At 43.5% G+C, this 72089-nt stretch overlaps 4 protein-coding genes, 2 long non-coding RNA genes and 1 pseudogene across 6 annotated transcripts; 5 read left to right on the forward strand and 2 right to left on the reverse strand.

Moving 5' to 3' along the window:
- Nucleotides 1–16694: 16694 nt before the first annotated feature.
- Nucleotides 16695–20315, forward strand: LOC133903158 (glycerol-3-phosphate acyltransferase RAM2-like). Its single transcript, XM_062344498.1, has 3 exons — nt 16695–17339; nt 19766–19776; nt 20186–20315. Exons 1-3 carry the CDS (start codon nt 16695–16697, stop codon nt 20313–20315), a joined length of 786 nt encoding a protein of 261 aa, XP_062200482.1.
- Nucleotides 20316–20864: 549 nt separating this feature from the next.
- LOC133903615 (uncharacterized) lies at nt 20865–24424 on the forward strand. Its single transcript, XR_009907313.1, has 3 exons — nt 20865–21832; nt 21968–22365; nt 22469–24424. It is a non-coding gene; the product is annotated as an uncharacterized LOC133903615 (long non-coding RNA).
- A 4490-nt stretch (nt 24425–28914) lies between these two features.
- On the forward strand, nt 28915–33464 carry LOC133902898 (glycerol-3-phosphate acyltransferase RAM2-like). The gene is made up of 2 exons (XM_062344220.1): nt 28915–29616; nt 32189–33464. The coding sequence occupies exons 1-2, from the start codon at nt 28972–28974 to the stop codon at nt 33089–33091; spliced, it is 1548 nt and encodes a 515-aa protein (XP_062200204.1). The 5' UTR covers nt 28915–28971; the 3' UTR covers nt 33092–33464.
- Nucleotides 33465–33776: 312 nt separating this feature from the next.
- On the reverse strand, nt 33777–35166 carry LOC133903160 (probable prolyl 4-hydroxylase 7). The gene is made up of 2 exons (XM_062344499.1): nt 35154–35166; nt 33777–34087 (listed from the first exon to the last, which is right to left on the reverse strand). The coding sequence occupies exons 1-2, from the start codon at nt 35164–35166 to the stop codon at nt 33777–33779; spliced, it is 324 nt and encodes a 107-aa protein (XP_062200483.1).
- A 173-nt stretch (nt 35167–35339) lies between these two features.
- On the forward strand, nt 35340–36906 carry LOC133903655 (uncharacterized). Its single transcript, XR_009907318.1, has 2 exons — nt 35340–36307; nt 36443–36906. It is a non-coding gene; the product is annotated as an uncharacterized LOC133903655 (long non-coding RNA).
- Nucleotides 36907–52082: 15176 nt separating this feature from the next.
- Nucleotides 52083–52928, forward strand: LOC133903161 (adenylate isopentenyltransferase-like; annotated as a pseudogene).
- A 3708-nt stretch (nt 52929–56636) lies between these two features.
- On the reverse strand, nt 56637–59083 carry LOC133903162 (replication protein A 70 kDa DNA-binding subunit C-like). The gene is made up of 10 exons (XM_062344500.1): nt 58940–59083; nt 58597–58873; nt 58403–58499; nt 58204–58337; nt 58033–58114; nt 57815–57947; nt 57578–57735; nt 56998–57495; nt 56724–56792; nt 56637–56646 (listed from the first exon to the last, which is right to left on the reverse strand). The coding sequence occupies exons 1-10, from the start codon at nt 59081–59083 to the stop codon at nt 56637–56639; spliced, it is 1602 nt and encodes a 533-aa protein (XP_062200484.1).
- Nucleotides 59084–72089: the final 13006 nt, after the last annotated feature.

Genomic DNA, 72089 nt, shown 5'->3' on the forward strand with positions numbered 1-72089 from the left:
ATACAACGTCAAATTAAAATTGTACAAACATCAGGATCCAGCACGCATCAAACCTCATGAGCTCCTCCAGCACACGGGGACATAGTACCGGGAGCTCCACAGCCTACACCACGATGTGATACGAATGGCGCCTAAGGTCGAGTTAAGGGTCAAGCAGCTCGAACTGCGCCATACCTTCTTGCTGCAAGTTATTTACAGTATTATAAGGAACCAAATATAGAGTAAGAAGTAAGCGTCCAAAATATAACATAACATAATTGAAAGTTCAAAGCATACACAAATATGTTAATGAAAACCAACATAATACGTTACAACCTTAAATATACTGAAATCTCAGTACTAAAACAGTTTACTACAATGTTGTGCACCTGAATATCCACCACAACATGAATTACAACATATAACTCGATGAATCAAACGATCGACGACCACAGGGGTGTCTTTCATCTGCACCTAAGCCAAAATGACCTGCTTCCTCGGGATTAACACTCAGGTCACCAACGGTGCATTTCTTGTAAGTGTGACCGGTTTGGTTGCACTCGTTGCACCATTTCATGCGACTCCTAGCTTCTACTTCATCCATGTCATTATGGAGCCTCATAGTCCAGTGCTATCTTGTCTTGTGCTTCATCTTGTAGGGATCAGGAATGAAAACATAATTGAGCCCAGGTTCCTTCATGAAAGATCCATAAATCTCGAAACCATAGATTTCATTGTTCTAGGTGTTGAACAGAGCTTCCTCCTTGAAGTAGTCAGAGACGTATCTCCGAGTCCTCATCCCCGTCACAGCACGCAGCAATCACATGAGAGCATGGCTCATGTAATAGCATCGGCTTGTAGCAGGTACAAACGCACTTGTCATCAAAGATGCTGCACTCTTGGATAACTCTCTCACGCTTGCTCCCCCTCCTTCCTTTGTCTCTGCATAGAACTTCATATATGTGTTGTGCAGTTTCCATGATCTTCATCCGATGCATCTTTACCTTCTATATCTTGTTTTCTAAGTACTTAGTCATCTTCATCCCATAGATTAGACAAGTGTCATTCAGCACCGAGTGCGCTATGACATAGCGATCCCTAAAATACTTGCACGTCCCTTGAAGTATGAACTCTACAATACCATTATCCATTGACTAAAATATAGACAGTACTACCCCTTTTGGACCATATAGTGTTTCATTGTCCTCATAAAAAATCATAAACTGCCACAAGGTCTGACATACCTAACAACCATCGACAAAAACCCTAACATTATTGTGACAGAATAGAAATAATTATGTAAAACTATGTCTACAATGGAAAATTCATTACAAGCATAGCCCAACATGTATTCTATATTGAACAAAATATTTCTGGATCGCTACATCAAACACCTCCAAATCGTACATCTACTACCTAACTTATGACTATAATATGTCTAAATCCTACATCTAATACCTAACATATATCTAAATACTATATTTAATTGCTAAAATATGAGTACAAACATAATATAGTTGTTATACTATGTCTAATCTTAATTCTAAACCTAGATCTACATCCTAACCAACATCTAGTGGTTATTCTACTAAGTTTATAAAAAAAACTAGATCTAACCTCTAACATATGCCAATATCTACCAATAATGACTATCCTATCTAACCCTAATTCTAAACCTAGATCTACATCCTAACCTTCATCTAGTGGTTATTCTACTAGGTTTGTAATAAAAACCTAGGTCTAACCTCTAACATATATCAATATCTACCAATAATGACTATCCTACCAGGTTTATAAAAAAACTAATATACCTCTTTATTTTAGCAAGGCTTTATCACAAATTTCTTCCTCCCCTCGCCTCTCCTCTCTCCCTCTCCCTCTCTTCCTCTCCTCCCTCTCTCAGCTGGGTGTGGTGTAAATGGTGGGCTGACATCAGCAGGGTCACATCGACGCTTCTTTATACCCAGAAGATCTCGCCCACTGAACAGGCGAGACCTTCTAGTGGGCCCGTCCGGCGTCGCATCCACGAAGATCTCGCACGATGAACAGGCGATGATAGACTATTTCTGCCAATTTTTCAAATGAACGTATAATTTTGAATATATATATATAGCAATGTTATTCTACACCTACACCCAATCCAACCCCCGTCCCTAGTCCAACCTCCGTCCCTAGCCCAACTCAACTAGCCCAACCCCCAACCCCCCAACCCAACTGACCCCTTACTTCCCTGACCGCACGCCACACCCGCCCAACACAACCCGCCCCCTCCCCCCACAGAATCGGATCCTCTAACTTCACCGGGTGACTTCAAACCTCCGTAGACCATTGGATCATGGATGGAATGACCAGATGCACGGCTACAGTATAATAGGAAACTATAAAATTGATACAGTAAATTTAAGGAACCGTTACTACAGTATTTTGCTACAGTAATTAACGTCAGTAAACTGTTCATCTACTCATAATTTACTGTTTTCTTGTGACTTCTACCCTGAAGGCAGAGGATCCGGATTCCCCACTAACCCAATTCACCCCCAAGCTGGGCCACGCAGGCTGAGCAAGCCCCGCCTGGGCGGCGTCAACCTGCGTCGCGCGTTGGGCTGACACGCCACAGGCACATAGCGACAACCATTTAAAAGTTGTTTTAATTAGTTGCTACCAACTTGGAGTATTTGCATGGCGTCATGCACCATGCAAGCAAGCAAAGCATGCATGTCCTTCGTCGTTGTACACCTGGTAACACCTATATATGTATGTAAGTAGATTTTAGATTTCAAAGTATCATTCCAGATCCATCGAGCACACCGTATTAATGATAGCAAATTCAATTACTGATGAATACTAGAGAAATACTCAAGGAATAATGGAGTAATACTGAAAAAATACTAAAGCATACTGAAGGAATACTAAAGCAAAATTACTGAAGAAAGGTATTGACGAAAAAAAGAGCTATTAAACACAACTGAACACAAACTACTATATTATTGGACAACTACTGAACACCTATTAAACTACTAAATAACTATTTACACTCACTGGATAACTATTGCACACTACTAAATAATGTTTCGATAATTTGAAACTACTGAACAACTACTAACAAAACTACTGAATGAAGACTACTGACACAAAACTATTAATACTTCTGAACAAACTACTAGTAACTACTGACAACTACTAACACTACTAACACTACTGACACAAACTACTGAACAATTTTACTATAACTTGAAACAACTAAAATACCGAACTACTAACACTATTAAACAATTTTTCTATAACTTAAAACTACTGAATAACTACTGAACATCTCCGGATTAATTATGTTAGGTGTTGAGCTTTGCCATGCAGAGAAATGTTTATTTTTACCGGGTGTCCGTAGCATTGCCTATACTAAAAGTAAGTGTACTGAACTTCAGTAATGGTCACACCAACAAATTTTGTTCAAAAGAAAATAACATGCACATCTTGTTTAGTAGAAAAGATATCGCACGCGCACGAGTGCGACAGGGCGTGCGGGTGAGTGCAGCTGGACGCGTTGGCAGATAGGTGAGGCTAGGCAGGCGCGTGCGCACGCGGGATGGACGGTAGGTGTGGCTCGGTGGGCCCATGTGGCATGGGGGCATGCGGCAGGTTGGCACGATGGGCGAGCACGTGCGTATGGTCGCGCGCGGGCTGGGCGGCAGGTTTTGTGGCTAGTTGGGTTGGGCTGAGCTGAGCTGGTGTAGAATAAGCTATACTGCATCATAGGTTTAGTATAGCACTGTATATATACACATATATACGGTAAGTCTATTCTGCGCCTAGGTGTAGAACAAACCTGCACTGTACCACTGTGGCTGCGCGGGCAAAGTTGACGGCCGGGAAGCCTCCAGTAGCGGCCTTGACGCAATTGCAGGCAGTGATGCAATCTTCCCCTGCGAAGGCATCGCGGGTGGCCGCCAGCGCCATGATGAGCAGAAGGGCAAGGGAGATACTGCTGGCCGATCTATCACTGTTCATCTTGGAGTTGGAGCAAAGACATACGCTCGGGAGTGAGCGGTATGTGGTTGTGTGCGCGCTCTATGTAGCGTTATTTGGATTGATGTCTTGATGTGGGAGCCTTTTTTCCCCTTTTTTATCCAGTTACAACATGGTGTACATCCCAGTTAATTTATGTTATACTGCAGTTACAACTTACGCCTAGACGCAATTGTATTACCTTTGCGTCACCCTCAAATTATGACTAAGAAAAAATAGTCAATTACAACTACAACTTACAATCACATGACAAAACATACATAATTACGACTAGAGAAGATATTAAGTTACGATCATATATATTTGTAGTAATTGATCTATCTTGTTGATCGTAACTATATTATTTTTGAGATCGTAACTAGGGGTGTGCGCAAAAGTGAACAAGTTACGATCACATAAAAAAAATACATAATTACGCTTAGACAAGATATCGAGTTACAACCATATATATTTGTAATAATTAGGAGTGACGCAACAATAATCTATATTACACCTTGGTGTGTATATATATATAATTCAGAAGAGAACTACCATTGCATCCCGGGCCAGGTCGGACCACATTGAGGTAGGTAAATAAGTGAGCCCAGCCCACAGCTCGTGACTTCTTTTTCGGGAAAAAAAAGAGGAAAAGAAAATCCATAGTGCTGTCAAACAACACAAAAAAAAAGATAGAAACGCGTAAAATCCCATGCTCTCATCCATCCAGCAGAGCTCCGCAGCTGCAATAATAAAGCTCCGCAGCTCGATCCACCCCCTCTGCTCAGCGCCTTCTTCTCGGTTCATTCCGTTTCGCTGTTGCACCAGCAGGTGTTGCAATGCTTCGCCATTGATCCTCGGAAAGCGTGCTCGGAACGAGCCTGCATACACAAACCACCATAAACAAGCAATCGATGCAACGCCCATGCATCCATCAGATCCAAGAAGCAGAAAACAGCTGCAAGATGCAACGCCCATGCTCAGATACACAAGAAGCAGGAAACAGCTACAAGAAACCCCCAATTTCCAAACACCATTTATATTGCACCCAGCCCAGCCAGCTAAAAAGCAATTGTTTTCTTTTTCTTTATTTTCCTGATGTCTGAATGTAATAAGATACTAGTACTACAATACAACTCGGTGTTCTTGCACTGCAACTCGGTGTTAGAGAATGATGCATGCATGTCATAAAAAAAGAAAAAGAAAAAGAAAATGAGAGAATGGCAGGGCGCCTGCAGCTTCAGGCCTTCACTGCTCTTCCAAGCAGAATAATGTGCAGCTCGCAGAAACGCAGTGGTAGTAGTGCTGCAGGTGGGGCCCAGTGGAGGTCGAATTGAATTTGGATGGCTGACGCCTGACCGGAACCAGCCGGCCGGCCGGCCACCAACCCCGGCCTGGCGGTGGTAATGGCTGGCGGCGGATCAGAATCAGATGGATGGATGGACGGGCAGAAGAGCAGAGCAGAATGGAATGGAATGGAATGGAATCTGTCCGAATCGCGGGCGTCACCTTGTTTGGTGTGCCCTGATCCAGACCAGGAGTTGAACCACCGGCATGGCGGTTGCCTCTCGACGAAAGATCTCAATGCTTCTTCGTCTTCTTATTTTACCATTGATTTGATTTGTGACATTTATTCTCACTTTTTTACGGCAGATTGTGCTGTGCTGCTATTGATTCGTTACACTCCTCTTCTACTGGACGTGGTCTTTCCTCCGCGCCTTTATTTGACTTGGGTATATTTGGTTCACGATTAATTAAACGTCATTTGTTATAAAAAAAATATAGTTAATAAATTTTTAGTTATAAATATGATAAAGTTAATTAAAAAATTGAATGTATAACGTGTGAGTTAGGAGCTAACGAAGTATGACTCATTGTAATTATGACAGTGAACTAAACAATTACCTAAAAATTTATAACATGACTAATTTTAAATATGATAAACTTAGATACGAACCAAACATACCTTTGTATCTTGCTTTTATAACAAACCATAGGTATCACCGGTTCATAACCTCGGTATATTTGAACCCCGGTGATTTATTAGATGATAGTATCAAGAGCTCTCACTTGCAGATACCACACATGCCAGAAGATCCACATTTGTGTACGGAGGGAGTGTGGCTGGCTCAACTCAAGGAGCCATTTCAAAATATAGGGCGACGCTTTGACCCGGTGTGATCTCGAAAGCCTAATTTTGATCATGAACTTCTATTTTACTATATTATTTGTAGCAACAAAAAAATAGTCATAGGAACTTACTTTCCAATACGAATCTAATGATATCATTTTTTATCACAAAACTTACATATTGTTAGACTAATTGTTAGTAAAAAATTACAATGTTTGAATCTTGAAATACGTATGGACCTTATAAAAAGAAATGGACTCGTTTTTAGTAGAGTAGTTTCACTAATCGATCAGCTCCATCTTACGTACACATTGCTGTCTGCATCAGTTGGAGCTTACCGCGTCTTATCGACATGCTCGGCACTGTTCCTACGAACAGGAGACATCACGGCACGGTGCCGAGTGCCCATTCCGGCTACTAAATGAGAAGTCAAAGCCTTTCGTGATCAGGGCCATTAAGCTGGACACGGTATCACCTTCCACTAATTACACCACAGTAGAAGAATCACAGCTAGATCTCTCATGATGGCAAACAATTTCTTTCCGACAATTATCCAGAGGAGTCGATCCATGTTCGAAACGCGGGAATTTCACATGTGACGATCAATTTATCCCCCCCCCCCCCCCCCCGACCATGAGAGCACGGAAGAATTTCTGTATTCCAAACAGGCCTAGACCGTGTTAATTACCTAGAAATTCCTTTCTGGTGAAACGAAATCGCATTTTTCCGTCACACAAAACATGTACTTGGAGCTATCACATGAACCAAAACATACTCACAATGTATGCAAGAATCATCACCTATGCATGCAAGAATCAAGGCCAAGCTAGCACCAAAGGTTAACACCTCCTAACGAGCCCCAATACAATACACACACGCGCGCATATATAACTAACGCACACCACTAGTATAACTAACGATGCCGCATAGCAGTATATATACGAGTAATTAACATGGTACAACCACTATAATTGATTAGCAACACATGATAAAAAAAAAGGAAATTTCGTCTTTAACACACTAGAAGAGTGTGACTTTGTCTTAGGACATCATTATATTTGATTTTGGTTGTAGAACACTACGAATTTGTTGTTTTGTCTCCAGTACGCTAGAGGAGGTGGAAAAAAAAATTATATTCTCAGCTTCACATCTTCTGAATTTTTTTCTCCACGCATAGATTATGAATCTATAATGAAATTTTGTAGAAAGATGCAATGCTCTATTCTCCATGCATGGGATTTGTTTTTAGATTTTTCATGGAATGATTCTCCGTGGCTGGAGACAAAACTATAAATTCGCAGTGTCTCAAAATCGAACATAACGGTATTCTAAGACAAAACCACACTTTTTAATCTTTTAATGTGCTAAAGACAAATTTTAAAAATAATCCATCAAGGAAGGCTAGCCAGCCGAGGTCCATGCCTCCGTAATTGTTTGACAAGGACAAGTGAAAGGACAATAATACTATGCAGCTAACCAAGACGTTGAGCATCTAAGACCATCCAAGAGATTTCTTTCGGGGATAGAATTTTTCCAACCACTATAATTGATTAGCAACACATGAGACAAAAAAAGGAAATTTTGTCTCTAACACACTAGAAGAGTGTGACTTTGTCTTGGGACATTATTATATTTGATTTTGGTTGTAGGACACTACGAATTTGTTGTTTTGTCTCCAGTACGCTAGAGGAGGTGAAAAAAACAATTATATTCTCAGCTTCACATCTTCTGAATTTTTTTCTCCACGCATAGATTATGAATCTATAATGAATTTTTGTAGAAAGATGCAATGCTCTATTCTCCATGCATGGGATTTGTTTTTAGATTTTTCACGGAATGATTCTCCATGGCTGGAGACAAAACTATAAATTCGCAGTGTCTCAAAATCGAACATAACGGTATTCTAAGACAAAACCACACTTTTTAATCTTTTAATGTGCTAAAGACAAATTTTAAAAATAATCCATCAAGGAAGGCTAGCCAGCCGAGGTTCATGCCTCCGTAATTGTTTGACAAGGACAAGTGAAAGGACAATAATACTATGCAGCTAACCAAGACGATGAGCATCTAAGACCATCCAAGAGATTTCTTTCGGGGATAGAATTTTTCCAACCACTATAATTGATTAGCAACACATGAGACAAAAAAAGGAAATTTTGTCTCTAACACACTAGAAGAGTGTGACTTTGTCTTAGGACATCATTATATTTGATTTTGGTTGTAGGACACTACGAATTTGTTGTTTTGTCTCCAGTACGCTAGAGGAGGTGAAAAAAAAACAATTATATTCTCAGCTTCACATCTTCTGAATTTTTTTCTCCACGCATAGATTATGAATCTATAATGAAATTTTGTAGAAAGATGCAATGCTCTATTCTCCATGCATGGGATTTGTTTTTAGATTTTTCACGGAATGATTCTCCCTGGCTGGAGACAAAACTATAAATTTGCAGTGTCTCAAAATCGAACATAACGGTATTCTAAGACAAAACCACACTTTTTAATCTTTTAATGTGCTAAAGACAAATTTTAAAAATAATCCATCAAGGAAGGCTAGCCAGCCGAGGTCCATGCCTCCGTAATTGTTTGACAAGGACAAGTGAAAGGACAATAATACTATGCAGCTAACCAAGACGTTGAGCATCTAAGACCATCTAAGAGATTTCTTTCAGCGATAAGAATTTTTTCACCAAAGTATTTTTATTCTCTTCAGAGCTCGAACGACTCCTCTTTACGATTTTTATTATGAATGGATTCTCAATACCGTTCCTTTTAGGATAAAATTCTCTTATTTCTCTTCACGAATTCCTTCGAATAGAAGCTGTTGAGATGATAGAAAATAAAAGAAATAAGAATATAGAGAGAAATCAGAAAGTGAACGAAATGAAGGGATTATGGTTTGGAATCCTCTAACAACCTTAATGTTGAAGCGAGGTCGGGGAAGTTGAGATTAGCGGTGGCACTAGCTGCTTAGAGTGTGGTTAAAGGACAAGACTAAATGGGATATGATAATTTATATTTTGTCGGATGAGATTATCTAATTTCTTATTTGGTAGTGTGGATATAACGATTGTTTTTTGGTTGGATGGATACAACTAAGATGGGTTAGTCAAAAATTTATAGGACTGCTTGTCATATATTTAGTTTTTTATTAAAATATAATCATGCAAGATCTTGTTTTATTGATTTAATTATAATGAATACAATGATATAATTGGATTGCAAATCAGATAAGTGGTTTAAAAGATAATACCATTTAAAATATGCTAAAGATGTATTTACTCTAACAAACCAGAATATATCACATCAGTAAAGATAAAATTTATCCAGAACATAGATGGTCCATTCAGCGGTTTTTAACGGATTGACTCATCCATCATCTAAGAATAATATTCCTTCTAAATACCCATACCATCCAACCTGCCCTCCAACAAGGGTTCACCAATTCGTTTGATATTCAAAAACCGGACCCCAACAAATTTCCAAAATTCACGAATACCATGAAAACCGCTTAAAATTCGATAAGAATTCACTTAAAATTCACTCGGTCAATTTTGTAAATCGGAGAAAAATTGACTGAATCGATATTTGGTAACCGCTTGATTTGTATAGAAAACTGACCATATTACACCGAAAACCGACCGCATTCTCCGCATTAAACGCATTTCGAATGAATTTATCAAAAACCGTTTGGTTTTACCGATTTACCGAGCGAATTTCTCAAATTGCAGTGAAGTTCAATAAAAAAACCTAAAAAATAGCTCAACATTGTAAAATCAATAATTAATTCATCTGAGCTTCAAATCAAGTGAAACAAAATTTGTTGGTTTCCTTGTAACATGATCTACATGATAAAAGTATTATACTCGTAAAAAATAGAATATTTTCTATAAGAAAATGTATTTCATAAATCTAGTTAATTCTCTGCTAATCAAAAAATTGTTAAACTAATTTTGTTAGTTTTCTTATATGATCCTATGTCTTTTAAAAATACATGAACTCATAAAATAGTTATTGTAATATGCATTATTGTGTAAATATGTTGTAACTAAATTAATTTATAACTAACTCATCACACCTCTAAAATTACTAAAACCATTTTTATTAGTTTACTTATAAATGCTTTATGTAGGAAAAATAATTACTGTACCCTACGTAGGACAGGGAGAGGTGCCCATATCGGTGATAGTGATGGCTTCTATTTTTTTTAGATACGGTGCCATGTTATTAGAGAGGGCACACGCAATTCAATTTTCTTACAAATGCACGACAAACGATGATGTTGCAAATTCTGATCTACCTAAAGTCTTGATTGAACAAATCCGACATATTACAGCTACGTTTATGATGGTTTTCCTCCCTTTTTTTTTTTGGACGAGCTCGTCGCGAAATCGGGGACATAGCTTTGCTGCAAATTTTGCGAGTCCATTTTGAAGCTTGCAATCACAACAGGATTTTATGTTATACAAATCACTGATGTCGAGTTCATGTCATATTCAGGGGATCTAGGGCCTGTGATGGGGTTGCAGCATAGGTCCAGTCTAGGAGGAAACAAGGGAAATCTACAAAAGAATATATCATTTTAGTCAACAAAACACGAACTTAGTCCACCTCTAGTGATACTAACATGATCATATATGATGAGCCAAGGTGGACAATGTATGGTACGCGCTGCTATGAACAGCTCGATCTACCGATGGTCCTGTTTCTCATATTCGAAACTCTCGCATTCGAATTGTGTATCTAAAATTATGTATAGAATATTTGCGGGTGTACCAGTATACAAGAGATAGGAGACAATGTAATGAAATTATAAACTCTATTCATTTATATTGAATTCATAAAGTACATATTTCAGTTACAAAGTTTTACTCCACAACGCGCACGCTATCTGACTATATTCATGATCTGGCGTTTATTTTGTCTTGGTTCCCAGAGCTTCGTAAAGCTCTCCGGTTAATTACGCCCATCTTCGGGCTACCTCCGATTAAGCTGCGCTGGTGGTCATTGTGTAGAGGTCGTCTCCGAGTCTGCAAGGCTGTAATCACATGCAACAAAGACCAAGCAAAATAAGCGTTAGCAATAAAATATGGTAACATATGTGACAACAGTCTAGCATAAGCTTTTTGGACTATTTATATATCCCGGGTCATCATCGGCCACGTAGGCCTCAAAATTGTATTTGTGTGAAGAGGTGAGCTAGGAGCGCGGCACGACACGTAGCTTTTACCGGAAGCGGCAGCATGCCCACCACCTGGAGCTCCGACGCCGTGCCTGACTCACTAACTCCCTCTTCGGGGCCTCGGACCTGTCCTCATCGGCCACGAAGGCAACATGCCACAAAGGCAAGGGTGATCACGAGCCACAATGAGCGGCCTGGCCTCAGTTTTAGCATCACCGGTCAAGCACCAAGTCACAAAGGCGAGAAGGAAATCACTAGAACATCCACAAAGGCCTTCGGCAATAGCAGCTGGTGGATTTTATTAAACATCATCCGTTTCATCATAACTCATGGCAACCACCAACTGAGCACCAATATCAAAATGATCAAGAAGGGAAGCAGCGGGCAGGTAACAACGAGCCACAACATAACTTCCAGCATCCCACAGAAGAGGCAAAAAGGGAATACTTTCTGCAAAGGGTGCATTCAGTGAAGTAGCCAACATCAAGAACAGTAATATGATTACCATAGCCCCCCCCCCCCCTCTCTCTATTAGCATCATCTTAGCTCAATATCATCATGCTGGTGATAGATCATAAAACCAACAACAGGCAACTGATAGCAATAGCAGCGTCCGGCTATCCACACAAGCATGCCAACCAACAGAGACTACCAACCAGGATTACCAAGACCAAACCAAACTATCAACAGAAGGAAGCATCGTAGCAGCTCACTAGACAGAGAGGACACACCAGCACGGCCGGGCTAACAGTAGCAAGGCGGCACACGCACGGGCACATGGAGAAAACTTCGGTGCCACAACGACACTATCAGAGGCTCACCGACTTGGCGATGGCCAGGGGTCAACTGAGCATGGTGCAGCGTCGATCATCCTCCATAACACAACAGCCGACAGATAGAGCACAAGCACGCCAACGCGAAGGCCGAGGACAAGCAAGAGCAGCATAACAGCATGGCACTCAGGCACACGCACAGCTCGATGGCTGGACATCACAGAGCAAAAGGGAGGAAGCACAACGGTGCGGCCAAAGCACCGGCTACAATGGCACAGCCGGGTCTTAGTTTTTCATCATCGACCATGGCGAGCATAACAGCATGAAGGTCGGGCAGGGTAGAGCATAAGGGAGATTCACAACTGGGCCTCATTTTTTTCATTATCGGCCACGGCGAGCACGACGACACGAAGGCTGGGCTGTCACAGAGCAACAGAGAGAGGAAGGGAATCACAGCCGGGGCTCACCTCGGGTCAACAGCATGGCGGCGACAGGGATGGGGTCCACGGCAACAGAGACAGGGCGGCCGGCGGCAAGAACGCTTGTGTAGCAGCGGTCCGGTGATGTGGCGTCGAAGGTCAGCCGTGCGGCCAGAGAACAGCGACGGCAACTTGAAGGCGGCGAAGCAATGTGGCAAATCTCACCCGTTTCTTCAAAAAAGATAGAAATAATTCAGAAGCACTATGGCCTGAAGCGAAGGGCAGGAACGAACGGTTGCAAATGGGTAGATATGTGTGTATGTTTTAATGTTTTGTCTTCACCCACCTAGATCCCCCTCCTCACGGGCACCCCCTCCCTGCCTTTATAGGGGCGGCCTAGGGTTCCCACAAGAGATAAGGATCCTCTAATCGAAGAGATCAAGCCCAATCCGTTAGGGTTCGGTTGGGATTTGGAGAAGGTTGCGGCTGCTGAACTCCAATTCAAACAAATCCAAACCAAATCGAGTTAGGGATAGAGGGGGTAAGTGGTTCTCGGCTCAGCAAGAGAAAACGGCTCGATGAGCTTGGCCAGAGAGGGAGCGGCGCAGCGAGCAGAGGGAGAGAGAGGTGCGGCGAGGGAGGGGGAGGGGTGCGGCACGGCTTGAGCGCGCGCGGCGCGACTCAAGAGTGGTAGCACGAGGGAGAGAGAGGCGCGGCGCGAGAGAGGCGGCGCGAGGGAGGGAGGAAGAGGAACAGCGCCTCGAGCGCCTTAAGGCGACGCGGCCAGAGGATAAGGAGGTCAGGGTTAACTGGGCCGGGCCGGCTCGATGGGGAAAAGGGAAAGGGCAGCTGGGCCGGCCCGGCAGTCAAAAGGCCGGCCTAGTCCTCTCTTTTTTTCCTTTCTTTTTTTCTTTTTTTTCTTTTTTTTATATTTGAATATGTATCTGGGGATTGCGAATATACGTGGCAAAATAACGTCGTACAAATGCCCCCTACCAAGTTCAGCCTGCGCAAGGAGAAGAGCGGGGCTTGACTTGGTGTACATGAATTTGAAGAAAAGCACAGCAACCGAGTATCACCCCGGAGCTTTTCGCCGTGTTCACTCTACGGAGCTAGCCAGCGATGAATATTTTTGACTTGTGGCGGATAAACACACCACTCCTCAAAGAAAATATATCAACTCTACTGCGGCCTTGGGAGACGCCTGCACAGTATCATTGAAAAGGGTTTGACTCCGCTACGACCTTGGGAGGTGCCGGCCTGTAGGGACCCCCTGAGAAATTTTATCAACTCTAATTAGACCATGTAACAACCACAGTGCTAGCCAATAGTGTTGAAGGGTGTCACAGTTCTATGTGAACCGCACTGGCACGCTTCACTGCTCTTGATAATCCTCAGTTGCAAGGAAACCCAGTGCCACTTCAGAGGGGATCCTTGATTCCACTACGACCTTGGGAGGTGCCAGCCAGTGAAGGCAAGGAATGATAAACTCCACTGCGACCTTGGTAGGTGCCAGCCAGTGAAGTCGAAGACTTCGTAGATTCGTAAATGCAAAGCTGGTGAATTTCTCTGCTTCATCAAAGATAGATAGAATGAGCTGCAATAGCTACGAGAACATGGTTAATCGATAATGAAAAAAGGAAATGCATTCTAACAGCCCTGTTAGATGCATTCGATGCTTGAAATATAGGCTTTTCTTTCATCACCAAGCTATGAGGTGACCACAAGATACGGCCACAAGAGACTCTTTTCTGCGAAGACGACGAAGAGTCGTAGCATTTGTATTTAATTGTACGGCATTTTAGTGTTCATGTGCAAAGAACACATGTTTAAAAGTACTTCTGAAAACGATGGGGGTTCCCCAAAACTGCCTCCTCGGTTAGAGCACGCTGACAATCATGTACTCCTTGGGGGTTGTATTTGTGAGTGGCAGGGATCGAAGATGCGTAGGAAGCAAGCTGTGGCATTTTTGCCTCCATTTTTTGCGAGGGTGGTGGACGATGGTGACTCTCTGGCATCCGCAATCTTCGTGCCGCTTATTGGTTGTGGCTCTACTTGCACATTTATTGATTCTTCTCCCTTAATGTTGGGAGGACTTTGACTCGATGACACTTTCGATTGGGTGTTTTGAACATTGGTTGACCTTCGTCGGTTCTTTGAATTTGCTTGGACTTGAGCTTGATCTTGGGATTGCGAATGCCTTTGAGATCCCACTATTTACGCTCTGTGGTACTAAATTTTATGGGCAACTTTTGGTGTAACAAGGTCCTTGTTTTGATCATGCAAGGGTGACAAGAAGCTGCACACATACCCACGACCTGTGTCGGGAAGGTAACCCTCTCTTGCTCTTTTCCTATAGTCATCCCCAGGTGAACTTATGCTGGGGTGGAAGAGTACATGATTAACAACGATTGGTCGCTTCAGAGGCAGAATGAGTCAACTTTGACGTCCAAGCGTAAACAGAGGAACATGTGTCTTTTGTGCAGTGTGTGTTTATTATCACAGCTTAAAGCTGCCATGACACTTCGTGATGCGCGAGGGAGGGAGGAAGAGGAACAGCGCCTCGGGCGCCTTAGGGCGACGCGGCCAGGGGATATGGAGGCCGGGGTTAACCGGGCTGGGTCGGCTCGGTGGGGAAAAGGGAAAGGGCAGCCGGGCTAGCCCAGCAGTCAAAAGGCCGATCTGGTCCTCTCTTTTTTTTTCTTTCTTTTTTTCTCTTTTTCTCTCTTTTTCTTTTTTTTATATGTGAATATGTATATGGGGATTGCGAATATACGTGGTAAAATACCGTCGTACAGGTCCATGTGGTTTCTCATGTTTTAATTAAAACGGATTAGTTCGTTGGTCCATGAAATGTGCTGTCTGGGAGGATATATTACACTCATCGTGTGCCGACATGGAAAAATGAAAATCCAATTCGCTATTTGGAAGAAGAACGAGAAAGGGAAAGCATTTAACGTCAAACAACTCGAAGTCCAATCACGGATGACCAAGAGCGGCGAAAGCACGCCCGCAATTACGCTTATCTGTAAACTAGTGGATTTGGTCGGCATAAGATTGAAGTTGAAGTTGTAATCAAAGATTAAAATTCCTAAGATAAAATTGTGGGCCGCATCGACTAAAACATAGAAACTTGGAATGTGCAACACGATTAGCAGCATGTAAAGTCACATTGTTGTCAGTCAATTGAAAAGTTTCGACGTGTCACCTCTCCCTGGTAGCATCTAGGAAAAGTCGGACCGGTCATCGAACCGCTCAAACTCCTAGTTTGCTGGTTTGGTGGTCGGACCAATGAGCCAGCCGGTTGAACTGTGGTTCAGTAAGTACTTATAACTAGACTTGATAGCCGACAAACCTGGTCTGATCCGACCTGAAGAAACACAACCTCGTCGGCTCGGGCTTCACAGTCAGGCGGGCATGGGATTGATTTTTGAGCCTGGATCGGTAGTCATCCCTTCACTATCCAAGCTCGCGTGGAATTAAGCCTATGAACAGGATTATCAACCACGAGAAAAGTTAAACGTTGAAGCAGTACGAAAAAAGTTGAAATTTGACACAGCAAATATCATCATTCTCACTTTCACCTGTGAAGCTTTATGTCACCCGACTCTCAAAACTATAATCTAATTAACAACTTTAGCAAGACGTATATAATGATTTTATCGATATTCAAATTCTACTTATTACTTCAGTAGATACTGTTAAATATATGTATGTATCTATAAGTACTAGTTTTCTAAAAAAGAAATTCTCTGTGTACAATCGGGTACATCCAGGCATTGCTACAGCACCCACGGGTACTGTACGCACGATGTGCTTGTCGGACGGCTGGTCGTAAGACCCAGTCGTACGTAGCAGCACTCTTTAAAAAAAAACAACTTTATGTTTTGCCACATCACCGTTCAGCCATGATGGACCACATGCCCCATCTCCAAAAATTAGGTCACTCGTTGTTGCAGCCATCAGTAGCTTAAGGTTGGTTAATCACGATTAGCAATGCGATTATCAGCAGAGCGCGAATTCGTGCTAGTGTAATAACTGTTAATGCCCAGCTCTCCCGCTCACCAACCAACCGCACGTCCCAGCTCGCCACCCACCTCGCTCCCACTATATATACGCCTGCGAGCGCGCGCCCACTCGCAAGCTCACGCGCAGCCACAGAACTCGAGCTCGCACACCAGAGCACACAGAGTGCGCTCAGAGCGAGCGCGATGGACGTGGCGGCGGCGGCGGCCGGCGTGGAACCGTTCCCGATGGTGGACAAGTGCGACGCGTCAGGGCGGGGCGCGCACGCCGTGGTCGCGGACCTGGACGGCACGCTGCTCCGTTCCCGCAGCGCTTTCCCGTACTACGCGCTGGTAGCGTTCGAGGCCGGCGGCGTGCCCCGTCTGCTGCTGCTGCTGCTCCTGTCCCCCTTGGCGGCGGCGCTGCAGGTCCTGGTGTCGGAGTCAGCGTGCACGCGCGTGCTGGTGTTCGCGGCCACGGCGGGCGCTCGGGTGTCGGACATCGAGTCGGCGGCGCGCGCCGTGCTACCGCGGTTCTACGCCGCCGACGTGCACCCGGCCGCGTGGAGGGTGTTCTCTGCGTGCGCCCAGAGGCGCGTGGTGCTCACGGCCACGCCGAGGGTCATGGCCGAGCCGTTCCTCAGGGAGTGCCTTAGTGTCGACGCTGTCGCGGGCACTGAGCTTGCCACGTGGCGCAGGCGCGCCACGGGGTTCGTGGACGCGCGCAGGGGCGTGCTCGTGGGACGTCGCAAGGCCCAGGCGCTGCGGGAGATCTTTGCCGCCGATGGCGACGCGCCCGACGTCGGCCTCGGGAACAGCCAGTCCGATTACCCCTTCATGACCATGTGCAAGGTTAGTACGGTAGTTGCCACAATTAATCTCTAAATTATCCGTACTGCCGTATTGCACGTTGGCGCAATATGCAAACATCCTCCCTCTAAAAGAGTCATATGGTCACCCATACACTGATTTGATCGGCAATTATTAGTATAACATATATGCAAAATATAGCAAGTTACTTTTCAAGAGAAATCTAGATATATTATTTTTAGAAGTTCAATCAAAATATTTAAAAAAGTATCAATGATCAAAGTTTAAACATGTTGAACACACCCAAACCAAAACGATGCTCTTTTATGAGGAATAAGGATATGTCTTTACTTTGTTTCCACGAAAATATTTAGAACGTGGGAATTTGAAAATATGCAAACTATGCATTTTTGGACCTTGGTGCTCCATGGTTAGAACCTCTAAGTGGTCGCTAAGCACCTTTCTTTCTATTTTTCTAAGAAAGGGGTAGACATTTGTTTTTCTTTCTAAAAGAGTTTCGGTCTAACAGTTTTTTCTTTTATGGGAATAAGAGAGAAAAAAAAAGGCACTACTGTTTGAGGCGTAGGAAAATTTCCTGATTTTTATAAGAATTAAATCATTTTGCGAAAGAAACCCATGTGTGACTATTGATCATTGTGAATTCATGTAAGATACTCACGTTCCAAACATAGCCATATTTTTTTGCGATAATTGGATGCATGGGTTTCCAAATCAAGTTGGGAAGATTATTGGCAACGAAGTGAATGTTGTACTCTAGCCTTGCAGGCGCAGTGCATGAAAGGGCACCGCATCAAAACAAGACACTGAATCTATGTGGTGCCGATCGAGCATGTGTTCGCAGCCAGGGGTGGTTTTGCATGTGCCATAAAATTCAAGATAACACTGTAGGTGATGGCACACTGGCTGGCACAAAGAAAGAAAGAAAATAAAGCATAAAATCCTTCGAATTTCTCACTACATGCTAGACAATATTAATCTTAGCGTAAACTAACAATTCTCTACGAATTTACCATGCTCAGAGGAGTTTTAACGATCTGTATGTTCGAAAGCAAACTGCTCCACGAATTTTGAAGAATTTAGTTCAAATTCACTCTAAGCTCTGAGAATTCGGATCCCATTCGCCCTACCGACCTAAACGGACTACCATAGTTGCTTAATCAAAGGCAATCTATGTTTCTTTTTCTAGCTGCACTGCTAATTTCGGTCTTCATTTTGTCCGTGTAGAGCACCCAAGGTTGGTTGGTTGGTTGCTCACATCTTACGTATGACCCCAGGCAAGAAAAAGATACAAGCCACAACTACCAGTACTAATAAAGAGAGAGATATAATGTCTGGTTGGCTCACATCTTTGCCCGGTAATTAAACTGTGTTTTTGGTTAAGGAAAATAAAAGGAGTGTTTTTTTGGTTTAGGACCAACTTATGTTCGCGTTAGGGAACCTTGCCGCTCACCCCTACTTCACGTGCGCGTATGACAAACATAACTCGACTGAAAAGAGTTACGCGTGCTTAAGGTGTGGCTAGCAATCAAACACTTGTCAGTGATACGCCTAAGCAAATTGTGGCGAAGTTTAGCTTCCAACCAATTTGGTCCTTAAACACGGTTAATCTTTTTGGTATATACATCAGGCGAGCATTATGGCATGTCTTGCTGGCTTAGCTTTTTTTTTAAGGATGGCAAGAGTATTACCGATATTTTTTATAAAAGAAGAGAATTGATCAGTTTATAAGTGAATCGGATCCAAAAACAACCTCATAACAGCATGGTTTAAAAGAAAGCTAGCATACAATCTCGGAATGACAATATAATCTTAACTTGAAACAGATGCGTACGCCAAAAGATACAACCAAACGAGTAATTAAACTCAATCGAACTCAACGGGTGCGCTAATGAGCTAAACAACTAAACTAATTTAGCTTATTGTGAGCAGCTTTATTACTTTGGGTTACTAGGTAGTACTAAAGCAGTTATTAGTATTATTATCTGCACTACTGCTACTGCTTTTTTTAGGTGCGTCTAACTAACCATATTAATTTACTAGCTGGAGTGAGCTAGCTGGGTCGAAAGAACAGAAGAGTGATGAACTGGTACTGCTGCTTCCTGGCCTCACATGGATCCATTTAGAGGAACCCACCTGCTTGACAGGGAGGTCAAACGACCTCACATGGATCCATTTAGTTGCGGACCACTTCTGGCCTTCGATGACAGGGCAGCTCCCATGCAAGCTGTCAGACTCTGTTGTTGCATCAGGGTGGAGACTGAAGAACAGCAGGGCGTCGCCCTTTACCGGTTTAACTGCATTAGGTAATACTGCATTAATTTAATTTAAGCTTGTAGGGTACCCAGTGGAAGAAATGTCTAGGCAAATATCCTCTCCTCTATTCTCGTAACTACTTCATCCTGCCAAACTGAATAGCTTAGTTAATATACTGATGTTACATTTTGTAGTCTGTACAGAGGTAACTGTCGCCAGTCAGCAGATAAGGTTTGTATACTGTTTTACTAATTCCACATGTGTCATGGCACCTCAAATGTGAATACATGCTAACAATAAGCATGTCTTATTGGTCAAACTGATCTGAAAGCAAGTGTAGACAACTAAAATTATTATGAAGTCCCTGTTCAAGAAAGGAAGATTATGTGTGTGTGTGTGTCCAATATTCTGAACCTGGGGGAATATCTCAGGTTCAACTGGCAAGTCCTAACTCCTGAACGATCAAGGTAAGAAGCTTGAGAATGAACAGAGGGAACATGATTCAGCGTAGCTCAAAAAAACATCTATTCAATAAGATAACAATACATAGAGATGAAATGATCAACAAAAGCTGCAAAACATGATAAATCACGTTTTTGTCATACTTTTCACAGATCCAACAAAAAAAAGCCAATGCTCAAATTAATGAAGAATATTGGGAAGTGGAAGAAAAAAGAGAAGGAATTTGCTTCGGGCCAGAAAGGGTACAACATCTCATTTGTGAAAACTGTGAGAGGTGCATGATGCGTTGTTCCAAAATCTAAAATAACATCATAGATGTAGTACAATATCACGTTGTGAAGATATGGTCAAACTCATAGATTAGATTTAGCACACTGGTATTATGCACTGATGTAATATCAGATGTATTCCTTGTCCTTTTTTGGTTCTCTATGGTACGCATGAACTGAACGTTGCAAATTTGCAAGTGTACACAACATTATATGTATTTCATTCATGTTTTTTTGGATCCTTTTTTTGGAAACAGTGAGACATCCTGATCGGCAATGTGGTACCTCAGGGCACCAAATATTGCACTCGGGAAAAATGCAACATATCCCATATGACCAGAAATTTGAGAGAAGACAAAACTCAGTAGCAACAAACGATCAGTTGTCATTCCGTGTATAGATGCATTGTGATTTTATAGTACTCTGCAATTCACAACGCTCATATGTGCACACCAATGAAGTACTGGTATATAGCAATATAGTTAAGCCACCAGGAAAACGAATTAAACCTTGCCTAAATGGAAATGAACTAACTTTATGTAACTTAAATTCTTAATTTAGCAAACATGTTATACAAAGAGGCCTTGGAAACTAATAAGATATGGACAAGGTGTAGTGTTTCAGGCAGTATATAGTGCAGGTAGCGTTCAGTGTTTTAAACACATGACCACGATGGCATATATGTCTCTAGACATGTAATAAGGGGTGCATTCGCATGTGGTGTGCATGTGTGTAGTGGTGTGCCTGCTTATGCATCTTCCTTTTAATCATAAAAAAAAGAGAGAAGTGGCATATATAAATTGGAAACAGTTGAAATATAAGCAATTGAACCATGGTATGGAAGAACAAATTTTCAAAACTTAGCAACCCAGGCAAACAGATTCAATAAAAAATGTAAATCCTTGATGTTTATCTCTGGATAACTACATTTATAGATGATCAAAGCAGTCCAGCCTTCAACAAATCTAAATACTTACAAAAAACAATGCGATTTCGTGGAAAAAAACCAAAAATTACTCTATCTCTGCTACTTAAAAAATGTTCCAGCAACCAAAGCAGGGCGTCCTGCCATTCCACGTTGTTCAACCCCACTCCCCCCTCCATTGCTCGCTGCTAGTTGTCCCTCTGCTCCAGTCTCCGCGCGTCTCGCCCTACCCCAATCCCGCTCCTCGGCACAATCCGCGCGCCACCGCAGCCTGCATCCGCCCCTCCCCCTCTCCCCTCTCTCTCCATTGCAATCCCTCTCGCAACATCCCCAAGCCCGCAACCCCCGCCGTCACTCCCTCGAACTCGACTGCAGCGATGCCGTCCTCCCCGATCTGTGCTTGTCCATCTCGTCTCCCACCTCAGCCACGTGCTTCTCTATCATCATAGATGGCGGCAACGGTGGGCACCAGGGCCCACGTCTTCGCTGCAGGGCCCAACGTCCGTCGGGATCTGGTGTGCTCCTCTATGACGCTCGTCTCCCCGAGCATCGACGTGGACTTCAAGTGGAGTGACCACATCGCCGCCGGATAAATCAAGAACCAGGTTCGCCCGCCCGACCCTATTGATTCTCTGGAGCCAATTCGCTTATTCCTTGAGACCTTGATCGTTTTTGCTAAGATTCATTTGCGCAGTTGCTTCTGAGCGATTCTTTTTCGTTTTTTATTTGTAATTGTGCAGGATTGCTGCCGGTTGTTCAGTGCATTAGGGGCGCACTACCTGGCTACGCGGCAAGGTGGATCCGGCGAGGCGTACAGCTATGCGTTGCGGCGCCGCCGCTCGCCTTTTTTGATCGGTTTTTTTAATACAATTCCCATATACTATCTCATTACCAGCCCATAAACGCCTAAATAATGGAACTTGGGATAAGATAAAGTATTACAAACAATGGTGGCCTTGTAGTCGACCAGATACTCATGTTGACAAGCTTATGAAGTACGGTTGCAGGCTAAACTTTGTGCAAATGTGGTGTCTCATCTGCTCAACTGTTTTTGGGAGAAGAAAGAGTGTCACATAGAAAATCCATCCGAATTGGGAATTTCAGTGCTAAAACTTTCTTCTCGTAGTGCAACCTTCAGGTTTGACTCTCGTAGATGAAGTAGAAATGGGAATTTCAGTTTTCAGAGTCTCGAATTACTTGAGTACTCTACAAACTGCATTGGGTCACTGACAACTTTTCAGTACCTTCAGGTCGCTTGCTGTGATGTGGCCGCGTTTTTGCACTCCATCAGGGTGTGCTATGCTATCCAATATGCCGGTGTGCTTCTTGTGTTCCTTGAAGTGGTGCACGATGTAGTGCCAGCAGATGTGTCATTGCTCATCGAGGTTGTGTTGGGGCTTGAGCTGCACGTGGTGCTACAGAAGCTACGGTTCTTGCTTGTTGATTGTTGCGAGGCTAATTAAGCGGATGGCGACACATGGTAGATCGTAAATTATTCGATCCTTGTTGCAACGCACAAGCATGTAACTAGTTAAGCTATGTGGTTATCGGTTACAGAAAGTGAAATTCAGAATGAAATTTTAGTATGAACATCAGAACTAATTAACATATTTAGTAATGTTAGCAAGAGCATAACCACATCCGCACAAGAAAAATAGAAGGTCATAAAATATGCACACTAGAGCTATAGTATCCTGCATATAGTTGCATTCACCCACAAATCACCATCAATAAGTCACAAATATTACGTAGCAATCTAGTATTCCCTTCCACTATTTCATCACTCATATTTGCATGTCTCTATAATTTTACACAGCTTAGAGCTTCAAAAACTCATCAAAGTTTTACAATGCTCTGCTCCTTTCTAAAATGTGGCACTAACCAGGAAAGATTCTACTCATAGTGCTTTAAAAGTTAAAAAATTAACTATTCAAATCAAAGTGACCATGCATTGCAACGGTTCCTAAATATGTCAATTGATATCTATCCTCCCGCTCCAACCCCACTTCTAATTGGAAGTGAAAAGGCAGGAACATAGAAATTCAGTTTGTGTGATTGCGAGGTGCACAATACATATTGGTGTGCCTAAACATTAAGCTCAGAAACATACAGTGGCGGCATTGCCAGTTCTATGAAACTATGCTTGCTGAGAAAATCATTTAAATTGTGCATCGCAATTTGCAAAAAATCGGTAGTCTATGTTCAAGAGTATTAACTATTCTCTTACATCCAGTGACAACATGATCTTAGCAGTGCCAGTGACATGTCTCGAGCATTCCCAATTACATAAAATGAATCTAATCAAACAAACATTAAATACTTGGAAGAATTCAGGAAAAACAAGGATGCTTAACATATGCATGTTGAACCTCAACCTAGATGGAGTTTCTTCAGAATTAAGATATCATATAAATGTTTAACCTCCACATGGATTCAATTTCTTCTTGGTTCAACATCAAATACCAATACCATTGTTTCCCTGTATGGAGACCTATTTTGCCTGCAATAGTTAAGGGTTTGAGAACAACGTTTAGTTCTTTAAAAGAGCTTACAACATACAACAATATCAGCAGCATTTGAACTGAAGATGATCCAGAAATAACATTGCATGTGACCTTGGAGTAGAAAGGATTTTTTCCCTCCTACAGATTCGTCTGACATGATTTGTGCCAATCCAACACTGTGAATTTCTGGAGAAAATTGATCTTGCGGAATGTACACTATTTGGTTTAACTAAATGAGAAGCAAATCTGCATTACTGAAGTTACTGTTGTGGATGCTTTTGTTGGGCGGATGTACAGAAGACGACAACAGGTGGGCTTGGCGCAAAAAGGGGAGGCGCGGCAGGAGTCTTCATTGGATAAATAGTGAATCAATTAGATATATAGTTTGTTAGCTTGAGTTAGTTAGCAACATTAGTTGGAGATAGAGTTTGTTAGTTGATTTAGATCCGGGTTGTGTTTATCTGTAAGCATGGGCTCTATTAAAGGGTGACGGACGTTTGGAATTGGAATCAATGAATAAAGTCTAAGTTCTATCTAATCTGCCGCTCAGAGCCTCTAGCAAGGGCGAGTGCGCTCCACAATCCTAGCCATATCATCTTTGGTATCAGTCATGGGCGATCCTGTGACCTTGGTCGATGTCATGTCCAAGCTTGATTGGATACTTCTCGCCATTGACCGCCACAACAGTGAAATCTCCAACATGCAAACCTAGTTTTCTTCGAACAAACAAGTGATGGGCAGATTGCTCAGGAAGCAGGCAGCTCAGTTGTGGGCGATGCTGGAAGCTTTGGCCAGAGGGATGACGAATGCAAGCAGCTCGGAAACGCTGGCATCCACATTGCTTGCCCAACGGCGCATGTCCAGCTCCGATTCCTGGACTACAATGGCAAGGATGATCCGATCATTTGGATCCACCATTGCAAGCAGTTCTTCCTTGCACTGTGCACTCCGGAGGACGAGAAAGTCTGGTTGGCTTCCTTTCACATGTCGAGAGCGGCTAGCCAATGGTACTACCATTTGGAACACAATAGGGGTGTCCCGACGTGGCCATAGTTCATTGATTTCGTCAACAGCCGCTTCGGACCACCGATCCACAGCAACCCGTTTGGAGAGCTGATGCACTGCGTCGCACGAGCATTGTGGAGGAATATCAAGATCAACTCCTGATGCTACTATCTAGATGCGATGTCATAGAGTTGTAGCAAGTAAACATCTTCATGGCAGGCCTTCGCAATCCCCTTCGAACAGACGTTGAATTGCAACGGCCATCGACATTGGAGGACGCCATGAATCTGGCTCGGGCCTTTGCCCGATGCTTGGAACTGGATGAAGAAGAAATAAGCACAGGCCAGCGTCTGACACACCCGCCATGAGCTATTCCGGTGGGGCACAGTACATTGGCCATGATAGCACCTAGGAAGGGGGCTCCTATTCCTGCTGCTTCGCCATTAGTGTCTCCATCTATAGAATAGCCACGTGTGGCCCCGGCGCCTGGTACACGGTTCTCCCGTCTGTCGCCGGTGGAGATGGCCAAGAGCCGCCTCAAAGGCCTATGCTTCAACTGCCCGGAGAAGTTCTCTAAGGAACATTTGCAACGTTGTTCCATGAAGGGTATATATCTACTGGAGATTGATAAAACTGCTAGTCACGATGATGAATCATCAAACGAGAGCCTAGAAATTTTGATGCACACTATCACCAATATTGCCTCAAGACAAGCGATGCATTTAGCAGTCAACGTTGTTGGCCAGACCTTGCAAGCTCTGATAGATTTTGGCCCCACCCACTCATTTGTGGCTGATCAAATAGCACGACGCTTCGGCCTGATGTCGCTGCCCTAGCTGGGCCTCATGGTGGGGGTTGCGAATGGAGATCGCCTTCCTTGCACCGGTATATGCAAGACAACACTAGTACATATCAGTTGCGAGTCTTTTTCCATCACATTGTACCTATTACCCCTGGAAGGATATGAGTTGGTCCTCGATGTGCAGTGGCTGCGCACATTGGGCCCGATCTTGTGGGATTTTGAGCGATTGTCAATGTCATTTTGGCACAATGATCGTGTACAGTGGACCGGCATGGAGGCCACACCGGAGCTATGCCTACACACACTACAATCAGATGACCTCCTTTGTTAGCTACTCCCCGAGTTTGCGGATATTTTTTAAGCACCACAAGATGTTCACCCCTCACCAACGTTTCAACCATAGCATTCACTTGCTGCCGGGGATTGCGCCCATTGCAGTCCACCCAAATCGGTATCCTTAACTCCTTAAAGATGCGATTGAACGCCAATGTGAGGAGATGTTGCACCAAGGGATCATTAGGTAGAGCACATCGGCATTCTCTTAGCCCGTTCTCCTAGTGCACAAGCATGATGACTTGTGATGTTTCTGCGTTGATTATAGAGCTCTGAACGCCAAAATAGTGAAGGACAAGTTTCCGATTCCGGTCATCGACGAGCTTCTTGATGAGTTGAAGGGCGCAGTTTCTTCACCAAATTGGATCTGCGGAGTGGCTACCACTAGGTCCTAATGCATCCTCCAGACATTGAGAAGATCACCTTTCGCACACACCACGGGCATTATGAATTCTTGGTTATGTCGTTCGGGCTCACAAACGTGCCATCAACATTCCAAGCATTTATGAATGATATCCTCAAGTCCTTCATCTGTCGATTTGTACTCATGTTCTTCAACGACATGTTAATCTACAGTGCCTCATGGTCGAAACATCTACAACATGTCCGCACGGTTTTTTGTCAGATGAGGGAGCATCAACTAGCATTAAAGAAGTCTAAATGCTTATTTGGGGGCACAACAGGTATCCTATCTCGGCCACATTGTGTCCAACCAAGGCATTGCCATGGATCCAGCAAAGGTTGAGGCGGTTCTGTCATGGCCGACGCCAGGATCAGTACGCGCTCTCAGAGGCTTCCTCGGCCTCACAGGCTACTACCGCAAATTCATCAAAGAATATGGCGTGATGGCCCGGCCCTTGATGCAACTGCTGAAGAAGAAGGCGTTCGTGTGGACAGGGGAAGCAGATCATGCATTCCCAGCACTCAAACGAGCTCTCATGGAGGGGCCAGCCCTGCAATTGCCAGATTTTGAACATCCCTTCGTTGTTGATTGTGATGTGTCCGGGTTAGGATTTGGAGCAATCCTTCATCAAGGTGGCGGATCGATTGCATTTTTTAGCCACGTTGTTGCTCCTCAACACGCCAAATTGGCTGCCTATGAGTGCGAACTCATTGGCTTGGTGAAGGCAGTGTGGCATTAGAGACCCTACCTCTAGGGCCAGCCGTTAGTGGTTTGTACCGACCACTATAGCTTGAAGTACATCTTGGATCAGCGATTCTTGATGATTTTGTAGCATACGTGGGTTAGCAAACTTTTTGGGTATGATTTCACGGTGGAGTTTTGACCAGGGAGACAAAATGCGACAGCCGACGCGTTGTCACGCCATGATGAAGACAAGTGTCATATTCATTCAATATCAACACTCGAATTTGCATTATTCCAGGAGGTGCAGTAGGAAGCAAGCCACTCTTCTGGAGGTACTGACAAAGAAGGAGGAGATTCTGGTAGGCACGGACGGGGCAGCTTGGTCTCTGGTGGATGGCTTCGTTCTCCATAAAGGTTGCATCTTCGTCTCTGGTGGATGGCTCGGTGGGGAAAAGGGAAAGGGCAGCCGGGTCAGCCCGGTAGTCAAAAGGACGATCTGGTCCTTTTTTTTTTCCTTTCCTTTTTTTTTATATGTGAATATGTATATGGAGATTACGAATATACGTGGCAAAATACCGTCGTACAGGTCCATGTGGTTTCTCATGTTTTAATTAAAACGGATTAGTTCGTTGGTCCATGAAATGTGCTGTCTGGGAGGATATATTACACTCATCGTGTGCCGACATGGAAAAGTGAAAATCCAATGCGCTATTTGGAAGAAGGACGAGAAAGGGAAAGCATTTAACGTCAAACAACTCGAAGTCCAATCACGGATGACCAAGAGAGGCGAAAGCACGCCCGCAATTACGCTTATCTGTAAACTAGTGGATTTGGTCGGCATAAGATTGAAGTTGAAGTTGTGAATCAAAGATTAAAATTCCTAAGATAAAATTGTGGGCCGCATCGACTAAAACATAGAAACTTGGAATGTGCAACACGATTAGCAGCATGTAAAGTCACATTGTTGTCAGTCAATTGAAAAGTTTCGACGTGTCACCTCTCCCTGGTAGCATCTAGGAAAAGTCGGACCGGTCATCGAACCGCTTAAGCTCCTAGTTTGCTGGTTTGGTGGTCGGACCAATGAGCCAGCCGGTTGAACTGTGTGTGGTTCAGTAAGTACTTATAACTAGACTTGATACCCGACAAACCTGGTCTGATCCGACCTGAAGAAACACAACCTCGTCGGCTCGGGCTTCACAGTCAGGCGGGCATGGGATTGATTTTTGAGCCTGGATCGGTTTTTTTACTATGCCTGGTAGTCATCCCTTCACTATCCAAGCTCGCGTGGAATTAAGCCTATGAACAGGATTATCAACCACGAGAAAAGTTAAACGTTGAAGCAGTACGAAAAAAGTTGAAATTTGACACAGCAAATATCATTATTCTCACTTTCACCTGTGAAACTTTATGTCACCCGACTCTCAAAACTATAATCTAATTAACAACTTTAGCAAGACGTATATAATGATTTTATCGATATTCAAATTCTACTTATTACTTCAGTAGATACTGTTAAATATATGTATGTATCTATAAGTACTAGTGTTTCTAAAAAAAAGAAATTCTCTGTGTACAAAGGCATTGCTACAGCACCCACGGGTACTGTACGCACGATGTGCTTGTCGGACGGCTGGTCGTAAGACCCAGTCGTACGTAGCAGCACTCTTTAAAAAAAAACAACTTTATGTTTTGCCACATCACCGTTCAGCCATGATGGACCACATGTCCCATCTCCAAAAATTAGGCCACTCGTTCTTGCAGCCATCAGTAGCTTAAGGTTGGTTAATCACGATTAGCAATGCGATTATCAGCAGAGCGCGAATTCGTGCTAGTGTAATAACTGTTAATGCCCAGCTCTCCCGCTCACCAACCAACCGCACGTCCCAGCTCGACACCCACCTCGCTCCCACTATATATACGCCTGCGAGCGCGCACGCACTCGCAAGCTCACGCGCAGCCACAGAGCTCGAGCTCGCACACCAGAGCACACAGAGTGCGCTCAGAGCGAGCGCGATGGACGTGGCGGCGGCGGCGGCCGGCGTGGAACCGTTCCCGACGGTGGACAAGTGCGACGCGTCAGGGCGGAGCGCGCACGCCGTGGTCGCGGACCTGGACGGCACGCTGCTCCGTTCCCGCAGCGCTTTCCCGTACTACGCGCTGGTAGCGTTCGAGGCCGGCGGCGTGCCCCGTCTGCTGCTGCTGCTGCTCCTGTACCCCTTGGCGGCGGCGCTGCAGGTCCTGGTGTCGGAGTCAGCGTGCACGCGCGTGCTGGTGTTCGCGGCCACGGCGGGCGCCCGGGTGTCGGACATCGAGTCGGCGGCGCGCGCCGTGCTACCGCGGTTCTACGCCGCCGACGTGCACCCGGCCGCGTGGAGGGTGTTCTCTGCGTGCGCCCAGAGGCGCGTGGTGCTCACGGCCACGCCGAGGGTCATGGCCGAGCCGTTCCTCAGGGAGTGCCTTAGTGTCGACGCTGTCGCGGGCACTGAGCTCGCCACGTGGCGCAGGCGCGCCACGGGGTTCGTGGACGCGCGCAGGGGCGTGCTCGTGGGACGTCGCAAGGCCCAGGCGCTGCGGGAGATCTTTGCCGCCGATGGCGACGCGCCCGACGTCGGCCTCGGGAACAGCCAGTCCGATTACCCCTTCATGACCATGTGCAAGGTTAGTACGGTAGTTGCCACAATTAATCTCTAAATTATCCGTACTGCCGTATTGCACGTTGGCGCAATATGCAAACATCCTCCCTCTAAAAGAGTCATATGGTCACCCATACACTGATTAGATCGGCAATTATTAGTATAAAATATATGCAAAATATAGCAAGTTACTTTTCAAGAGAAATCTAGATATATTATTTTTAGAAGTTCAATCAAAATATTTAAAAAAGTATCAATGATCAAAGTTTAAACATGTTGAACACACGCAAACCAAAGCGATGCTCTTTTATGAGGAATAAGGATATGTCTTTACTTTGTTTCCACGAAAATATTTAGAACGTGGGAATTTGAAAATATGCAAACTATGCGTTTTTGGACCTTGGTGCTCCATGGTTAGAACCTCTAAGTGGTCGCTAAGCACCTTTCTTTCTATTTTTCTAAGAAAGGGGTAGACATTTGTTTTTCTTTCTAAAAGAGTTTCGGTCTAACAGTTTTTTCTTTTATGGGAATAAGAGAGAAAAAAAAGGCACTACTGTTTGAGGCGTAGGAAAATTTCCTGATTTTTATAAGAATTAAATCATTTTGCGAAAGAAACCCATGTGTGACTATTGATCATTGTGAATTCATGTAAGATACTCACGTTCCAAACATAGCCATTTTTTTTTTGCGATAATTGGATGCATGGGTTTCCAAATCAAGTTGGGAAGATTATTGGCAACGAAGTGAATATTGTACTCTAGCTTGCAGGCGCAGTGCATGAAAGGGCACCGCACCAAAACAAGACACTGAATCTATGTGGTGCCGATCGAGCATGTGTTCGCAGCCAGGGGTGGTTTTTGCATGTGCCATAAAATTCAAGATAACATGTAGGTGATGGCACACTGGCTGGCACAAAGAAAGAAAGAAAATAAAGCATAAAATCCTTCGAATTTCTCACTACATGCTAGACAATATTAATCTTAGCGTAAACTAACAATTCTCTACGAATTTACCATGCTCAGAGGAGTTTTAACGATCTTTATGTTCGAAAGCAAACTGCTCCACGAATTTTGAAGAATTTAGTTCAAATTCACTATAAGCTCTGAGAATTCGGATCCCATTCTCCCTACCGACCTAAACGGTCTACCATAGTTGCTTAATCAAAGGCAATCTATGTTTCTTTTTCTAGCTGCACTGCTAATTTCGGTCTTCATTTTGTCCGTGTAGAGCACCCAAGGTTGGTTGGTTGGTTGGTTGCTCACATCTTACGTATGACCCCAGGCAAGAAAAAGATACAAGCCACAACTACCAGTACTAATAAAGAGAGAAATATAATGTCTGGTTGGCTCACATCTTTGCCCGGTAATTAAACTGTGTTTTTGGTTAAGGAAAATAAAAGGAGTGTTTTTTGGTTAAGGACCAACTTATGTTCGCGTTAGGGAACCTTGCCGCTCACCCCTACTTCACGTGCGCGTATGACAAACATAACTCGACTGAAAAGAGTTACGCGTGCTTAAGTTGTGGCTAGCAACCAAACACTTGTCTGCGATACGCCTAAGCAAATTGTGGCGAAGTTTAGCTTCCAACCAATTTGGTCCTTAAATGCGCTTAATCTTTTTGGTATATACATCAGGCGAGCGTTATGGCATGTCTTGCTGGCTTAGCTTTTTTTTAAAGAACGGCAAGAGTATTACCGATATTTTTATAAAAGAAGAGAATTGATCAGTTTATAAGTGAATTGGACCCAAAAACAACCTCATAACAGCGTGATTTAAAAGAAAGCTGACATACAATCTCAGAATGACAATATAATCTCAACTCGAAATAGACACGTACACCAGAAGACACAACCAAACGAGTAATTCAACTCAACTCAACTCAACTCGTGCGCTAACCAGTTAAACAACTGATTTAGCTTATTGTGAGCAGCTTTATTACTTTGGGTTACTAGGTAGTACTAAACCAGTTATTAGTATTATTATCTGCACTACTGCTACTGCTCTTTTAGGTGCGTCTAACTAACCATATTAATTTACTAGCTGGAGTGAGCTAGCTGGGTCGAAAGAACAGAAGAGTGATGAACTGGTACTGCTGCTACTGTTGGCTGTCTGTCCTGGGATTTCCCATGCCACAGTGATGTCTAGACGAATTGCTCTTCTACCTACAGAGTCCATTTCTTTCCCAAATAGGGTATTGAAATAGTGAGAAAATATGCATTTAGGAGCCATGAACAATTGAGCATAAATGTGATAAGTTGTCATGGCTTATGATCTGCACTTAGCCACTTAGGTACTGTTTGGAACTCAAAACTTTCGTATAAATTTCGCAAGAGTTTGATAGGAAACAAGGAATCCTACGAAATTCTCATTTTCCAAACGTCCTTACATTACTCCTAAGAAAGAAGTACATATGATCATAATACAAGTTCATATGATGATACTAAATGTGGCGTTATGCTAATCGATGCCCTACGTGGTAGCTGTGCACCCCTTTAATGCACTAGTACTAGTAGTAGTGTGGTTTTTAATGGTGAGACCACGTCCTCTTGATTGGCCATTAACGCGGGTGTGGGGGCTACGCGTTGCATGGCATGGCAGGAGGCCTACATCGTACCGCGGGCACCGGTGGAGCCCGTGGGCATGGACCAGCTTCCCCGGCCGATCATCTTCCACGACGGCCGCCTCGTGCGCCGCCCGACGCCGCTGGTCGCACTGCTCGTCGTGCTGTGGTTCCCCGTCGGCTTCGCGCTCGCCTGCCTCCGCATCGCGGCGGGCGCGCTGCTGCCGATGCCGCTCGTGTACTACGCGTTCTGGGCGCTCGGCGTGCGCGTCCTCGTCCGCGGCGCCCCGCCGCCACCGCGAGCCGAGCGTGCCGCGGGCCGGTCCGGCGTGCTGTTCGCCTGCTCGCACCGGACGCTGCTTGATCCGATATTCCTCTCCGCCGCGCTCGGCCGGCCCGTGGCGGCGGTGACCTACTCGCTGTCGCGGCTCTCCGAGTTCCTGTCGCCGATCAGGACGGTGCGGCTGACGCGGGACCGCGCCACGGACGCGGCCATGATCAGGGAGCTCCTGGCCGAGGGCGACCTCGTGATCTGCCCCGAGGGGACGACGAGCCGGGAGCCGTTCCTGCTGCGGTTCTCGGCGCTATTCGCGGAGCTCACGGACGAGGTGGTGCCGGTGGCCATGGAGAATCGGATGAGCATGTTCCACGGCACGACGGCGAGGGGGTGGAAGGGGATGGATCCCTTCTACTTCTTCATGAACCCGAGCCCGGTCTACGTCGTCACGTTCCTCAGCAAGCTCCCGTCGGAGCTCACCTGCGCCGGCGGCAAGACCAGCCACGAGGTGGCCAACTACATCCAGAGGCTCATCGCCGCCACGCTCTCCTACGAGTGCACCAGCCTCACCAGGAAGGACAAGTACCGGGCGCTGGCAGGCAACGACGGCGTCGTCGCCGCTAAGCTGCCATCGCCGCCGCCGGCGAAGAAAGCTCAAGGTTGATAGATTGTGATGTGTGTTTGCTTGTGAATTCATTGTGATGATGCATGTCAATGGGCAGTGATTTGACTGATTTCCTCTTTCTCTTTGCTTTGGTTACTTCTCTTGTATGAGCATGTACCAACTGGGAGTTGAATGCAAGTTTACAGAACTTCAAATGAAAATGGGGGAACAGGAACTATTCTGATGCGTGTCAGCAATGTGCATATGTTTCTGCAGCCAACAGCTACGAACATAAAAGCAAAGTTATTTCGTTTGGTAGATTGGTTCACATAACCACAGGCCATAATTTTTTTTTTAATTTCAGTGAGGAATTGAACAGCTCAACAAGTAAAGGGACACCAAACATCATTGGTATATATACATATATATAGACACCACCAAGCACACCCTCACCCCAAACTCCCCTCTTGTTTCACCAAAAGACAATTGATCACACAAATTGAAGGAAACAAGGTTGCTCGATCCGTCGCCATTGATTAGATTGCTCCACTGAATTCGGTAATCGTCCGCCAGTTTGAACAAGACATGAGTTCTAGCTGTAATTTTCAGGGGTCTATAGGTGATGGATAGCTCTTATAATTCCTTCTTCCAGGTCATACACGCTATGCTCAGTCCTATATACACCCTGGTACTGGACAATGACTAGTAACGTGCCATGTCACTTATCAGACAGTGGATTAATAGATTACTGCGCACATACGTTGCAGCTCTTCCGGCAGAAGCCAGGTGCTTCGTTGGTCCCGACCATGTAGTTAGGGTTCTTGGCGCACTCCCCCACCGCCGCCCACTGGGGACAGAGGACGTTCTCGTCCTCGCATCCGTCAGAGGAACCCACCTGCTTGACAGGGAGGTCAAACGACCTCACATGGATCCATTTAGTTGCAGACCACTTCTGGCCTTCGATGACAGGGCAGCTCCCATGCAAGCTGTCAGACTCTGTTGTTGCATCAGGGTGGAGACTGAAGAACAGCAGGGCGTCGCCCTTTACCGGTTTAACTGCATTAGGTAATACTGCATTAATTTAATTTAAGCTTGTAGGGTACCCAGTGGAAGAAATGTCTAGGCAAATATCCTCTCCTCTATTCTTGTAACTACTTCATCCTGCCAAATTGAACAGCTCAGTTAATATATTGATGTTACATTTTGTAGTCTGTACAGAGGTAACTGTCGCCAGTCAGCAGATAAGGTTTGTATACTGTTTTACTAATTCCACATGTGTCATGGCACCTCAAATGTGAATACATGCTAACAATAAGCATGTCTTATTGGTCAAACTGATCTGAAAGCAAGTGTAGACAACTAAAATTATTATGAAGTCCCTGTTCAAGAAAGGAAGATTATGTGTGTGTGTGTGTCCAATATTCTGAACCTGGGGGAATATCTCAGGTTCAACTGGCAAGTCCTAACTCCTGAACGATCAAGGTAAGAAGCTTGAGAATGAACAGAGGGAACATGATTCAGCGTAGCTCAAAAAAACATCTATTCAATAAGATAACAATACATAGAGATGAAATGATCAACAAAAGCTGCAAAACATGATAAATCACGTTTTTGTCATACTTTTCACAGATCCAACAAAAAAAAGCCAATGCTCAAATTAATGAAGAATATTGGGAAGTGGAAGAAAAAAGAGAAGGAATTTGCTTCGGGCCAGAAAGGGTACAACATCTCATTTGTGAAAACTGTGAGAGGTGCATGATGCGTTGTTCCAAAATCTAAAATAACATCATAGATGTAGTACAATATCACGTTGTGAAGATATGGTCAAACTCATAGATTAGATTTAGCACACTGGTATTATGCACTGATGTAATATCAGATGTATTCCTTGTCCTTTTTTGGTTCTCTATGGTACGCATGAACTGAACGTTGCAAATTTGCAAGTGTACACAACATTATATGTATTTCATTCATGTTTTTTTGGATCCTTTTTTTGGAAACAGTGAGACATCCTGATCGGCAATGTGGTACCTCAGGGCACCAAATATTGCACTCGGGAAAAATGCAACATATCCCATATGACCAGAAATTTGAGAGAAGACAAAACTCAGTAGCAACAAACGATCAGTTGTCATTCCGTGTATAGATGCATTGTGATTTTATAGTACTCTGCAATTCACAACGCTCATATGTGCACACCAATGAAGTACTGGTATATAGCAATATAGTTAAGCCACCAGGAAAACGAATTAAACCTTGCCTAAATGGAAATGAACTAACTTTATGTAACTTAAATTCTTAATTTAGCAAACATGTTATACAAAGAGGCCTTGGAAACTAATAAGATATGGACAAGGTGTAGTGTTTCAGGCAGTATATAGTGCAGGTAGCGTTCAGTGTTTTAAACACATGACCACGATGGCATATATGTCTCTAGACATGTAATAAGGGGTGCATTCGCATGTGGTGTGCATGTGTGTAGTGGTGTGCCTGCTTATGCATCTTCCTTTTAATCATAAAAAAAAGAGAGAAGTGGCATATATAAATTGGAAACAGTTGAAATATAAGCAATTGAACCATGGTATGGAAGAACAAATTTTCAAAACTTAGCAACCCAGGCAAACAGATTCAATAAAAAATGTAAATCCTTGATGTTTATCTCTGGATAACTACATTTATAGATGATCAAAGCAGTCCAGCCTTCAACAAATCTAAATACTTACAAAAAACAATGCGATTTCGTGGAAAAAAACCAAAAATTACTCTATCTCTGCTACTTAAAAAATGTTCCAGCAACCAAAGCAGGGCGTCCTGCCATTCCACGTTGTTCAACCCCACTCCCCCCTCCATTGCTCGCTGCTAGTTGTCCCTCTGCTCCAGTCTCCGCGCGTCTCGCCCTACCCCAATCCCGCTCCTCGGCACAATCCGCGCGCCACCGCAGCCTGCATCCGCCCCTCCCCCTCTCCCCTCTCTCTCCATTGCAATCCCTCTCGCAACATCCCCAAGCCCGCAACCCCCGCCGTCACTCCCTCGAACTCGACTGCAGCGATGCCGTCCTCCCCGATCTGTGCTTGTCCATCTCGTCTCCCACCTCAGCCACGTGCTTCTCTATCATCATAGATGGCGGCAACGGTGGGCACCAGGGCCCACGTCTTCGCTGCAGGGCCCAACGTCCGTCGGGATCTGGTGTGCTCCTCTATGACGCTCGTCTCCCCGAGCATCGACGTGGACTTCAAGTGGAGTGACCACATCGCCGCCGGATAAATCAAGAACCAGGTTCGCCCGCCCGACCCTATTGATTCTCTGGAGCCAATTCGCTTATTCCTTGAGACCTTGATCGTTTTTGCTAAGATTCATTTGCGCAGTTGCTTCTGAGCGATTCTTTTTCGTTTTTTATTTGTAATTGTGCAGGATTGCTGCCGGTTGTTCAGTGCATTAGGGGCGCACGTACTACCTGGCTACGCGGCAAGGTGGATCCGGCGAGGCGTACAGCTATGCGTTGCGGCGCCGCCGCTCGCCTTTTTTGATCGGTTTTTTTAATACAATTCCCATATACTATCTCAGTACCAGCCCATAAACGCCTAAATAATGGAACTTGGGATAAGATAAAGTATTACCAACAATGGTGGCCTTGTAGTCGACCAGATACTCATGTTGACAAGCTTATGAAGTACGGTTGCAGGCTAAACTTTGTGCAAATGTGGTGTCTCATCTGCTCAACTGTTTTTGGGAGAAGAACGAGTGTCACATGGAAAATCTATCCGAATTGGGAATTTCTGTGCTAAAACTTTCTTTCTCGTAGTGCAACCTTCAAGTTTGACTCTCGTAATCTCTTATGTACATAAAACGTAGATGAAGAAGAAATGGGAATTTCAGTTTTCAGAGTCTCGAATTACTAGAGTACTCTACAAACTGCATTGGGTCACTGACAACTTTTCAGTACCTTCAGGTCGCTTGCTGTGATGTGGCCGCGTTTTTGGCACTCCATCAGGGTGTGCTATGCTATCCAATATGCCGGTGTGCTTCTTGTGTTCCTGGAAGTGGTGCACGATATAGTGCCAGCAAAATGCTTATACAACTTTGTCCTCTAGGGATCGGCGCCGTGGCTTGTCGAGTTGGCGGATTGGAGATTTGTCGGAGGGGGCAGCACTGACAACATGATTCAATTCGAACCTCAGAACAACTTGCAGGAATGAGAAAACCACGAGGAAATGCGTCGGCGTGCATGAGTGCCAGTGACTGACCTGGGAGCGCGGTCATGGCGCAAAAAGCGACGGGCTTGGGCGACTTCTCGACCTCGACGAGACACATGCGGCAGTTCCTGGCGATGGAGAGATGGCTGTCTGGCTATGGAAGCAGAAGAGTGGAAAATCGATACCAGCGACCTCGCAAGCGGTGCAGACGACGAGGCCGGAGGAGGCCGGATCTGTGGACGGCGAGGCCAGACCGCCGAAGGAGGCTGGATCTGGCAGACGACGAGGCTTGTGGGTGACTGGGCATGCGCATCATGCGTGGCAGCGGTGGCGCTTGCAGCTTGCGAATGGGAGTGGCCGGTGGCGTACTGGCGCATCAGGCGTTCGGTCGAGTCAGGCGAATCGCGAATGGGAGTCAAGGAGACAGGGAGTGGCGGCAGCGACCCGACCATTTAGGGTTTCGGCCGGCCAATTGAGGCATTGAGCTGGGCTGGGTTGGGATCTACGGGCTGCGCCAGAGAGATCAGATGTTATTCAGGTGACTTGTGGGCACCCACGGGCGCAAGTACAAACCCATGGGCAACCGCTACATTTAGGTACTCGACTCGATAGACCCGTGGATGAGATTTAGCAGTCGAATTCGTACCTACTCGGCGCAGAACTCACGGGTCTAACTATCATCTCTACCGTGTTCACAAGGTTGTAAATCATGAAGACCTCCACCAATGATTAGAAGATCTCCTCCAAACTAGTGTTCCTCTCACTGGATCTGGAGCCCGAAGCAAAGCATCGTAGTTGTCTTCAACACCAAATCCCACCAACGTCTGTGATTTCACTACTATAGATTAGGCTAACACTGTCAGTTGCAAACTAGTCTTCACTGCCGGTTTTGCTTCTGGCAGTGAAAGTTGAGCGCTATTATTGTCGATTGTGAACCAGACAGTGAAACAGTTTTCTAAAAACAAAAAAAAATAAGAATCTGAGCTCAAGTAAATGCTTGAACTGAAGCCGCTTGAGCCGAAGCCACTCGAGCACGTCGCCACGCCGCTAGCCGTCATGGAGCTTAGGTCGTAGTTGTGGACCTAACCGAACACACCGTCCTGCACGAACTACCCCACCCCGTTGCCGCCCACGCCGCGAAGGGCTTGCATATTAGAGGACATCGTGGTCGTTGCGCACGATGCCCGACAAGCACTCAGCATGTGATCTCCATGGCGGCGCTCATATATCGCCTCTCATCGTGCGTTGCCATCCGCTCGAGCTCACCGTCCACTGCCGGCCCCAGCTCGACGTCCTCCGCTAGCTTGACGATACGCACATCCAGATATGGTGACACGAAGTCCGCCGCCACAGAACATGCCGCGTCTCCAACTCGTTGTCCGCTCCCAACCCCAACTCGACGGCTGCTATCTATACCCCTAGCTAGATCCATGGCTGGATCCCACTGTGGATCCCTGCTAGATCTCGTCATGGATCTTGCGAGGGGAGGAGGAGGAGGCAGGGGAGGAGCTAGGTGGGGAGGAGGTCGGTGGGGGAGGTGATGAGAGAGAGAGAGAGATAGAGAGAGATGTGGTGTAGGAGATAAGACAGAGGGAGAGCCGAGAAAAAAATCTCTGGAGCCGGACATGAGGGCGAACTAAAACTAGGATCGATCAAAATTCATGGCTAGAATCAGCACTTGTACATCAGTGCTAGTTTGTAACATGAACCAGCACTAATACCGACTATCAGTGTCGGTTCTTAGCGGTGTGAGGAACGGTGACATCTTTAAAGGGGGTGAATTAGGACACTTAGAAAGTTAAACCAAATTGTCACTAAAAACTTCGCAAGATAAATCTATCTCAATTTCTATCTAAATGTGCTCTAGATTTATCTAGTGTGTCTACTCTACCACTCAAAAAGATTATAACCTACTCTAGCAAAGTAAATTGCAAGTATGTAAATACGAAAATATAAATAAGGTAGAGAGACAAACTTAACACAATTGATTTTTATCATGTGGTATCAATGGCATGAATGCCACCCCTAATTCACGTTAGAGCTCCACAAAAGATATACTCCCGGTCGTCAAGTCTCTTTCGATCACAACTCTTGAGCTACCAAGTCACCAAGACAAAGTCTTAAACACGATGAGTCATCAAGCCACCAAGTCAAAGTCTAACCACTAGCCTTTCTTCCGGTCACTTGCCGCCGTAATCACTTTGGAGCTTGAGCCACCAAGGCAAGGGTCTCTGTGTCCCCCATACACGTATCTTACCGTCACTCCACACCAAGTCGGTGGGTCAACAAGCTTCAACCACTAAGGCCCAAGATACCGGTGAGTCACCAAGACTCCAAGACGCCGACGTACCACTCGGTACAAGCTATGATCACTTCTTGATCCCTTTTTCAATGCTGCAACGCCTAACTACAACTCACTTTAGACCTATAAGCACTAAACACTCTCTAATTATGTGCTTAATTTCTTTGGATGATCACTTTAAGCACTTTGGTGGTTTAGATATCTTCTCGAGTGTATATAAACTTCCTTTAGACTTCAGTAGCACGCCACATATCAAATGACCGAGTGAAGTGGTATTTATAGTCTCAAACCTGCCAACTAGCTATTTTTCCAACTGCTTAGAAAAGCTATTAACACCGATTGATCCGGTCAGAACAGTACTAACACTAGATCATCCGATGAGTAAAAACTCAAAAACTAGTAATTGAAACTCCACTCAAAACCTCTGTGAATACTATACAATTTGGTGTGCCTTCAAATCCATCACCGGACCTTCTGGTGAGTTATCTTGAGCCATCTGAGCCTTTGCAGCCTATCTATGTAACATACTTCAATGCATTCATCTCTGTGATCACCGGACCATCCGGCGACTTAATCTTTATTCTTCAACAATTCCAATCGCTTCTGCAAGAAATGATCTGGTGCTATACTTCGGTGTGCACAAACCAAGCATCGGACCTTCCGGTGAGTTGATCTTCAGTCTTCTGCACTCTCGTTCTTCTTTGCAAGAAATGCTCTGGTGTTATCATGTGCAGATTACCGGACTATCCAGCGAGATCATCAGTCTTCTCTCATTTGTCAGAAATACTCCGGTGAGTTCAACACACAGAGCACCGGACTATCCGGTGAGATTATCAGCCTCTATGTACAATACTCCGGTGAGTGCAAACTCCTCTGCACTGGACCTTTCAGTGATGTCAATTCTTTTGGGACTACTCCAATTTAATCAAACTTTATTCTAGCTACGGTGACTTCTTCATATATTGCATTATAAGACATACTAACATATATTCTTGATAAACATATTAGTCCCTATGACAATATTCTTGAAGGCTAAACTTTGTGCAAATGTGGTGTCTCATCTGCTCAACTGTTTTTGGGAGAAGAAAGAGTGTCACATGGAAAATCCATCCGAATTGGGAATTTCAGTGCTAAAACTTTCTTCTCGTAGTGCAACCTTCAGGTTTGACTCTCGTAATCTCTTATGTACATAAATCGTAGATGAAGAAGAAATGGGAATTTCAGTTTTCAGAGTCTCGAATTACTTGAGTACTCTACAAACTGCATTGGGTCACTGACAACTTTTCAGGTACCTTCAGGTCGCTTGCTGTGATGTGGCCACGTTTTTGGCACTCCATCGGGATGTGCTATGCTATCCAATATGCCGGTGTGCTTCTTGTGTTCCTTGAAGTGGTGCACGATGTAGTGCGTGCCAGCAGATGTGTCATTGCTCATCGAGGTTGTGTTGGGGCTTGAGCTGCACGTGGTGCTATAGAAGCTATGGTTTTTGCTTGTTGATTGTTGCGAGGCTAATTAACCGGATGGCGACACATGGTAGATCGTAAAAATATTCGGTCCCTGTTGCAACGCACAAGTATGTAACTAGTTAAGCTATGTGGTTATCAGTTACAGAAAGTGAAATTCAGAATGAAATTTCAGTATGAACACCAGAACTAATTAACATATTTAGTAATGTTAGCAAGAGCATAACCACATCCGCACAAGAAAAATAGAAGGTCATAAAATATGCACACTAGAGCTATAGTATCCTGCATATAGTTGCATTCACCCACAAATCACCATCAACATAAGTCACAAATATTACGTAGCAATCTAGTATTCCCTTCCACTATTTCATCACTCACACAAGCACCGAATCTAAAAGAGGGACATTCCAGCAGCTAATTAGTCCAACCTCCAAGACGATCATCAACAGAAAAGTGAGTGAAATTAGCCAGTGTGTTACCTGCTTCTTCTCGAGGAACATGCTGGAGCTAGTGCGCACCTCGCTCTGGACGCTCTTCCCAGACTCGTTGTCCGTCACCATTGACTTCTCCAGCTTGTCCTTGGCCTTGAAAAACCAAGCACCGAATCAATCAACCACACCAAACTATCACAAGACAATCTAGCCAGTCACCAATCAGATCGAGTAGCAGCCGCCCTCACTCACCAGCACGATCAGGTGGTTGCACTTCGCGTCCGACAGGAACCCCTTGTGCAGGAACGCCCTAGCTGACACACGGAACCAAAAACGGCCGTCAGGTCAGAGTCACGTGCAACCTAGGGTTTGGGGGAAGGAGGAAGGAGAAGGGGGGCCGAGGCCGACAGATCAGATCATCACCACGGGAGGGGTTGAAAGCACCTATGCCAGGGCTTGACGTCGCTGTGAAGACCCCTCTGGCGGCGAGGCGGAGTGCTAGGACGATGACGAGGAGGAGGGGGAGGTGGAGAGCCTTAGCGCGGTGAGATGGGAGGAGGACAAGGAGTGCGGCGTTGGGCACTTGGGCTAGGGGAGAAGCGGGGTGCGGATGACGCGTGTGTGTCTGACAAACGGCCCAGGAAACATGTGGGGCTAGATCGTCAGTGAGAGAAGAGAAGAGAAGGCAAGAGGGTGGGGCCGTTGATGAGTCATTTCGGAAGTTTCCAAATCCTCGCGGCTGGCATGTTGCCTTGCTCGGTTGGAAAGCTGGAGCTCATTGGCTCGATGAATCGTCTCGGAATGTGATTACGTATGCACTGTCCCAACTGCTGGGCGTTCCATGCTAGGAAGCTAATTATTTTCATACGTACCACGGAAGCTAATTAAATGTCTATACGTACCACTGAAGCTAATTATCTTCATAGATAATATTTTTTAACAGATAAAATATGTGTACAACTAATTCAGCATATGTTATAGCAAATAGTGAAATGCTCGTAGTTAGCCACATCTGCATTAACAAACATTGAAAGAATATATGTTTAGATCGAAAGGTTATTAACAAAACACAAAGAAGTGCCTTGCTTGGTGGTCCCACATACTTCAATAGAAATCTATAGCTCATTGTGGACTAAACCAAGAGTCATCAAATATAGAGATTCAGATATTGAGAACTGAATTTGGAGTAAATTCAATGCCAGTAGGCCTCAAACAAAAAACTTGCGACATGAATTTAAGATCGCCTGTACTAAGATCTCATTGCATCCATCAGAACAACTTATAGACAGTTTCATAGGACATCATTAGCTCTTTCTCCACTGATGACCACCTCATACAGCAAGAATTGGAGTGACATGTCAGTACTATATGATGCAGATATTTGCATGTCTCTATAATTTTACACAGCTTAGAGCTTCAAAAACTCATCAAAGTTTTGCAATGCTCTGCTCCTTTCTAAAATGTGGCCATAACCAGTAAAGATTCTACTCCTAGTGCTTTAAAAGTAATTTTTTTTAACTATTTAAATCAAAGTGACCATGCATTGCAACGGTTCCTAAATATGTCAATTGATATCTATCCTCCCGCTCCAACCCCACTTCTAATTGGAAGTGAAAAGGCAGGAACATAGAAATTCAGTTTGTGTGATTGCGAGGTGCACAATACATATTGGTGTGCCTAAACATTAAGCTCAGAAACATACAATGGCGGCATTGCCAGTTCTATGAAACTATGCTTGTTGAGAAAATCATTTGAATTGTGCATCGCAATTTGCAAAAAATCGGTAGTCTATGTTCAAGACTATTAACTATTCTCTTACATCCAGTGACAAAACATAATCTTAGCAGTGCCAGTGACATGTCTCGAGCATTCCCAATTACATAAAATGAATGTAATCAAACAAACATTAAATACTCTGAAGAATTCAGGAAAAACAAGGATGCTTAACATATGCATGTTGAACCTCAACCTAGATGGAGTTTCTTCAGAATTAAGATATCATATAAATGTTTAACCTTCACATGGATTCAATTTCTTCTTCGTTCAACATCAAATACCCTGTATGGAGACCTGTTTTGCCTGCAATAGTTAAGGGTTTGAGAACAACGTTTAGTTCTTTAAAAGAGCTTACAACATACAACAATATCAGCAGCATGTGATCTGAAGATGATTCAAGTGTAAAGTTATAAGCCAATAACATTGCATGTGACCTTGGAGTAGAAAGGATTTTTTCCCTCCTACAGATTTGTCTGACAAAATCATGATTTGTGCCAATCCAAAACTGTGAATTTCTGGAGAAAATTGATCTTGCGGAATGTACACTATTTGGTTTAACTAAATGAGAAGCAAGTCTGCATTGCTGAAGTTATTGTTGTGGATGCTTTTGTTGGGCGGACGTACAGGAGACGACAACAGGTGGGCTTGGCACAGAAAGGGGAGGCGCGGCAGGAGTCTTCATCGGATAAATAGTGAATCAATTAGATATATAGTTTGTTAGCTTGAGTTAGTTAGCAACATTAGTTGGAGATAGAGTTTGTTAGTTGATTTAGATTTGGGTTGTGTTTATCTGTAAGCATGGGCTCTATTAAAGGGTGCCGGACGTTTAGAATTGGAATCAATGAATAAAGTCTAAGTTCTATCTAATCTGCCGCTCAGAGCCTCTAGCAAGGGAGAGTGTGCTCCACAATCCTAGCCATATCATCTTTGGTATCAATCATGGGCGATCCTATGACCTTGGTCGATGTCACGTCCAAGGTTGATCGGATACTTCTCGCCATTGACCGCCACAACAGTGAAATCTCCAACATGCAAACATAGTTTTCTTCGCTCAATGTCATAATTTTCTTCGCTCAATGTCATCGTCAACCACCTGCAGAGCAAGCAGATTGCTTAGGAAGCAGGCGGCTCAGTTGTGGGCGATGTTGGAAGCTCTGGCCAGAGGGATGATGAATGCAAGCAGCTCGGAAACGCTGGTATCCACATTGCTCGCCCAGCAGCGCATGTCCAACTCCGATTCCTGGACTACAACGGCAAGGATGATCCAATCATTTGGATCCACCGTTGCGAGTAGTTCTTCCTCGCACAGCGCAATCCGGAGGACGAGAAAGTCTGGTTGGCTTCCTTTCACATGTCGAGAGCGGCTAGCCAATGGTATTATCGATTGGAACACAATAGGGGTGTCCCGATGTGGCCATAGTTCATTGATTTCGTCAACAGCCGCTTCGGACCACCGATCCATAGCAACCCGTTTGGAGAGCTAATGCACCTGCGTCGCACGGGCATTGTGGAGGAATATTAAGAGCAACTCCTGATGCTACTATCTAGATGCGACAATGTCATAGAGTTGTAGCAAGTAAACATCTTCATGGCAGGCCTTCGCAATCCCCTTCGAACTGACGTTGAATTGCAATGGCCATCGACATTGGAGGACGCCATGAATCTGGCTCGGGCCTTTGCCCGATGCTTGGAACTGGATGAAGAAGAAACATGCACGGGCCAGCGTCTGACACACCCGCCGCGAGCTGTTCCGATGGGGCACGGTACATTGTCCACGATAGCACCTAGGAAGGGGGCTCCTATTCATGTTGCTTCGCCATTAGTGTCTCCATCTATAGAATAGCCACGTGTGGCCCTGGCGCCTGGTACACGGTTCTCCCGTTTGTCACCGGCGGAGATGGCCAAGAGCTGCCTCAAAGGCCTATGCTTCAACTGCCCAGAGAAGTTCTCTAATTAAGGAACATTTGCAGCGTTGTTCCATGAAGGGCATATCTACTAGAGATTGATGAAACTGCTGGTCACGATGATGAATCATCAGATGAGGGCCTAGAAATTTTGATGCACACTATCACTAGTATTGCCTCAAGACAAGCGATGCATTTAGCAATCGACGTTGTTGGCCTTGGCCAGACCTTGCGAGCTCTGGTAGATTCTGGCTCCACCCACTCATTTGTGGCTGATCAAATAGCACAACGCCTCGGCCTGATGTCGCTGCCCTAGCTGGGCCTCATGGTGGGGGTTGCAAACGGAGATCGCCTTCCTTGCACCGGTATATGCAAGACAACACTAGTACATATTAGTGGCGAGTCTTTTTCCATCACATTGTACCTGTTACCCCTGGAAGGATATGAGTTGGTCCTCGATGTGCAGTGGTTGCGCACATTGGGCCCAATCTTGTGGGATTTTGAGCGATTGTCAATGTCATTTTGGCACAATGATCATGTACAGTGGACCGGCATGGAGGCCACACCGGTGTCGTGTCTACACGCACTACAATAAGATGACCTCCTTTGTTTGCTACTCGCCGAGTTTGCGGATGTTTTTGAAGCACCACAAGATCTTCCCCCTCATCGACGTTTCGACCATCGCATTCACTTGCTGCCAAGGACTGCGCCAATTGCGGTCCACCCAAATCGGTATCCTTAACTCCTTAAAGATGAGATCGAACGCCAATGTGAGGAGATGTTGCACCAAGGGATCATTAGGTAGAGCATGTCGGCATTCTCTTTGCCCGTTCTCCTGGTGCGGAAGCATGATGACTCGTGACGTTTCTGCGTTGATTATAGAGCTCTGAACGCCAAAATAGTGAAGGACAAGTTTCTGATTCCGGTTATCGACGAGCTTCTTGATGAGTTGAAGGGCACACGTTTCTTCACCAAATTGGATCTGCAGAGTAGCTACCACCAGGTCCTAATGCATCCTCCAGACATTGAGAAGACCACCTTTCGCACACACCACGGGCATTATGGATTCTTGGTTATGTCGTTCGGGCTCACAAATGTGCCATCAACATTCCAAGCATTTATGAATGATATCCTCAAGTCCTTCATCTGTCGATTTGTACTCGTGTTCTTCAACGACATGTTAATCTACAGTGCCTCATGGTCAAAACATCTACAGCATGTCCGCACGGTTTTTTGTCAGATGAGGGAGCATCAACTGGCATTAAAGAAGTCTAAATGCTTATTTGGGGCACAACAGGTATCCTATCTCAGCCACATTGTGTCCAACCAAGGTGTTGCCATGGATCCAGCAAAGGTTAAGGTGGTTCAGGCATGGCCGACGTCGGGATCAGTACGCGCTCTCAGAGGCTTCCTCGGCCTCACAGGCTACTACCGCAAATTCATCAAAGAATATGGCGTGATGGCTCGGCCCTTGATGCAACTACTGAAGAAGAAGGCGTTCGTGTGGACAGGGGAAGCAGATCATGCGTTCCCAGCACTCAAACGAGCTCTCATGGAGGGGCTAGCCCTGCAATTGCCAGATTTTGAACATCCCTTCGTTGTTGATTGTGACGTGTCTGGGTTAGGATTTGGGGCGATCCTTCATCAAGGCGGCGGATCGATTGCATTTTCCAGCCGTGTTGTTGCTCCTCAACACGCCAAATTGGCTGCCTATGAGTGAGAACTCATTGGCTTGGTGAAGGCAGTGTGGCATTAGAGACCCTACCTCTAGGGCTAGCCGTTCGTGGTTCGCACTGACCACTATAGCTTGAAGTACATCTTGGATCAGCGACTCTCGATGATTTTGCAGCATACGTTGGTCAGCAAACTTTTCGAGTATGATTTCACGGTGGAGTTTTGGCCAGGGAGACAAAATGCGACAGCCGACGCGTTGTCACGCCAGGATGAAGACAAGTGTCATATTAATTCAATATCAACACTCAAATTTGCATTATTCCAGGAGGTGCAGCAGGAAGCAAGCCACTCTTCTGGAGGTACTGACCAAGAAGGAAGAGATTATGGTAGGCACAGACGGGGCAGCCTGGTCCCTGGTGGATGGCTTCGTTCTCCATAAAGGTCGCATCTTCTTGCCGAATTCATCAACATTGTGGCCTTAGATCTTGATGGTAGCACACGGAATAGGTCATGAAGGGGTTCAAAAGACCTTGCACCGTCTGCGCGTGTCATTCTTCGACCCACATGCCACTAAGCTGGTTCGGGACTTCGGCCTCGGTTGTACAGTGTGCCAACGCAATAAGATTGAAGATCTTCACCCCGCTGGACTCTGCAGCCATTGGAGATACCGCAGGTGCTCTGGGCAGACATCACCATGGATTTTGTCTAAGGGTTTCCAAGGGTGTTTGGCAAATCAGTGGTGCTGACGGTGGTGGACCGGTTCTCTAAATACACCCATTTCATTGCATTGGGACATCCTTATATGGGTATGACAGTAGCTCAAGCTTCCTTTGATCAAATCGTTAGATTACATGGTATTACTTGCTCTACTATCAGCGATCGTGATCTGGTTTTCACGAGTGCTTTTTGGACCGAGCTTTTTAAACTCATTAGGGTCAAGCTTCAGTTCAGTTCTGCATTTCACCCTCAAACGGATGGGCAGTCAGAAGTGACAAACCGGATTTTGGGTGTTTATCTGCATTGTCCTGCAGGGGATCGATCACGTAGTTGGCTATGCTAGTTGCCATGGACCAAATATTGTTTCAACATGTCATTCCAAACTTCATTGAAGACTACTCCCTTTCAGGTGGTATAGGACTGGTCACCGCCTAAATTGATCGCCTATCAACCAGACGTAGCGCGAGTGGCAGCAGTTGATAAGCAGCTACAAGACCTGATGTGTTTTTGCAAGAGATTCATGAGCGCTTGCGCCAGGCTCAGGATACTATGAAGCTATCTTATGATGATAGGCACCATGATGTGCAGTTTGCAGTTAGCGATTGGGTTTGGCTGAGGCTGCAACATCGCACAACGGCAGGAATTGTAGAGAAGATGGCCAGGAAGATTGCAGCGAGGTACTATGGCCCTTTTCAAGTTGTTGAGCAACTTGGCCTAGTTGCATATTGTCTCATTCTACCTCCGCGTGCTCGCATACATGATGCTTTTCATGTCATATTCTTTAAGAAGTTCTGTGGTGATTCCCCCTCTGAGATCTTTCGTTTGCCGCATATAAAGCATGAGCTTGTCCTTCCTGAGTTGGCCAAAGTTGTTCGCTCTTGGCTTAATCGTGGCGCATGGGAGATATTGGTTCAATGGGTTGGCTGTGGTGCAGCTGACGCGACATGGGAGGTGCTGGAAGGTTTCACCTAGCAATACCTTGAGTTCCAGCTCGAGGACGAGCTGTTTCACCAGGCGGGCGGAAATGTTGTGGATGTTTTTATTGGGCGGACGCGTACAGGAGACGACAACAGGTGAGCTTGGCGCAGAAAGGGGAGGCGTGACAGGAGTCTTCGTCAGATAACAAACAAGTGATGGGCAGAAATGTGAAACTGGAACGTGTTATCATTATATTAGCTACCATATGAAAGGTACATACGATAGATCCAATAACCTTGCTGATTAAAAAGAGAATATGTAGTGACTAAAATCCTAGCTTGTATCAGATGATTATTGAAACAGCAGTCCTGATTTCACAACTCGGTCTTTTATCCCAAGTCTGTAAGTAAATAAGTTTACAAACCCTTATTTTTCAGAGAGGAAACAGTAGTCCGCTATTGAGTTTATGTGAGTTTCTCTAGTGCCTTGTTAAAGCCTTATTCGCCTTTGAAAGAAATACTTTTTCTGAAATCGAAAAAAGGTATAGGCATGAACCACTGAGATTGGGTCCTTTCGCAACTTTTCACACAAATTGGGGGAAATCGTGCAGTTCCTTCACAGACCCAAAGCTGGAGCTGATCACAATACAAACTAGCCATTGATGCCCGCACTTCGCTGCGGGTGAGTGTACTGGTATAGCAGCAAAATATAGTATTCTAAGTTTGTTTGTATCATGTCACAGAAAGGCATAAAGCTATAGTATGATAGGACATCGTCGCAGATGCTGTTGTAAAGGCTGACATAAGCTGGCACTCTAAGGCCACAGTAAAAAGGTGGGAAGCCTGTATCTAGACCATAGAAAACATATCAAATGGAGCAACTAAAGGAGAGTAATGTGACTATGCTCGGAGGCCACCGGGAGTATTTAATTTCATATGAATTTCGGAGAAATTTTACTGGAACAAAAATCCCGTGGAAAATGTTCCTATGCGTCTATTTCGAACAAATGATCGGATTATCAGATTTTCTATGAAACCACTATGAAATAGTTATGTCAACATACATTTTGGAGGAAACCAAATACGAGGTCTGAACTTATCGCAAGGAAATTTCTTCTACACAGGCCAAAGTTTCCAACAGCTTGCAGAAATTGATGCCCTCCCTATGATTTCTCATGGGCCTCTACAATTTGACGGGGAACAACAACTTGGAGTGATGTTTGTTGGTTTAGTTTCTTTTTTTGTAAAAGTGCCAGGTTTAGGTCTTGAAACACAATAGATATCACAACAAATTACATTATAGGTAGAAAGAACACGCACTACAATACGGATACATCCCCTGTATACGAGGGTATACATAAAGTGAAGTAGCCTTCACTTCCCTTGGGCGTAAAGGGGGAGCTGGCTAGAACTACTTCTAGACTTTTTAATTTGGACCGGAGCGGCTTCATTCCTTGAGGTGTCTGAGTGGCTGATTAGATCATTCTTCTGAGGTCAAAGGGTCTTCTAAGGGGATGAGAGGGAAAGCATCATCTTTTGGCGGTGGATGAGTGAGAGGGAGAATTTCTTCTTCCTCGGTGGACTCCATGTCAGAAGTCCCATGGGAGACTTCTGTAGGCAGGGGTGCTGGAGGGGCGTCCAAGAACTTCCTTTTGCCTTTTTCCATCGTTGCAACTGGGATTCCATCTAGTATCGGGCACTCTGTGTTCTCCAAGGCAAGGGTCCTTCTCTTGGCCCTAGTGACAAGGTAGGTGTCTTTTAGCTGCTGAGTGTGGCGGTCTTGTGCCTCTTGCAAGGCTTCAATCGCGGTGGCCTCATGGCTCTGGGCTTCAGTGGCTTGGGCCTTAGCCTCCGTAATTGCACGTTGAGTTTCCTGATCTGCGTCTCAGCTTTTTCTGCCCTATGGATGCACTTTCTCAGCTTGGTTGCCTGCTTGTCGTATTGCTTGTCTAGGGTAAGCAAGTACCTAGACATGAACACCATAGCTGGGTCATCTTCTCGTAATTCGGGTCCTTCCAGGGTCTTCATCCGGGCCATCCACTGGCGGTTCCTTAGCAAGGGTGGAAAGAACCTCATGGGTCTACGGCAAATGACCTTCTCGTATATCTGGCACAGGTACCTCAAAGCCTTGTGGGCGATAGCCTGGTAGGTGTCCTTGAATCGGAACCCTGTCGTGGACACCCTCCACGGCTTTATGTCAGGGAAATCCTTACTTGCTCCAACATGGATGATCACTTCACATCGTTTTGTGCCATACTCTTCGTCCTCTCTGACCACGTATTCTGGGTGGTCCAGAATACCAAGTCTTGCCATAGCGGTGTACAGGAGCTTGGGAAAACCTTCCTTGTTCAAGCAGTAACTGGTGGTCCATCCTTCTTCTGCCATCTATGAGAAAAAGGATGGGTAAAAAAGATTTCAATAGAGAGGAGAGGCTAAGAGTTTTTGGAGGCTCTCACCAGCTGCTCACCTTGCCGAGGGTGTGGCCGGAGAGGGAGATCGCCCTGGTGGCCGATTTTTTGTAAGAGAGGTAAGGGAGAGAAACTGGAGGGCTGAGGCTCGATGGAAAGGTAGTGGAGTTGGGTGAGCTTTGGGATGGTCGGGGAGTTCCCTGGCGTTGCATTTTATAGGCAGGAGGAGGGAGCAGGGGCCTCGTGTATGGGTCGTCGCTGCTGTGGTGCGTGCGGTGACTGGCGGTCTGCTTGAGTAAAGGAGGGTGGTGGAGCGTAGTGACATGGGTGGTGGTGAGGTGACGGTGTGGCAGCGGTGGTCGGATGTGGAAACGACATGCTCCGTGCTTCACGATCACACGTGCGTATGTGTAAGACGATGTGCACAGGCGAGAGGAGGTAGAAGATAAGGAGAGGGAGGTGGAGTTAGGATTGGCTGGAGCGAGCTGGGCTAGTATAAGAGAGAAGAAGTTTGAACATTTTTTGAAATTAGCTTTTAGATTTGGGTGACTGTTGGAAAGAAAACATTGTACTTCTTTTTAAATCAATGAGAATACAATAAACCATGTACAATCTCATACAAAAAGTAAGTAAACTACTTTAATTTTTTTTAGCAAATTACGCACATACAATAACTAACTGATGCCCGCGCTTTGTTGCGGGGGCACCAGTTGGTTAAGTTAGATTTATTTGCCATCTCAAGTAAAAGGGCATGGTTAAACAATATTTACCTCATACAAAAATTAATGTGAACAAGTTGTTTATAAATGATTATAATGGAAATTTATCTAATTTTTTAGTTTTATGTTGCAAATACAGCATCCTGAGTTAAATATCAACTACCTCACACAAAAATGGACAAGGTGTTTATTTATTTCTAACCTCATGTTAGTCGTTGCACCTACAGAAAACATAAAGAAATTAGCTGACACATCTGCAAATATCAGGTCAATAAGTGTACCCACTCACTATGTATGAGGTTATCAGTAGCAGTCTTGGTGCCCATCCATTAGATGCACAGATACAGCATGAAGATGTCGATTGTGTACCTAGCTAAAAGGCCATTGGTTGATATCGTAGATGACCCTTGTTACACGGAGACAACATTGACTGGTATAACATGGGTCGATAGACCTAGGGTTCACAGCGATCGAAGCACTTTCCCCTTCCTCTTCCTCTTCCCAGTTCACCCTACACTCTCTTTATCCTGACTACATCCCCCAGATGTTGACAATTAAACCAGTGGTGATCATGGGTGCTACGGGCACGGGTAAGACAAAGCTATAAATTGATGTATGCAAGGTGATTAGTGGTGAAGTGGTGAATGCTGACAAGATGCAAATCTATCCTAGGCTTGACACCGCAACCAACAAGGTCCATCTGAAGGATGGATGTGGTATTCCTCATCACCTTATTGGGGCTATTTCTGCAATTACCGACGATTTTTCTGTATCTTTCTTCCGATCTATTGCAACCATTACTATAAATTCTATTGTAAGGCATGGTCATGTACCGGTTCTGGTAGGTGGCTCAAACTCACTGATCCATGGATTCCTTGTTGACCATTTTGATCCCTCCCTTGTTGATCCTTTTGCAATCATGAGGTATCGGCCAACTTTAAGGTTCCAAAGCTGCCTCCTGTGGCTGGATGCTCATGAGTTAGTTCTTAAGGAATATCTCAACCGCCGTGGTTATGATATGGTTGATGCTGGTTTGGTGGAGGAACTAAAAGAATTCTTTGATTCTATGTCCATTCGCAAGCTTGTCGAGCACACTGGGCTAGCTAGGGCAATCAGTGTGTTGGAACTAAGTGAATATTTTGCCGGACGCAAGACACTTTGTGTTTCCATAGATGAGATGAAAGCCAATACGCATGCCCTTGCAAAAGCACAGACTACAAAGATTCAACATATTGCTGATGTTTGGGGTTGGCCTGTTTGCTCCCTTGATGCCATAGAAACCATACGTGCGCATCTCACTGGATCAAACGATACTGCGAAGGCCATAGCATGGGAACGCGATGTGAGTGGTTCTGCACTTACTACTATAAATGAGTTTTTGGATAGTTGATGCCTAGATTGGTTGCTCTTGTGAGTTGCTTAGAGCTATTAATACACATAGATTAGGTTGCATATCAGTATCTATAATGTCATTGTATTGCTCGTAGTATGCATGGATATTTTCAGCACCTCTTTTCAGACTTGTATAAGTATATGCTATGAAAATCTTCTACTTACCACGACTGTATCCTATGTATTACTCCCAGTGCTTGATATAGTTTTATGTACCTTAACATCATGCCTGCCATTATTCACTAGAGATTGAAGTCTCTTTCAAATTGTAATCATCAGTTCATATGCCAAAGTTATAACTGGACACTCAGTTTTGGGTGTGGGAATGTGAGGTGAGTGAGTGTCAATGATGGGTGGGCTGGATTTATTCTGATTTGTTGCTCAAACTTAATAATAGATTATGTTTAATAGATGCATCAACTCACCCAGTGTAATTGACTATGATATTTATGATGTTTCAATTCTACTTCTTACAAATGAAATAGGTTCATGCTGTTGTTCTGGGTCATGGTGGTGCGTACCTAAGGTGGAACTAAAATAATTTTGCCGTTTAATTGCTCTTCCATTTACGTAATTTTCGTCTCAGGTAAAGAGCGAATGTGTTCTATTGATATTGAAACTAGGTATCACGATGAATTGTTGATATTATCATAATTATATGGCAAAAAAAAAAAAAACACTGGAGTCATGCATGCTAAGGTAGCATTCTGTCTATGCACAAAACAATTTGGGATTTTATAACTCTATTAAATATGGGGAGTACAGTCTCTAAGCAATAGTATATTGCACAAGTTGTACAGGTCGAACTAGTTTCCCTAACACTATATGATAAGTGCAATTTGATAGGTGACCCGGAGTGCCTTCGGTAAAACGGGCATAACTTTTGCATACGGGCTCCGATTTCGACGTTTTTTTTCTACGGACATTTACAGAAAAAGTTACATCCGTTTCCCACCGATTTTGTCCAGTTCGGAGAATTTTTTGGGGCCAAAAACCCCTTGGAAGATTGAGTTCTCACCCCTAGAAGTTTCTGCACAGTTTTCGGAACACGCGCATGTGTCCGTAGCCGCCACCCCTTACATCAAACTTGAGCAAAATTGTACACTAATTCCTATTCTAGTGCCGATGAGTTGAGAAAAAATAAGAGACAAATAAAAGGAAAATAAAAAAATATTTGTGAACAGCTCAAGGTCAGAAAAAATGTCGATTTTTCTTTTTTTTGTTGTTGTGTTTTTGTGTCCACTGTGTTCCGTAAACGGCATTAAAAACATGAAGTGATGATACATGAAACTATCAGGCGAGACAAGTAAAATTCATATTCAGTAAGGTAAATCGAACTGGTATTGTTCATTAAAAGCCATCTCGTACCACACATACAACAGCATGAAATGATGATAAATGAAACTATCAGGCTTTTCTTAGTATATGTGACCCATGAGGTAGACGACAAGGACAATGTGGCCTCACACTTACACGCAGCATGCCTAAATTATGAGGCGCTTTCACATTTACAGACAGCAGGACTACTGAGCAGACCATTTACACAGAAAAGGACATTTCACAACAGAGGAGGACTCCACGTCACCGCTTTTCTCAGTATATGTGACCCATGAGGTAGACGACAAGGACGATGCGACCTCACACTTACATGCAGCATGCCTAAATTACGGTGTGACTTCAAATTTACAGACAGCAGGTAAGTGTGAGGTCGCATCATCCTTGTCGTCTACCTCATGGGTCACATATACTGAGAAAAGCGGTGACGTCGAGTCCTCCTCTGTTGTGAAATGTCCTCTTCTGTGTAAATGGTCTGTGCAGTAGTCCTGCTGTCTGTAAATGTGAAGTCACACCATAATTTAGGCATGCTGCGTGTAAGTGTGAGGTCGCATCGTCCTTGTCGTCTATCTCATGGGTCACATATACTGAGAAAAACGGTGACGTGGAGTGCTCCTCTGCTGTGAAATGTCCTCTTCTGTGTAAATGGTCTGCTCAGTAGTCCTGCTATCTGTAAATGTGAAAGCGCACCGTAATTTAGGCATGCTGCGTGTAAGTGTGAGGTCGCATCATCCTTGTCGTCTACCTCATGGGTCACATATACTGAGAAAAGCGGTGACGTCGAGTCCTCCTCTGTTGTGAAATATCATTTTCTGTGTAAATGGTCTGCGCAGTAGTCCTGCTGTCTGTAAATGTGAAGTCACACCGTAATTTAGGCATGCTGCATGTAAGTGTGAGGTCGCATCGTCCTTGTCGTCTACCTCATGGGTGACATATACTGAGAAAAGCGGTGACGTGGAGTCCTCCTCTATTGTGAAATGTTCTATTCTGTGTAAATGGTCTGCTCAGTAGTCCTGCTGTCTGTAAATATGAAGTCACATCATAATTTAGGCATGCTGCGTGTAAGTGTGAGGTCACATTGTCCTTGTCGTCTACCTCATGGGTGACATATACTGAGAAAAGCGGTGACGTGGAGTCCTCCTCTGTTGTGAAATGTCATCTTCTGTGTAAATGGTCTGCGCAGTAGTCCTGCTATCTGTAAATGTGAAAGCGCCCCATAATTTATGCATGCTGCGTGTAAGTGTGAGGTCGCATTGTCCTTGTCGTCTACCTCATGGGTCACATATACTGAGAAAAGCCTGATAGTTTCATTTATCATCATTTCATGCTGTTGTATGTGTGGTACGAGATGGCTTTTAATGAATAATGCCAATTCGATTTACCTTACTGAATATGAATTTTACTTGTCTCGCCTGATAGTTTCATGTATCATCACTTCATGTTTTTAATGCCATTTACGGAACACAGTGGACACAAAAACACAACAACCAAAAAAAAATCGACATTTTACTGACCTTGAGTTGTTCACAAATATTTTTTATTTTCCTTTTATTTGTCTCTTATTTTTTTCTCAACTCATCAGCACTAGAATAGGAATTAGTGTACAATTTTGCTTAAGTTTGATGTAAGGGGTGGCGGCTACAGACACATGCGCGTGTTTCGAAAACTGGGCAGAAACTTTCGGGAGTGAGAACTCAATCTTTCAAGGGATTTTTGGCCCCGAAAAATTCTCCAAACCCGACAAAGTCGGGGGGAAACGAATATAACTTTTTCTGTAGATGTCCGTAGAAAAAAAATGTCAAAATCAGAGCTCGTATGCAAAAGTTATGCCCGTTTTACCGAAGGCACTCCAAGTCACCTATCAAATTGCACTTTATGGGTGTCATAATTATTTATTTACTATACTTATATGTCGTTTTCCTCCATTACTATTGATCATGCTCTGCCAAGCCTGCCTAAGAACCTCAGCCAAGTCTGTAGATGTGTTGCTGTGATGAATGCAAAATAAGTGAATTGATTGATGTGAACAATTGTGATAGTTGATGACGACCAAACATCAAATAGCCATTCAAACCAACGAACAAGGGCCTACAAACTATATCTTCTAAGTTCAGAGCCTTGCATTACTGATAGCAAGGCATAAAGATCTTATCTACTACACTGACAAAGTGGCCTCGTAATTACAAATAGTACCAAGGACCTTCAAAGGCCAATACAAGTAACAATACATAACCTAAGCATAAAGCACAACGGTGCACCACTTATTACTCCATGAAGATTAGGACACCAACACAGACACATACAACAATCACCGTTTTATTGAAAGCGGAGATGTAGCAGATAGCTGATACTGCAGACCACAAAGGAAGGCTTACTCGTCACTGTAAATTGGGAATATTATAAGTCATTTAGCTGTACATGCTTAATCAGTAACACAATATGATAAACAATAAGCTACCTTGCCTTTTCTTTTTTTGCAGAGAACAATTCCTTGCGAGCAGCCCTTGATCTTTTACCTAGAAGACTTCTGCATTACAAAAATAAATCAATAAACTACCCACACAATAGTCTACTTCATTATAAAAATACATTATTAGTCTCCACGCCTCTTCAAATATGGGGAGCTATATTACAATTATTTATTCTAATGATTTGTACATTGTTACTTATGTAATTAGAGGAACATAGCATGTAGCCATGACAAACATAACATAGAGGACAAAGGTACATACCCAGGCTTGTCATGAGCACTAGAAAGAACCTCCTTTCCCTTGGTTGATGAGTTTTTTCCAGTGGTAACTGTGTGAGTTTCATGAGGTGGTGTGGAGCCCCCTTCTGGATCTATGGGGGCTTCAGTTAAGCTAAAAGCACTATTTTTAGTTTCTTTACCATAGGTAGTGCTTGCTGTCCCTATTGCAGACTTAACGCTAGGGTCCTTTGGAGGTTCACGACCAGTGGCATCAGCCCCACTGTGTTGGTCCCCAGCAAACACCTTCCTAGCATGAAAACATAGCTGCCCAGTTCTAAAGGTTTGCTCACTGATAACCACTTGAAACACATACCTCCTGCCAACAAGACTGCGGAGGGGCGTAGGCAGTAAGATCTGATTGGATGAGCTTTCTTCCACAAGTTCATCGGCAGTCCGCCGCACAACCTGCTCAACTACACCTCCGAACAGAAATATTTTTGCGCGACCAGTGCTGTCCTTAATCACCACATTTAGCTTGTAGCTGTGTTGTGAATATAAGGCACGTTAGGAATAATTTACAAGTTGGGAAATTTGAAGGGGAAGCCATGTGAAATAGTAGGTACCTGGGAATCATCATTGGCTTCGTTTCATCACAGTTAGTACATTCAAAGCCTTCGAAAGTTGCTTTCAGTCCCCTTTTGCAAGTACTGCATCCTTTGTACCACCAACCATTTGAAACATCGATTTCCTTTATCTTTGCATCACAAGTAAAACATACATCCTAGTACACAATGGAGACTAAATTTCAGTACTATGACATAACAGTTGCACATAGAACATATCTGAGAAACAGAAAATACATCAGTGTCATGAGGATCCAAGGAGAGGAGCTCTGATACAGTCTTCCTATTAGAAATTGCCTTGTCAATATCACCTGCTGCTGCATCACTATCCCCTGGTAGGAACAGAACTTCGGAACCTCTTCCCTGTAGGCTAAGGACAAAATAAAGTACACCTTCAACCACACTTGCATGCAGAATTTAACCAAGGAAAATAAATGATATATACAGCAGCTAACCTAGCACGGAAAGCATTAACTTCAGGAATATCAATGTTCATATACCATTTTGTTGCAGCACCACTCCCACAGGTTGTAGCACCTATTTTGGCATTCAGGTAAGCCCATTACAACAATAGCTGGACATAGGATTTATTATTGATGGCCAGCATGGGATAAACTAACACTCACCTAAGTATTGCCTCACTTTCATCCCAGCAAAAATGATTACAACTGGTTCATCTTTACCGATGGTTTCAATAAGGAACTCATCCTCAAAAGATGTTGCATGTTCACCCCACAAAGTTATTGATAAAAGCTGATCGCTGCAATATTATGTACCCTAAGTATACAATAATTTCAAAAATATTATAAATTAGTAGGAAGAAACCTTAAATCACGTAGTTCTACTGATTGCCTAATAGAAGGGCCATTTAGACCGCTAAATTGCACCACTGGATGGATAACTGTAAGCTGTCCAATAACATCTGTTCAATATTTCATAACCGTGTCATCATATTATACTATACGACTTCGATAAATAGACAGTCAAAGCATGAAACGAAAATTATGGATGGTGCGTACCTACTAAACCATGGTCGTTCCTTGCTCTGCGATCTAAGCCCTCAAAGTCCACAAAATTAAAAATATAGAGTGGAAGATTGTTGGATAACTCAGTAGGTACCTCCTCCACAACAGTCCATAGTGTAAAAAAGATTGTGTGTGTGTTGGGCACAGCATTGAACTTCTTTGCTTGCCTACTAACTTGGAATTTTTTAATCATATAAGATCGTCCTTCCACCAAAGTTTTAGCAAATTTGTTAAGGTCCTTCTGCCCAATGCAAGCTGTGATACCTACACCCTGATGTACAGAAATTCAAAGTTCACAACTATTAAGCAAAAATAATGCATGTGTCAAATGGTATACCTCTTCATCAACCAGAGCAAGTTTCATAGCAGTAAAATCTTTCCCCTTAGAAGTCCCAGATAGCTGCCACATCCTAGCAACTCTAACCTTGATGCACCAATTGTGCCTTGTTGGATTAATTTGTGATAGTAAGCTGTACTCCATCTATTGTCGGTTCAACTAGAGAGGGAAGAAAATAAAAGGATGTCAAATAGAGCATTATATTTTGCAGTAGATAACAAATTATAGGTTGAATAGTATTGACATTTGACAAAAAAAATTACCAAAGGGACTGAAGAATTTCTTTAAAAATAATGTTTTGGGTCACATTGGAGTTATGGTCTGCATCATCATCAATTAGAACCCTGAGGCCATTTCTAGATGTCACACGTGATATAGCAACATAGAGTTGTCCATGAGAAAAAACTGGATGTGGCAAGTAGAGGCCAACATTCTGCAAAGTTTGTCCTTAGCTCTCATTTATGGTCATTGCATAACACAATCGAACTGGAAATTGTCGTCTACTAAGCACAAATGGCCATTTAGTGCTTGACACATGCAAGGCAATTCGAGGAAGGAGTACTTTGTCACCAACATGTGATCCAGTTATTATTTGAGCCTCCAATACCCGATCTCCTAACTGTGTTATTATAAGACGTGTACCATTGCAAAGGCCAGCACTCTTATTTAAATTGCGTAGTAGCACTACAGGTGAACCAACCTTGAGCATAAGTTTATGAGGAGGGATACCTTTGAACTGTAGAGAGTTTAGGAACTCAACTGGGTAAAGTAAGTCCAAATTATCGTGTTCCTTTGAGGATTCAACCAAAGTATCTGAACTGAGGTATACCTTTTCATGTCCTGGGATTAAAAAAAGAACACGGCTATTAATTTCATCAATGGTATCATTTTTTGGAGCAATGATAGCCCTTTCCCTTAGATAGGTTGGGTCGGCATATGATGTCTCTAAGTTGGGGTAAGTAGATCTTATAATATTATCAACAGCAGAGTCTAATTTCGGAACTAAGATGTCGCGTGGTATCACAATCAACTCAGAGTCCCCATCATCAGCGTGAGCAGTCCCTTTTGCAGTCCCATCCCCAATACTCAACACCCAGTAACTAAAGTCTTTCACCTGTTCAATTGGTAAACCACTATCTGCCATCCCAAGTAAGCGCATGTTGATGGTAAGCTTTAGGATCTTAACATGACTCCATAGGTACGAGTTAGTTATACATGCATCGACTGCGTCTACTCTAGTGCCACTCTCAACCACAGGTAGTACTTGGCGGAAATCTCCACCAAGTAACACTGTCTTCCCACCAAACACCTGGTGATACCTTGAACAGTCCATTTGACCAAGGATGTCACGCATCCTACGATCTAATGATTCAAAACAATGCCGGTGAGTCATTGGGGCCTCATCCCATATAATCAAAGAACTCTCTACAGCAAGAGGGAGGCAACCCCTGATGACGCTACAGCAAGGACGATAAGCTTTTCTGATTGCAATTGTGAAATAATTGTATTCCAAAGAAATGTTTTCCCAGTACCACCGTACCCATATACAAAAAAACATTGACCTATTTTTTCGTAAACTGAGTGTATGATGGCATCATATATATGTCTCTGTTCAAAGTTTAGTTGGTTGATGAGGGTATCATGCATATGTAAAAGCTTTGCAGAGTCGTAAGCCAGCTCCTTAGCTAACAATCTATTTTTCACCTTGTTACAAAGATTTAGATCAGGCTTTGGTAAACCATGATCAGTCATTGAAGCACCATTCCTAACAAACAAATTATCAAGCTCTACCAAAACATGATTTCTAAGATGTTCTGCAGGCACTTTATAGCAAGGCAATTGTACCATCTTTTTAATTTTGTGTTGTATATCATCGGTGATATAAGTATAGAACTCAGTGAACAAAGAGGCTCCATCACAAACAGAGAAAAAAAGAATTAGTAGCAAGTAACTGTCACATTTGAGTAGCTGATGCCCACACTGATGCTTCCTTAAGAGCCTCACGCCACTCATTATCGTCACCAAGAAGACCAATAGCCTGACATGCATCCTTAAATGTTGGGTACAGAACACCACTAATTGTTTGAAGGTCCTCATAAGACGTAGCACCCTTGGCAACATTCAGAAGCATACGAAGGTAGTAAAGCTCACCACAACTAGGATTGATATATATAGCCCTCCAATTTTTTTTAGGTCCCTTATCACTACTACAAAAATTATTTTTAGAGGCGGGTGGTAACTTGTTTTTACAGGCGTTTAGTGCATCCGCCTGCGATCGAAGGCCTGTAGAAATGAATGATTTCCACATGCGCAAAAATGACCGCCTGTGGAAATCTATTATCACAGGCGGTTCACTTAAGGGACCGCTTGTGAAAATAGTTTTCCACAGGCGGTTCCTTAAGCAGACCGATTTCCACAGGCGGTTCCTTAAGCGGCCCGCCTGTGGAAATTGATTTCCACATGCGGATTCTTAAGCGGACCGCCTGCGATAGTCGGTCACTCAATCGATATTTTTTGAACCGAAAAAAAGCAAAAAAATAAATTTTGGACCGACCAGGAACCCCACGTGGTCGCAAGTCACAAGTCACGCGTTTTTTTCGCGCGAAATACGCGCGCTACACGATTTTTGGCACTCGAACTCGAAACCTGCCGGGTCGCGCGATCCCTCCCCACCATCACACCAGAGAACGACTACTGAACATATGAGCATATGTAATTCTTTTGATATCTGCAATCCGACACTTTAAATAATTATTTGGGCATCTAAATGACTTCAAATGAAAAACTTTTCAACTACAAAGTTGTAGATCCCGTCGAGGGCTACAATTTTCATATAAACTTTGTCCTCATCCGACTTCGTATAAAAAAGTTATGAATTTTTGAAGATAAGCTGTTACCCATTTTCACAGGCGGTTCCTTAATGTGGTCATTTCTACAGGCGGTTCACATAAGGAACCGCCTGTGGAAATAGGTGATAGATTATCTTCAAAAATTCATAACTTTTTCATATGAGGTCGGATGAGTACAAAGTTTATATGGAAATTGTAGCCCTCGACGAGATCTACAACTTTGTAGTTGAAAAGTTTTTCATTTGAAGTCATTTAGATTCTCAAATAATCATTTGAAACTTCAAATGATTATTTAGATATCTAAATGACTTCAAATAAAAAATTATCGACTATAAAGTTGTAGATCTCATCGAGAGCTACAATTTTCATATAGAATTTTTTCTCATCCGACTTCATATACAAAAGTTATGAATTTTTTAATGGATGGTCATTTCTAGAGGCGGTTCACATAAGAAACTACATGTGGAAATGACCATTTTTACAGGCGATTCACATAAAGAACCGCCTATGAAAATATATTTCCACAGGTGGTCCGTAACTGCAGGAGGCCCTTGCCAATTGTTCAGGCGGTTTTTCAAATAAACTGCCCGTAGAAAATTACCCTAAGTGTCTCGAAAAATAGTTTTTGTAGTAGTATATGCGAATGCCATACCTTATCCTTTTTATTCTAAACCCACTTTGTTGGGAATTCTATGTATGTTAACTCTCGAGTAGTTGGGAACATCCTATTAGCAGAAAACCACTCAGTCAATGTTGTCTGCGTGTAACGAGGGTCATCTACGATATCAACCAGTGGCCTTTTAGCTAGGTACGCAACGCTATTCATCAAAGGGAGATGCACATCTAACCTCTCCACCGCTGGCATCCTATAGTGGATATCAAATTCGAACATACGTCAGATAGCCTCATGTGAAGATAAATAACGACAATCAATTTATTCCCGAACCTCATCGACATCTTCATGCTGTATCTGTGCATCTAATGGATGGGCACCAAGACTGCTATTGATAACCTCACCATGTGAATCTCTATGAAGAACGTCGGCTCCAAAGGATTCAATGATGGCTCTAGCGCGATCTGGGCCTTTCTTAATATACTTAAATAGGTACTTGAGGTGTGTTTTATTGCACCACTCCACATTTATATGGGCTCTAAACCGTTTTAACAACGCTAAATTGTATGGGACAACCCATCCATTGTCAAGTTTAACCCCATATCGCTCGATAAAATGCCCAGCCTCAGTACTATACTGCACAAAGCCATCCTCACCAACAATTGTGTTTGGTTCATAACCCTTAGGGAAGAATTTTGAGCACTTATTGTTTTTCATGCATGGGCATTTTTGGTTCAGCTCTCCACAAGGGCCATGCACCATAAATTCATCAACAAGGCTATAACCCAAAGGATCAGATAATTTATCCGGTACCTCCGCACATATTATTGAGTCAATAAAGGAGGCGTGGGGGTCTTTGGTATTACCTTCAAGCCAAACCAAAATATGAACGTGAGGCAAACCACGCTTTTGAAATTAGACGATATAGAGAACTGAAACAAAATAGCAATAACAATATTAAGAAATCACCCACATAAACCTAATGCCCTACTTTCTTGTATTGGTGCATGTTTTTTGCAGAGTGGACAATTACTAAATGCTTCGTAATGACTATTTTTCCAAATAAGAACGACATATGGCAAAAACTTAATAATCGTACTTGCTTGTGCCTTCCCAAAATAAGCACCTTTCTTCAACTCATAAACAAGCTCCTCGACCTTTAATTTGAAGACTCGAGCAACTAGGTCAGGTCTAGCGTCAGGTCTTTGCCCTAGAACAAATGTAAGAGCATCAACTATTTCCTGCCACTTTGGATTACAGGTAAAAGTAATAAATAGGTCCGGAGGTCCATAGAATCGACAAATCGCCATTGCATCTTGATAGTTCTGTACCATGTACCTTTTACTTCCTGTAAAGCTAGCGGGTAAAATAACTTTTTCCCAATGTTATTCCCATCAACATCACCCTTGTGCAGTGCATCTGCAATGCCCTTGTACAACTCGGACCTTAAGTTTTTATTGTTTTTCGTTATGAATCTAAGCCTGTTCTCCTCCACTGATGCAAAAGCGTCAACAACATATTGCTGGAATAGTCGGTCACCACATATTAGTGTTGTTGCCTCGCATCTACATTGTTGTAACCGGAAAGAATAGTATTCGAGCATTGTAACCTCATATCTAACTCTAACCCGCAAGATTCCTGACCGATGGTATTTAATCCCTAACTTGAATCCTTGCTCCCCATAAGGGAACAAAATTGGGTATTGTAAGGCCATATAGTTCGCATGAAGGTTGCTAATTCTTCTAAGCCCACCACCTTTTTCTTGAATAATTATGTCAGGACTCTTCTTCTCCTCCGAGAAATCCCCTACTATTAAAGCAGCTATCTCCGATCCTGTCGGTGCAATATACTGAGGTGCAGACTTGGACCTATCGTGCAATAGCCTAAGGCGCAAAGTTTGGCATTGGCTCTGTCCCAATAGGTCCCTAGCCACCCTAAATAATTTTACCAACTCATTTGATTCGTCAAACATCCTTAGCAAGCCCTCAACAATTTTTTTATCAACTCCGTTATCATTATCACAATCCCTGTCTCTCTCAAAAATTGATATTCGATTATGGACCTCATTTTCAGTATAAAAAATATAGAGTTGTGCATACACTGGGGGCTTACCATCATCTGATAGCAAAGATCCAATTCGATGATAGACATGGCCATTAATTTTAAATACATATGGCCCAGGACCCTTGTTTATACCGGTGTTAATTTTAGCACCGAGTGATGTAAAAGCAAACATCGAATTATATGATCGAATAGACTTAATGAAGTATTTAGATAAAACATCACCGTTTGGATTCAACAACCTGGCCAAAAATGGAGGATCTTTTTGAAATGGCAACCTAACCTTACCTCCCCTACAACAAAGATGAAAACGAATACAATTGCCTTCACCTGAATATGATCTTTTCACACGTTCTTGGTACCAAAATTGTGCACCATAGTACTAGCATTCATGTGCAGGAGGGCTGTAGTATGAAGTCACGGGTGAAAGATATACTGCAGAGGAAACAAACCACTAGATAACTTACAAATTTATTTAGTCAGAATATTGGCATGCATCTATCTACTAATCTTAACACATCTGCTATTACCTGGTTTTTTTGGCTGGACAGCACAATTTCCTACATAAGGAATCAACACTCACATGTTAATGAATAAGTATTGTAATCTCTGGGCATCCATAATTATAAATTGAGCACAAAGAGGTACACAATTCAGCTTTTTTCATTGCCTGTCTTATGGATCTCCGAAGTTCCTGCCTCTCACGTGTCGTTCCCCCACCTGTAGCTAGAGATGAAAAAAAAAATAAAGCCAGTATAACCAGACAAAGCAACTGAAAACGATACTCTTAGGAAACGAGAATAAAAATGCGAAATAAAATATATTTTTCTATATATGCATACACTTTATTTTCAGGTATTTAATATAATTAATATGCTGCATGAGCATAGCGCGGCATAAGTATAGAGTATCCATGGGTATTCCACAGAAAATACTCTGACTTAAAAAAAAATTAAATAATACAATGAAAAGACAGAAAGGTAGGTAAGGACACCTAGCTCTGCAGCTGCTCCTTAGCCATGCTGCCTCTTCCTTGGCCAACTAGAGGAAGGTGCTCCCTTCATACGATATTCCTGTACCTGTGGATATCAGACTACAAAAATTACCTCTAAAAAGTAATCTCAAGGAGAGATGTTGAAAGAAAAATGTGGTAAAAGAAAACGCCAGAAGGACTCAAGGAAAATAATAAAACAAAAATAGCAAAAAAGACTTTAAATTAATATAGTGGTCACAGTAAGCCATGCATGTAAGTGGCTTCTGCCTGCAGATCACTACAAATCATGTCCACAAAATATGTCTTTTCGGCCCAGAACCATTTATTAAGTCCATAGTCTCAGGGACTTATTCTTATATTAAAATCAATCATTCCTACAAAACCACAACAGAGGCTTATCCTATCGATATGAGGAGTAACTTCTTATCATATCATCAGTTGGTCTTAGTAAATTTTATTGGACGGTGAAAATTTTGCTAGCGTAAACAATAATTGTATATCATGGTACGGCGAGAAGCGCACCGTCTAGCAGGACTGTGTGAACCTCACAACTAGGTAACTCTGGTAGCTTAAGTATGCACTATATCAAGCATACAAGGTACGAACTGGATGAAAGGTGCGATGGAATGAAGGTAGCATCATGCTTATATAGCCAAGAGAAGCACCATGATGTGCATATACCGCCAGGAACAATATTATAAAAGATAAAAGTCAGTAAGTGATGTGATATGAAGCAGCACTAGATGTAGCAATTTGATGTGACATGACGGAACACTGGATACATCAATTGATAGCAAATGTGGGATGGGATGTTTCACACTGCCTATAAATTGTACGAATCTTTAATACCGATAACACTAAAATGATTGGTTGAATGGACAAAGCTATAAACTGAATCTATCATGGGGCCATTAATTATTACTAATAGAACTGACTAACCAGTAGTAGTATGTACTATTAGTTTGTGATTTCCTCATATATCTTAAAGGACTGTGATGAATATTATAGGGCTAAATTACACTATTCTAAAATTGCTGCTTGTCAAAATCGAAGCCATAATTACCGTCTACTAATATTTGCATATGTCCTAGATTTCTTATGTGTGTTTTCATACAAGGAAAGGAATTAGTATTAACGCAAATTATATCGAGATCCGCAATTATCTGTAATGACTAATCGCAATTATCTGTAATGACTAATAAACATCGCCTTTAGCTTTCACGAGTTGCGAGGTAGTAAAAAAATGGCACCTTTTGGAAGAGATGAGGTACATCCAGTGTAAATTGTTTGGCCGCATCATACGCAGTAAATTGATGAACACCTCAATTTACTAAGTCAATTTACTGTCTATGTGCCTCTCACACGGCTTGTAAATTGATGGGACACACATTCAATTTACACATTTAATTGATGGGATGTTTCACGTAGCTTGTAAATTGTAAATGTGATCATTCATGTCAATCTATAGCATCTTCAGAACAACAGCATGTTAGGAAGAACGATACAAATTATGAATAGACTGAAATTAATGTGAGGTGATGCAACGCTGTCTTGTCAAACGCTATGTCATCAACTCGTAAAAGATAAAAAATTGTTGAGGCCGCAAAATCGGCAGCACCGCACACATCACATTAGACGGCTCGAAAAATAAGGCAGACGTGGCCACACCGAGAGGCCGCAAAATCAGCGCGGCATGTTAGGAAGAACACTACAAATTATGAATAGACTGAAATTAATGTGAGGTGAAGCAACGCTGCCTTGTCAAACGCTATGTCATCAACTCATGAGAGATAAAAAATTGTTGAGACCGCGAAATCGGTTGCACCGCACACATCACATCAGACGGCTCAAAAAATAAGACAGACGTGGCCATACCGAGAGGCCGTGAAATCGGCGCGGCCTAATACTTCTAATGCAGTGATGCTGACACCAATCTTGTTCTGCTTGAAGCTGTTCCCTGTGTCATTTATGAAAATCAACAAGCAACCAGGATCAGGCTTTGATTGGACTGTAATCTAATTAAACGGTAAGTGATTATAGCAGAACTGAACCAAACGTGAACTAACGGGAATAACCGGTTCAATTAACAGACGTCCCAACATCATGAAGATCTTTTCAGCGCACAAGGTTATACTGTTAGTACTGTAACTTGCTATTCTGAGCAGAAGGGGCAGTAAGGCAAGATGCACGGAGAGGAAAGGAGGTAAGATTTGGTTCAGTGCTCACTTTCAACAGATCTGAAGCGGATGGCCAACATCTCCTCCTTGAGCTCGCCGTCAGCGAAGTCCAGCGCATGCCACACGCAAGACTTGTCGCTCCCCGCTTACTCCTACATCTCCATCGTCGCCACAACTGCACACAAACAAACAGAAAAGTAAAACCCTAGAAGTCAAAACCCGTCCACCCAGATCGAAATCAGAGCCAAAAAATCCTCACAAAACTGAAGAGTACCTAGGTGATTAGCGCAGATCTTGAGGGCCTTCTCCTAGCGCATGACGAGGCGGACCTTGGCGGTCTCCTTTTGCTTGAGCAGCTTCACAGTGCCTGTGCCCTGCTCCTTCCACTCATTCGTGTCCTTGCCAAACCGGTACAACTTCGCCTTCTTGTGCAACCCCAGGGGTCAGATCAAAACCTAACCAAATCGGATTGGATTGGATCGGGAGGAAGCAAATCGGCTCACATGTCGAGGAGCATGTCCTCGTCCTCCTCGCCGGTATTGATGGTGACCTCCTCCAGATTGACGATTGGGGTGACCTGGGCCCTCGTGTCCTCGTCCTCGCCCGCCGCAGCGGCCTCCTCCTCCTCCTCTGCGGTGGTAGCAATAGGCGGGGGTGGAAATCAGGAGAGAAGGTCCGGAGAGGGGGAACATGAGGGGAGGCAACTCCTTTGCTGGGCCTGGGCGGCAAGGAGGATCTAGAGAGGGTGGCAGGGCGGGTGAGGAGGCGAGGCGGCGGAAAAGGAGCGGACAGGGATGAGGGAGAGAGAGAGAGAGAGAGAGGGGAGGCAGTTTGGGAGATGAGAGAAACAACGGGGGCACGTCATATCGGCGCATGACGGTTCCATGGGGAGGGTAGGACATCCTGCCTTGTGAGGTAAAGATGAGAGCTTGTTGAATGAAGTTATTCTTCCTACGATCCTTAAATTTGTAAGTATGTATTATATAAGTCTATAAACTTTAAAATTACATAATCATATCCTTAAAATTGTTTAAGTTGTTCCCTGATGTAGGTCCAAACTGTTCAGTTAGCATCCGTTGTGTGTGGCATGTTGACACTATGCCAAGGTGAACACATGAGGCTCTGGGCTGGGAAGTCCCCGTGTCTTTGTCAACGCGTTGTAACAACTCAATTTATCAATGCAAATAAAATAATTTTATATAAATAAAAGACATGCAAAGGAAATAAAACCTAAAGAGAAAGTATATGTGTGCATGTGTACATATGGGTGTACATATATACATATACCTACAAAAAGGTTTAAACCTTTACAATGGATATAAAAGTGTATAAATATGGATATGTATATACATTGGTTGATTGAAATGTTTGTTATATATATATATATGAAGTGTATATGATGTACATGTATATGTATGCATGTATGTATATTAGTAAATAGGAACTAGGGAAAAAAAGAAGGGAAATGGAATTAAGCAAACCACCACGGGTGAGCATTTCAACCTTAGCTCATCTCCCCTCTCTTTGTTTCTCTCCTCTGTTGGCCCTCCCTTTGTTTCTCTCCTCTATCGGCTCGGCCTAGCTCTCACCCTCTCTCTCCGCACCCTCCCTTGTCCTTTGGGCCGCGCATGCATCTACCCTGCCGGCCCACCTGCCGCACGCATCTCTCCAGACCTCTAGCACAGGGTCGTCCCTCACCTCACATCGCCCCTCTGTTCACAATCCGACACCGAACCGACAAATGGAGTCCCACTCCAAAATGACCGAAGCTCGCAAGGGAGGTCTTTCAGAAGCTCAGGAGGAGATAGAGCAAGGTGTAGGCAATTGGATTTGACCATCATCCGCCGCCATTTTGAACTGGAGCTCTAGATGAACTCGCTGGCATTCTAAATCTAAAACCAAAGTTGCGGCCGAAATTGAACCGCATCCGGGCCGATGAACCTCTAGAAGGTGGACCAAGGAGTTCGCAGGGAGCATGTGATCGTCTTTCCGCCCTATCCATAACCGATGATGGTTCAAAGGGAACAAACCGAGCCATATATGAGCCGCCACTGGGAAAACCATGAGACCGAGTCAAATATGCCCTATTCCACATCCCAGGTATAAATATGTGGCCAAGGCTCCCTCCGAAGCCATACCAAAGCTTTCGCCCAACACCTCAAGACAAGATTGACACCGAAAGATCTCAAATTTGAAGCTCCAAAAGAAGAAATCATTGCCACTCATCGCTAGCTTCGCCGATGCACTTTCGCAATCCCGCTCGGACCAAGTTTCACCGCTCACCGGAGAAGATGGGGAATTGCGATGTGTTTTTCGGTGAAGATTGACCGAGCGCCGTAATGAAGCAGATCGACACCACTGTCTGTGCGTCGAAGTTGAAGGAGGTAAGGCCCCCCGTCATTCGATCGAGTGCTAACAGCAAGGATTAGAAATCTTGATACCCCTTTGGTTAGATAAATTCCAGCTGATGGATCTTGATCCAACACATTACGTTTAATGAAGCCTGACACTTCAGCATTGCCACCTCAGCCTGACACCTCATCATTGCCACCTCAACCCAACACATTAGTGGTCAACACACGTCAACCCTAGCGACACAGTCACCATTACCTTTTATTTTTCTTTGTTTTTGCGCTCTACTGACATCATAAAAGGGTAATGGTGACACAAAAAATAGGGTAAAATAATAGGAATAAATATGTTAGCGTTTTAAATAATGTTTTTCTTTAGTAAAATAATTCTAGAAACTAGAATTAATTTGGAAAACAATTTGAATAATGTTTAGTAATGTTTTAATAATGTTATTTCATTATGTTTAATGTTTTTATATAGTTTTATAATTCAAATAAATTTTAGAAAAATCTTAGTAGATTTCTCAAAAAATTCAAGAAAAAATTCTAATAACATAATTTCATCTATAGTTAATCTTTTTGTCATGTTTTAATCTTTCAAAAGCTATAACTTGTCAATCGTATCTTCGATTTGACCCGTTCTTTTGATAGAATGCCCAAAAAAGTGTGACCTTGTGTGTGATGATATTTGTTATGTGCTATTTGGTTCCTTTTTTTTTATCTTGATGGTTATGTGTTGACTTTTCACTTATGCTCATGAGTAGACGGCAGCATTTCAAAGGAGCTAGAAAGACTTCAGGACTAAGACTTCGAAAATCCAACTGAGAATAGTGAAGTCAAGTTGTGTTCTTAATCATATTTATCTTAGTATTTAAAATGTTTTGTTTTACAAACATGCATGCTAATAATTTGTTAGGAATCTCATGAGTTAGGCGTTATCCTAGTTTTCTTTTATCATCCTTATCGCCTTGGTTTGGTTAGGGAAGGGTATATGATGCTTAGCCTTGCTTTGGGATGGTGATCATGATAATGGCTCAATTGAATATGATAATGGTCCTATGCAACAATGATAAAATATGATAATCTAATTTTTATAACAACATGAAATAGGGATTTGAGCAAATGGTTGATGAGACCAGTACAGGTTGTAAAGTTGAGTTGTGGTAGTCTTACTCAAATCTAAAGATCGGTTTATGGAGCGATTTTTTCGACTAAACAATACAACTATAAGGCTGATATGAGACAAATCTAGCCGATTAATTTGCATACCCTCAGTGTTATAAAAACCACCGGTTATATGGAATGGAAGGGTGTACTTCTAGGGTTTCCATTGGTGCTAGATGGGGCTTCCGTTGATGAGGTTTATTCGCACGACAGTAAAACCTTAGTGGGTATGCACGTGATGAGAGGGCATTGTAAAGGCTTTATAGTGATTTCTTGGCTGCACACCTCAAAGTGTGTAAGTGTTTGATCAGTATGGACACAATAGATAATCATGATTTATGAGTAAAAGTGTATAATCTCTGTATAGTATAAAATCGGTTAATCAGTCATACTCACGGTTACAAGTGGAAAGGAAAACCTCACACGATTAGAACTTGGCTGGTTGGTTGTTTTTGTCAATCATAGTGGTGGGAACTATGATTAAGGTGTTATTCAACCTTGGTGGTTGGAACTATGGTTAAGGTATTAGAATATTGGTTAAATCAAGATGCTTGGAGTCTTGAGATAGTCATCTATTTACTATTGTTCACTTAACTATTACTTGCTTTTCAATTGTTTTTACATAAATGTTGTTTACTGCAAATGAGCCATATTACCATGTTATTGTTCAAGCCTTCATATGCATATTATTTCATCACAATTTGTTAAGTATGACATGTGCTCACTCTTGCTATCACCAAATATTTAGTTGAAGAAGGTATGGAAGAGTTCATTGAAGATGGATCGTTCTAAACCCTTTTTTACACCGGTTTGCCTTTGAAGTCGTCGTGAAGGATTAGAGCCTACGTAGTTTTGTTGCAGTGTTTATTTAGATCTTAGCCTATGAAAGTCACTTTTGTAAGACGATTAATAACGAATAAGTGTGATATTGTAATGTTGGA

This window comes from Phragmites australis, chromosome 21 (assembly GCF_958298935.1).
Source record: "Phragmites australis chromosome 21, lpPhrAust1.1, whole genome shotgun sequence".
NCBI classification, from domain to species: domain Eukaryota; kingdom Viridiplantae; phylum Streptophyta; class Magnoliopsida; order Poales; family Poaceae; genus Phragmites; species Phragmites australis.

Excerpts from the sequence above, each read along its gene's own strand:
- LOC133903158 (XM_062344498.1), top strand. The coding sequence starts at position 16,695 with ATGGACGTGGCGGCGGCGGCGGCCGGCGTGGAACCGTTCCCGATGGTG.
- LOC133903162 (XM_062344500.1), bottom strand. The coding sequence starts at position 59,083 with ATGGAGTACAGCTTACTATCACAAATTAATCCAACAAGGCACAATTGG. Across the intron at positions 58,115-58,203 it reads GAAAGTGAGGCAATACTTAG|GTGCTACAACCTGTGGGAGT; the intron begins GTGAGTGTTAGT and ends ATGCCAAAATAG. Across the intron at positions 56,793-56,997 it reads AGTGCTCATGACAAGCCTGG|AAGTCTTCTAGGTAAAAGAT; the intron begins GTATGTACCTTT and ends TTTGTAATGCAG.
- LOC133902898 (XM_062344220.1), top strand. The coding sequence starts at position 28,972 with ATGGACGTGGCGGCGGCGGCGGCCGGCGTGGAACCGTTCCCGACGGTG. Across the intron at positions 29,617-32,188 it reads CCTTCATGACCATGTGCAAG|GAGGCCTACATCGTACCGCG; the intron begins GTTAGTACGGTA and ends ATGGCATGGCAG.